This window comes from Piliocolobus tephrosceles, chromosome 6 (assembly GCF_002776525.5).
Source record: "Piliocolobus tephrosceles isolate RC106 chromosome 6, ASM277652v3, whole genome shotgun sequence".
Classification (NCBI taxonomy): domain Eukaryota; kingdom Metazoa; phylum Chordata; class Mammalia; order Primates; family Cercopithecidae; genus Piliocolobus; species Piliocolobus tephrosceles.
In genome coordinates, this window is record NC_045439.1 from 122,559,175 (window position 1) to 122,631,263 (window position 72,089).

Sequence of the window (72,089 nt, forward strand, 5' to 3'; positions counted from 1 at the left end):
TGGCATTCATGCCTGCAGCTTCTGCTTGATGTCACCCTGGGCTTGTGCTACCAATGCTTTGTTTACCATGTGCAGATTTTCAGAAGCATCAGGGTCAAATGGGGTGTAAAACCAGAATGCTTCACAAAGTCTCTGTAAAACTGACTTAGGCGCTCATGAGCTCCCTGAAGCACTTTTGAAATCTTCCTTATATTAATTGCTTTCTTTCTATCAGCTCTTATCCCTTGCAAAAGGAACCTTTTGAAACCTCTGCAAATGCTGAAGTTGAGTTGTATCCACCAGGTCCCAGTTGGGATCTTGATCTGGGAACTGACCCTGAGCATATGCCTGAGCATTCACTGTGTCTTCTGGTGCATGGGCTTCTAGCCAGTGGAGAGCTGCCTATGTTACTCTCCTGCACTCTTCAGTGTTAAATAATGTGAGAAGGAGCTGCCTGCAGTCTGGCCTGGTTGGATTGCATGTCAGAAAGATTCATTGCATCAAATCTATAAGAGCTTGGGGCTTCTCCGTGTAGGAGGGAATGTGGCATTTCCAGTTTAAAAGATCAGTGGTTGAAAAGGGCTGGTAGATGAAAGTTCATTGCCCCCTTGAACCTGGCCTTGGTCGTCATAATAGATGGGTACTCACATCTCCCTGAGAGGTATTTGCATAGCTCAAGCATGGCTAGATCTGAGACTGCCGCTTAACTATCTTGACTTCCTTCCCTGGCCTCTCCAGGCTCCGAGTCTCCTATTGGGGTGAAACTTGGGGTGTGTTAGCTCCTGAATCTCATTCCTGGGGGCATGTTAGCCTCGGTAAAGGGGGGTAGGCTGGGACACATGGAGGAAGAATCTGTGTTCCCTCTGGCAGCTCCTGCAAAACTGGCTTCTCTTGCTCTCTCTGGGACTTCCCCTTTAACTCTGTGTCTGCCAGTGAAGCTGCTAAATAGGGCTGGATCCAGGCCGGTCTTGTCTGTGCTATATTTAACCATGAATCAATTTAAGGAAAATTTGTCTGGGTACCCTGGCTGTCCTCCAACCCCTGTCACCACCTTAAATGCACAGCCAATTATCCCTATCTATAGTTCTTTCAGTCAGCCACCCAACACCAAGAGAAGACCATTCTAATTCACAGAGAGTTCTCAATCTTTGGGGGTTTAGCTTAACTCCATAATCCCTTGCAAAACGTTTCTTAAAGTTCTGTAACATGTACTCCAATGGAGTAAGTTTTGATGACTTTCCTCCCATTCCTCCTTTTATGGCACAGCACAATCACTCTTGCACACTCACTCTTCCTCTCATTTCAGCTGACTATACCATCTCCTATTATGGGAGTTTTCAGATGCTACTTGGCTTTGGAGAGGTCCTTATTCTCACTACATCTCTGCGCTGTAGGGTGGCTCCTATTAGCCACATGCAGATCACCACTAGTCTTAGTTGGCCCCACACTTTCTCAGAGCACACAGTCCATGCTAAGAGATCTGTGACTCCCCACTTCGCAGCTGATGAGCCTAATTAGGCCTCTCCATTCACACACTTTCACACGCTTCCCCATTCCCAGTTCCTGTGTTTGTAATTGGGGTGGCAAGCCACTCTCACCCCCTCTACTTCCCCAGTTGGGGTGGCGAGCCACTCTCACCGCCTCCAGTTTCCTAGATGACTTAACGAGTCACTCTCACATCCTGTGTTGACTGGGGTGTGAGATTCATCTGAATTGATGAGCCACTCCTGTCACCCCCAGCCCCTCTGGGTCAGACTATTCAGCACACCCCAGGAGGTTATTAGGCTCCCCTTCCATCCCCATGGGACAAGTCCTGCCTTGGGCCCCAAAACCTTACTGTGGTTCCTGAAGCATCCTGTTTCTGAAATTGTCTTGCAGCTCCTTTCAAGTTCCATTGCACTGCTGGGTTGGGGGCGCCGGGTCAAGGGAGAGCTGATTTCCCTCTCAGGCTGAAGTTCTTCCAGTGGTGTCTGAGGTCACAGGTCTCCTGAGGCCCAGGACTCCAGCCACCAGAGCCAAAGGAGACAGTAAACTTGCTGTCTCTGGTCCCTTCATGGCCACGAAAAATGTTGCAGGAAACTGAGGACCAGAGAGACCAATATGAGAGTACAGGAGGATTGTTTATTTTAGGTATGCACCAGCTCAGTGGACTCACATCCAAAAAGCTGAGCATTAAACAAAGACAGAGTTGGGTTTTTATAAGCAGACTTACAATAAATAAAACAAAAGCAGTTAACCATATGATAGGTCACATAATCTATAGCATAGCATAGTATATGCTATAGCATAGCATAACTTGTGGCCTTGCATAGCTGGTGGCCTTGCAGCTGCATTGAAAGAAAAACAGCAACTGACTAAATACAGACATTTGTAAAACATAATCGTGCTTAAGATGCCTGGGAAAGCAGTAACAATAAAAGAATTTGTCTTTTTTTTCCTTCAACCTTGCTCTGGAGCTGGGGGGTGTCTGGAGTCCATTCCTTTAGCCTTGGCTTCTCAAACAGTGTTATCTTTTAACTGTGCTTGAAGTGAGCTTGCTGCACTTTCCTCTGCTAGGCAGAGGAAAAGTTGTTCTTTTCTTTTTAATCCTTGCCTTGCCTGTTACTTTTAGAGTGAATGAATGCATATTTATTTTTAAATTTCTGCCTCAATGGGAGGGGGTGAGGAAAGAAGAGAACTTCTCACAGTCAGATTTATAAGACAGTGGGAGAGGCCAGATAATTATTTCTGTCTCCTCTATGAAGAGGGAGAGTGAGGTGGCGAAGGAGCAGGTTTGAGAAGACTGTCCTGGGCTGAATTGTGTCTATCTGCCAACCCCTACCCCTGCCACCAATTCATACATTGAAGTCCTAACCCCGAGTACCTCAGAATGTGAGGTATTTGGAGGTGGGGTCTTTAAAGAGGTAATGATGGTTAAATGGTGACATTGAGGTGGGCCCTAATCTGATATAACTGATGTCCTTATAAGAAGAAGAGATGGGCCGGGCGCAGTGGCTCAAGCCTGTAATCCCAGCACTTTGGGAGGCCAAGACAGACGGATCACGAGGTCAGGAGATCGAGACCATCCTGGCTAACATGGTGAAACGCCGTCTCTACTAAAAATACAAAAATTAGCCGGGCGCGGTGGCGGGTGCCTGTAGTCCCAGCTACTCGGGAGGCTGAGGCAGGAGAATGGCATGAACCTGGGAGGCGGAGCTTGCAGTGAGTGGAGATTGCACCACTGCACTCCAGCCTGGGCGACAGAGTGAGACTCTGTCTCAAAAAAAAAAAAAAAAAAAAAAAAAAAAAGAAAGAGACATAGGAGAATAAAATGATAAGCCATAGACTGGGAGAAAATATTTGCAATACACATTTCTAATAAGGGACTGTATATAAAATATACAAAGAATTCTTAAAAGTCAACAATAAAAAAGTGAACAATCCAAATTAAAAATAGGCAAATGAGCTGAGCAGATATATTACAAATATGATATACAGATGGCAAATAAGCATATGAGAAGATGCCAATATCATATATGATTAGGGAATTGCAAATTAAAACAATGAGATGCCACTAAACTACTACTACAATGGCTAAAATCCAAAACACTGACAACATCAAACAGTCAGTTTGGCTGTTTAATACAAAACCAAGCATATTTTTACCATATGATTTAGCAACCATGCTGTGTTATAAACTGAGTGTTTTTATGTCCCCATAGTTCATATGTTGATGCCCTAACACTTAATGTAGTGGAATTTGGAGGTAGGGCTTTTGAAAAGTAATTAGGTCTATATGAGGTCATGAGGGTGGTCTTCCATAATGGGATTAGTGTGCCTATAAGAAGAGGCAGACACCAGAGCTTTCTGTTTGCAAGCAAGAAGTGAACCACCTGCAAGCCAGAAAGAGGACCAGGAACCAAATCTGCGGCATTTTGATTTTGAACCAGAACTTAAAGACTGAAAAGTTCTCAGCTTATCCAGAATGCAAAGAGCACCAAGAGTGTGCCCAAACCACAGTTTATTATGGAGATTAGTATGCGTGTGTACCACAAGGCCAATCAGCCATCTCAGCAGAGAGACCAGAGAGCACGCTTTCTCTCTTCATCATGTGAGAACGCAGCAAGAAAGAGACCACTCCAAGCCAGGAAGTGGGCCCTCATAAGAACCTGACCATGCTGGTTCCCTGATCTTGGGCTTCCTGGACTCCAGAATTGTGAAATAATGTCTACTTTTTAAGCCACCCAGTCTATGGTACTTTATTATAGCAGCCCAGGTTGACTACTACATGTGCCTAGGTATGTACACAAATGAATTACAAACTTAAGTCTACACAAAAAACTGCACACAAATGTTTATGGCAGTTTTATTTGTAAATGCCAAGACTTGGAACCAAACAAGATGTCCTGTGGTACATCTGGACGATGGAATATTCAGTGTTGAAAAGAAATAATCTATCAAGCCACAAAAATATACAGTGGAACGAACCTCTTAAATGTATGTTACTAAGTGAAGGAAGACAGTTTCAAAAGGTCACATACTATATGATTCCAACTACATGACACCATGGAAAAAAGCAAAACTAAGGAGACAGTAAAAAAAATAAAAATAAAAATTAGTAGTTGCCAGAGTTTTTAGCAAGAAGGGAGAGATGAATAAGAGGACCACAGAAGATCTTTAGGGCAGTGAAACAGTTCTGTATGATACTATAATGGTAGCTATATGTCACTATGTATTCGTCCAAACCCATGGAATGTACAACACCAAGTGAGCCGTAACATAAACTATGGACTTGGGGTGGCTATGACGTGTCAATGCAGGTTCATCAATTGTAACAAAGGTACCATTCTGGTATAAGATGTTGATAGTGGGGAAGGCCAGGGGGGCGGTGAGCAGGAGGTGTATGAGAACTCTCTGTACATTCTACTCAATTTTGCTTTGAACCTAAAACTATCTTTAAAAATTTAGTATTTTATGGCCGGGCACGATGGCTCATGCCTGTAATCCCAGTGTGTCCAGATTGGTGGGTTCTTGGTCTCGCCGACTTCAAGAATCAAGCCGTGGACCATCGCAGTAAGTGTTGTAGTTCTTAAAGGTGGTGTGTGTGGAGTTTGTTCCTTCAGATATTCAGATGTGTCTGGAGCTTCTTCCTTCTGGTGGGTTCGTGGTCTCGCTGACAGGAGTGAAGCTGCAGACCTTAGCAGTGAGTGTTACAGCTCTTAAAGGTGGCTGTGGACCCAAACAGTGAGCAGCAGCAAGATTTATTTTAAAGAGCAAAAGAACAAAGCTTCCACAGTGTGGAAGGGGACCTGAGCAGGTTGCCATCGGCTGGCTCAGGCAGCCTACTTTTATTCCCTTATCCGGCCCCACCCACATCCTGCTGATTGGGCCATTTTACAGAGAGCTGATTGGTCCGCTTTGACAGAGTGCTGATTGGTGCGTTTACAATCCCTGAGCTAGACACAGAGTGCTAGACAGAAAAGTTCTGGCAGTCCCCACTAGGTTAGCTAGATACAGAGTACTGATTGGTGTATTTACAAACCTTGAGCTAGACACAGAGTGCTGATTGGTGTATTTACAATCCCTTAGCTAGACGTAAAGGTTCTCCAAGTCCCTACTAGACTCAGGAGCCCAGCTGCCTTCACCTAGTGTATCCCACACTGGGGCTGCAGGTGGAGCTGCTCCCCAGTCCCACGCCATGCGCCAGCACTCCTCAGCCCTTGGGTGGTTGATGGGACGGGGCGCCGTGGAGCAGGGGGTGGCGCTCTTTGGGGAGGCTCTGGCTGCCCCAGAGCCCACCACGGCGGGATCTGGGCACAGCAGGCTGCAGGTCTTGAGCCCTGCCAAGCAGGGAGGCAGCTGAGGTCCCACAACAATTCGAGTGCAGCGCCAGCAGGCCGGCATGCTGGGGGACCCAGCGCACCCTCTGCAACTGCTGGCCTGGTGCTAAGCCCCTTACTGCCTGGGGCCGGTGGCACCCGCTGGCTGCTCTGAGTGTGGGGCTGCCAAGCCCATGCCCACCTGGAACTCACACTGGCCCATGAGCTCCGCACACAGCCCCCGCCCGCTCTTCTCCCTCCACACCTCCCAGCAAGCAGAGGGAGCTGGCTCTGGCCTCAGCCAGCCCAGAGAGGGGCTCCCACAGTGCCATGGTGGGCTGAAGTGCCCCTCAAGTGCTGCCAGAGTGGATGCTGAGGCCGAGGAGGCACCGAGAGCGAGGGCTACTAGCGGGTTGTCACCTCTCACCAGCACTTTGGGAGGCCGATGGGGGGGCAGATCATCAGAGGTCAGGAGTTCAAGACCAGCCTGGTTAACATGGTAAAACCCTGTTTCTACTAAAAATGCAAAATATTAGCCAGGCATGGTGGTGCGTGCCTGTAATCCCAGCTACTTGGGAGGCTGAGGCAGGAGAATTGCTTGAACCCGGGAGGTGGAGGGTGCAGTGAGTTGAAATCACAACATTGCACTCCAGCTTGGGCAACAAGAGTGACACTACATATCAAAGAAAAAAGTATTTTTTAAACATTTAAAAATAAAAAACAAAATGAGGGTTTGTTTCCAGGCAAAAAGGGGTAAGACCCTACCAGGTGACTGTCCCACAGGAAACAACAATAACATCAGAAGATAACTTTTTTAAAAAGCAACTCCCTGAAGTCACTAGAGAGTGAATAGAAGACAGACTCTGATGGGAAGTACATTCTTGGAATGGAGAGAAGATGAGCCATACTAAGAAAGTTCCTTTCTTTATGACTTTTAGCCTGGGGCTAAGTGGCGTTACCATAGCACCCATGAATTGATAGGAGCGTGAGCAGAAAAGCCACATTTTTTTCTGAATGAGAAAACAGAAAGCTGAAGTTAGTGGAACTGACCACTAAGATGAATGTAAGAATCCTAGAAGTGAAAGATCCAAAGAAGGGATTTCCCAAATTATGTACCTAATTTACCCCTGAGCCCTGCATGTAAGAACAGATTCAAAGCAGCTCAGCTAAAGACCAAAGATCTAAATCGAGACCAGAACTGTCACCAGAAAAATAGAGTTTATGGGTCAAATCTAATCCAAACATTTGCCAGCAAAAATAAATGATACTGCACATCTGGAAAAAAATAATAGATGCCAGAATATCCACAACTTAAAATTAATAACGCTCAGAATACATATACAAAATGAGTCAATATAAGAGAACCAAAGATTGATCACTGGATGTGAAAAAAACAAAAGAACAAAGAGATGGAACACATATTCAAGAGAAAAGCATCTCAGCTGATTCCAACTCTGAAGTGAACCAAATGTTGAAACATACAAGAATTGCAAAGCAACTATTATAAGTATCCTAAATACAGTTCTTCAAAATGTTCACAGTGAATGAAAAGACAGAAAATATCAGCAAAGAATTTTTTAAATAAAAATTCCATTCCTGTTTATCATAGAAAAATGAAGACATGCCCACACAAAGATTTCAACATGAATAGTCACAAAACATATAATTACAATAAACAAAAACTGGAAACAACTCAAGTGTCCATCAGCAGGTGAACAAAGATATTGTGGTATATTCGTACAGTGGAATATTGTTAAGCAATAGAATGGAAAGAACTACTGATATACACAACAACAAAGATGAATCTTAAAAGCATTATGCTAGGCAAAGGGAGCCAGACATGAAGAGTACATATAAACCATATGATTCTATTTATATAAAACTCTAAAAAATATATAATCTATCATGAAAGAAGATCAATGGTTGCCTTGGGTCATTGGCAGGGGTGTCCAGTGGAATGGGGCACAAGAGAACTTGGAGGGGGGCAATGGAAATGTTCTGCATTTTTATTATGGTAGCAGTCATATGTATGTAAAAGTTTGTTAATACTCAATGAAAAGTTTGCTTGAAGTGCATCTGATTTATTGTATACAAGCTATAAGTAAATGGTTATCTTAAGGAAAAGATCTGGTGGTAACATTGATATTCTCAAACTGAATAATCAAGGAGATTTTAATTTAAAATTACTTACAAATAAGTGAACAGGGTTTAGTGCATCCAACAAGGTATAGTGCAGTACTCCTGAGATAGCAACAGTAGGGAGCCATTACCACCTCTAGACCTGAAAGGACGAAAGAGGGGAAGGTACTGCCTGACAAGAGCCATAGCCTTTAGTGGAGACAGCCCTCATGTGGCAAGCAGGCAATAGGGAACCTGAGAAACAAATTCCCTGGCCTCACTCTCCTGCAGCCTCCAATCTCCTGTGAGTGCCTCCCCTTGACCAAACCCAACTAACTGGAAGCCAGAGGTTAAGGGACTGTGGAAGCATCCCTACAGGTCAGCCTCCCAGGGCACAGAGAAGAAAAAACACAGATAGTGGATCTGGAAGGGCAGATGGAAAGTATCCAGCCCTATTTATAATTTCATGGGAAAGGCATGAAGGACAGTAGCGAGGGGTAAAAAGTCTTAGGGAATGAGGCAAGGAACTCTGCGAGGGATGAGGCTTCTAGGCCAAGGCGACGGCTCATATATCACTAGCCAAACAGAAATCAGCCTAGATTAGAAGTGGCCAAACATGTTTGTTTCCAAAAGAAAAGTTTCAAACACCTCACCTTCCTTATTTCCTGAGCAAGTTTCCTTACACGGCCCTGGATCCTAATGATGTCCTAAGGCTCCCCGCTTCCATATTTCCCTAGGCCCCCCATTTTCCACTGAGGACCATGACCTCACTCTCTTAGCCACACACTTTCTTCACAGCTTAGGGAAGTAGCCAACCACCACGATGTTCTCCCCAGTGATGGAGCACATCTGGAGAGCCCCGGAAGGACATGCTACCTGCATAGTCCTCTGGCACCCCAAACCTGAGGGAAGAGAGCAGAGCTGAGGGGGCAGCCTTTGAAGTGTTAATCTCTGACCTCAGGTCCTGCTGCCCCAGAGGGGTGCCCAGCATTGACCCCAATCAACCCATACCTCACCAGGCTCCACGGGGGGCTCACACCCACCCTGTAGCCTCCAACCCAGGACTGTGATGTCTTCAGACTTCAGAGAGGGGAACAGCTAGTAGGCTGGAAGATCAGGGATCTATGTCTTCTTGAACCTGAACTTTCCCTCAAGTAGACACAGACCGCTAAAGTACCAAGCACCACCTACCGCTGCAATCCATGGACTTGGTTAAAGCTGGGTAGCAAATATGGCAATGTTTTGTCCTGAGGAAAGATTTCAGGTCAATGCCAGGCAGATGGATTGTTGACAGGAGCAGGGAATGTTGGGGAGCGCTGGTAGCAGGGAGGAGATGGGGGCTGGGAAGAGCACCATGGCAGACCAAGTCCTCTGTGGGAGGGTGACCCTGTTTGGCTGAGAAGGGTGAGGAAGGACTCTGGTCTGCTCCCAGAAAGGACAGGGCCCTCCTATGCTTCTATAGGAAAGGGCGAAGTTGTAGGTCCCAAAGGCTGCAGGCCAGAGCCTCTGAGGGATGAGCCTGGGCCAGATGAGTGATGAGCCTGCAAGCCAGAGCCTCTGAGTGATGAGCCTGCAGGTCTCTGTGGGCCTCAGTTCAGCTGGAAGCTTGGCTGGGGAAGGGATCTATGGGACCATTGGGGCAGGGAGTGGGAGTAGGAGCCACAGTGACCCTCCCCATTTGCACAAAGTCAGTCTTGATTATTCCTGGCACCAGGCAGTTTACCCAGATATCTTTTGGAGCCAGCTCCATTGCCAGAGACTTAGAGAGGCCCAGCAGGGCTGTTCTGCTGGTGTTGCAGGCTCCCAACTTCTGAAATGCAAAAGGAAGCAGACAAAGTGGATTGACAATGCAGGGATGGACAATTACCTGAACAACAAAAGTTGTGACTCTGGGTCACAGACTAAGAAGATATGCCTGACTCCAGCCCCAAACTAAAATGCCTTCCCCGACCCCTCACCACCCCATAATAATTTTCAGGACTGAAATTCTGAGATAGCAGGGCTCCTCCAGGCTTAGGGAAATGTCAAGTTGCTGCATGTGTGTCCAAGCTTGACACAGACAGCTGCACTGTGCTTTTGAACATTCAGGAAGGCAGCGGGAATTAAGAGACCCAGGGCCCAGTCCTTGAAGTAATGCAAACTGGCTATTCTTACCCTAGGCACATGGCTTAATGTCCTTGGGTATTAGGTCTATTATGACAAAGTGAGATTACACCTGGTCTGTAGCAGTCAGGGTGTTATGCTGGTGTTAACAGCACAACAAAAAAACAAAAAAACAGCATTTTTAAAAATGTTTATTTTGGTCCTTTTAATAGAGATGGGGTCTCACTATGCTGCCCATACTGGTCTTGAATTCCTGAACTCAAGCGATTCACCTGCCCCAGCCTCCCAAAGTGCTGAGATTACAGGTGTGAGCCACCACTCCTGGCCTGGTGTTCATACATCTTAACTCCACCTTATCTGGGATCAACAGCCAATTCTCCCACATACACCTGCAGGGCCTCACAGGAAACCAGTTTCATACAGAGGAGCTGTATGAAACCCTCACCCAGCCACATACAGAGGAGCTCACACTCACTGGTATTGGCACATAACCCACCATAGATGAGACCAGAACCACAGAGCTTCCCCTGTGAGAAGAAAGGGAAATGAGAAGAAATGAAAGTTCAATAAAAAGACCAGGTGAGCCAGGAAATTGTATTTTTATGCTATGAGGAAACCAGCTCAGGATTCAGGGTGAAAGTATAAAAGTTTGGGAACAATTTGGAACACTAGAGGGAAGCTAGACATCTAAATTAGTGGATACCAAGGCCACTGCTGGGGTCCAAGCCACCCAATACACACAGCCAGAGTGGCATCCCTTGGGGCAGGGTCCCGAGGCTGAGGGGCAGCACTCCTGGAGAGCAGAGCCAAGTGACACTCATGTGTCACAGAGACCCCTGTGAGGTCTGGGCATCACTAAAGAGTCCCAGCCTGGCCTGCCCCTGGGCAGCCACGGGACACAGGACAGCCAGGCTCTTCATGGGAAGGTGAGGAGAAGCAAACCCACAGGGCCTCTGACCAGAAGGGAAACTGATGACATACCCACAGATGAGGGCAAGCATAACTGGAGCTGGCGGCTCTGGGTGACTTCACTCTGGCCCCTTCATCCCTGCAGCTGCCACTGCAGGGGCAAGGTCCACGCCACTCCCTGGGATGAAAGAAACAAGGGCCAGTGAAAGGTCCTTTGAGGACCTGGAAGGCAGGCCCTGCCCGTCCGCAGCAAGTGTCTCTTCATCTTCATCACAACTGCCACATCCCATGAGGAAGAAGATAGGTCTGGAAATGGAGAACATTCCCCAAAGGACACACCTACCATCTCCCCCGCCATCCTCTACTTCCTGAGTCCCTGCCCAAGTGCTCCCAGGGGGGTAGAAAAAAACCAATGCACTAGACCTCGGTGCCCACTAGCCCCTCTCATCCCTCATCCCCTGTTCTCCATGTGGGGCAGCAGCTGGCTCAGCAGCAGGGCTGAGGCCTTCACGTTCACACACAGGATCTGAAATGAGAAAGAATCCACGGGCAGGGGACAGGGAGGGAGGAGGTCTGTCCAGGGCCCATCTCACTGGTCACTTGGAGACCTGTGGCCAGAGCAAGAATGAAGCCCTGTGACTGTGCCAAGTGCTGGGACACTTACTATGTGTGTATTCCTTACTATGTGTGAGGGAAAAGGAATCAGAGGTTCCAGTCCTGCCCAGGTCATAGGGGAGCCACCAATAATCTGTGATTTAGGGTACCCTCTCACTGTCGGTCCCCACACAACCTCTCCCCAGTCAATATTGCCCTCTGGAGAGGAGGCTGGGGAAATACAGTTGAGGGAGGGAAATCAGGATAACTTAGTGAGTGCCATTAGGTAGGTGCAGTGAGAGAAGGGAATCCATACTGAGTATTTGGTCTATGTCAGCAAAGGTTTGGAACCAGGATTCTTTTTTAACCAGAAGAGCCTGAGTGTGGCTGAAGGGAGAGGAGAGGAATTGAAAGTTGAGTCTGGAAGGCCATGGAATGGGAGGCCCACAGAGAGAAGGTGGGGTGGGCTCCACCAGGAGAAAGGGAGGGGTGGTCGGCGGGATGAAGGCTCCCTGAGGAGGGGATGGCTTACATAGATCACAGGACCCAGTCTCTGCCAACAGGGTCAGGAGAGGACCAGGACTGAGCCCTCGAAGGGGGCCCATCAGGACAGCAGGGGCAGGGGGTGTGGAGAGGCAGTGGGAGCCCCTGGAATGCTCTATTGATTGAGTGGGATGGTAGGTCTGGGCAGGTCCCTTCTCTCTGCTGTGTCTGTGAACAAGTGAGGTGTCTCTGTGACAGCCCAGAGGGGGCCCATGGGACAGGCAAAATGAAGGGACTAGAACAGGTGCCAGTAAGTCCAGACTGAGACAGCCTCAGAAACCTGAGCCAAGGGAGGGGTCTTTGCCACGGATAGACCAGGAAATTTCTGGCATCTCAGCTCTTTGCAGCAGTGACCAGCACAAGGAGAGTCAGGGTAGAGGAGGCTGCTGGAGCCTGGTCTAGGCTGGGCATAGTCAGTGCCTGTCCAACTTACTGATGGGCAGCTTGTCCCAGGGAGCCCCAGCCCCCACACATCATGGTCAGCATTGAGGTGGGGCGGGAGGGCATGTGGGTGCTGAGGTACTCTGTGTGCATATGCATGCGTGCAGAAATGGAGGACAGAGAGCCAAGCAGGAAGTGATCCTATCCCCAGTCCTCACCTTGTCCCAGACAGGCTCACTGGCTCCCAGTGTGCTCCCCACCAAGGGACCGACCTCTGCCACGCACACTAGTCACCGCCTCCACAGTGCTTCGGGCCTGTGGAGGAAATGACAGAGGATGTGGAGGAAGGAGCAAAGGAGAGATGGTGACAACCCAGGGCAAAGTGACGAACCCCTGCCTGAGGTCATCCTGCAGCATCCCTGGAGCACTGGCAGATCCTGGCCATCAGAGGTGAGTGAAATATTTGTTTCTCACCTCCTTGGAGGCATCAAATTCCTGCCCCTGTGTGATGCCTAGTTGACATCCAGGCCCCGACCAGTCCAGATCTTCACTCACCTCCTACATTTCTAATCAATTTTGTCTCACCTCTCCCTCCACTCCAGAATCTTCCTCCCACAGTCTCACATCAAGAGCCCATTCATTCTCTGCAACATGCAGCTGCCCACTGCACACTCCTTCAGATTCTGCCTCATGACTCACCCCTTCCAGGATGGTCACGCATGAAGAGCTCTTACCCCAGTGGGCTCCCCAGCACAGCACCTGGGGGTGCGCTAGAGCTGTGCTCTCAAACTTCAACAAGTACACAGATCACTGGCAGACTGTGTGCAAAGTTAGCCTCCATTCAAGCAGCCTCAGCTAGATCTGAACTTCCAGGTATCTAGCAAGCTCCCAGGCCAGGCTACCCTTTGTTTAGCACTGCTCTAGACCAGCCCATGTGAGCTCCCTCCTGCCAGGAACATCTCTTCTCAGACACATCTGGTTGTCCATTTGCTTCATTCCCTGGGCAGGGCCCTGTCCTGGGCTGCACACGTTGTTCACCTAGATACCATTCCTAGAGACCCCAGCCACGTCAGGGCTGGATCTGGGTATCCCCATCTTCTCCTCCCACTGCCTGCCCCTTCACCGTGACCACCAGCCACTCCTGATCCTCAGCCTTCCCCAGGTGGCACATGGTGCCCACCATGCTGAGCGTGGCCACGGCCCAGCCCACGTTCTGCTGCTTCTGGCCACTGACAACCATGTGGGCCCCATCCTGGGCAAGATGCCGAGCGATGGCAAAGTGGATCCTGGGGGCAGGGATGGAGTGATGGCTTCTGCCCTCCCCACTCTCCTCCTGGAAGCCTGATCTTGAGACACAAATTGAGTTCCCTGGTGTTGTCTGAGAGCAACCTCCAAATCCTTCTGAGCAAGGAAGAGGAACTGAGTGGCTAATACTTATCAGGCCTTCGCAAAAGCTACCCCATTTAATTCTCACAACTTAATGTATAATTATATTTTATAGATAAGGAAATGTTCATATCAATTTTGTTAAAGGAGTTTTTAAAAAGTAATGTTTCATCAAATCAGTTAACTTGCTGGGTACCCGGTCTACATTGTAAAGAATATTTTTAATGGTCAAGCTTATTTTCTTTTTGTTCTAGCCAGAGGCCTCCGGTATAAATTACAGTTTCTCTAAGCTTAACAGCTTCCCTCTGCTCTGCAGTTGAAACACTTTCATTTTGAAGAACACATTCTCCCCTCTACATTTCCTTCCTTTGAGGAGATCTGATGTACTCTTGATAGGGCTGCTCAACCCCTGTGATAAAGAAAGAGCAGAAGGCACATTTCCTCTACGTTGTACAAACTATCTGGGTAGCTCGGAATTTTTTAATGTATTCATTTATTATGAAGGTCAGGCCTTGGGAGCACCCATAAAGATTTAAAACGTCACGGAGATCTGGGAAGTCTAGAATGATTAAACAATTCTGAAATACAATGGTCTAAATTGGCGAAATTATAGACCACGAAGGGTCAAAAGGAAGATCGTGTCCCTGAAGCACTTAACACCAGAAACTCCTCCTCCTGCCAGTGATAATGACTCATAGCTTGTGGCTTATGATGCCAGTCAGAGGATGAGTGGAACTGGAGCGACATGGGAAGAAATGTGACAATGAGAAGAGGTTCACCTATGAAAACTCCCTGAGCTGGTCCTGAGACATTGGCCTGCTCATTCCCCTGGTGCCAGTGGGCATCCTCCAGTCAATGAAACCTCTGAGTCTGAGGGACAAATAGGTCTCAGGTTTCTCCCTATTAGACCAGGATCCTAAAAGGCCATACCTGCATGGAAGATGGGGAGAGAGGGATGTCCTGGTGGTAATAAGATAAATATCTTGGGACTACTGAGGCAGTAGGTAGGGAGATAAAATTCAAGCACTGCTCTCATTGACTCAGAAAGCAGCTGGTTTTCCAACTACACCATTCTTAGAGCTCAGAAACCAGAGCTCTAAGGAGAGATGCTGTGATTTTGAGTTAATTATAAACTCTAGAGCTGTATGATGGGGTGGGAGCATTGAGCAGGAATGTGTGGGATGGACATTGACTGCAGTGCCCACTCTGGAATGAAGACACTGACATCTCCTAGTCATGAGCCAGCTAGGGACTCCTATTCACTCACCCTCTTGTGGACCCAGTGATCAGTGATCACAGCCACTTTATCAGTCAGGACATTGCCTTTATCTGCTCTTTTGCCAAACATTTTTGCTGAGAGAGGGACTGAGGGGCAATGAAGACCCCTAAAGGTCCATGACACAGCCTTGAACATGGCAGTCACTGTCTGGTTTTCCTCCTTCTGGACCCAAAGCTGGGGAAGAACCTGGGAAGATATTCACATTATGAAACACATTAGGACCTGTGTCTCCATGCATCCTCCATGGAAGTGCCACTGAGGCCTCTGACGGATGTCCCACCACTCTCCAAACTTTCCAGGAAAGTACAGGACTATCCATGTTCTTTCCACAGCCTATTCCACCAGAAGGGCTTCCCCACTGTAGTGAACTGCAGCACCACAGCAGACATGGCCAGGCATGGTGCTGGGCCCCGGTAAGTGCCTGAGTGATATTTTCCTGGCTCACCTCTACATCCATCATCTGAGCATTGAACTTGTTCTCAACAGCTCCAGGTTCTGACCTTTCCTGAAGCCACCCCTCATCTCTCCACCTAAAGTCACAGCAACAGCCCCCTTCTCAGATACTAAACTTGTAACATTTCCGGCAGGCAAGTTGCTTCTCCTCATCACAAATGACTCCCTTCCAACTCTAGATAAAGTCCAGTCACTCCCTTCTGATTCCAATAAAGTCAGGCCACTCCCTCTGATTCCAAAAAATTTCCCAGAGCCTCTCCTCTCACCTCCTCGTAGCCCCCAGGCCTTCCTGTTCAGGTCTACCTGCCCAAACAGCCCACAGCACCTTGTGTCACTGTAACTGCAACAGCAGCACCTCATATCTGAAACAATTTTCAACACATACCTTTCATCTCAAACCCCCTTACTATCCAGTGCGGAGACCAAAGAACAATAATAATCTTAAGTTGGCTCCCCTAAGAGGTATACTGTGAAGCAAGTAGTTTTTCTGGAGATGATCCTGGGAAGCAATGTTAGGAGACTGGAGGGAGTGAGATGGAAGAGAAGACAGCCCAGGAAAGATGGAAGATGGGGAGAGAGGGATGTCCTGGTGGTAATAAGACAAGTATCTTAGGACTACCAAGCCAGTACCAAGATTCAAGTACTCCCCTCATTGACCCACAAAGCAGCTGGTTTTCCAACTACATTATTCTTAGAGCTCAGAAATCAAATATTTAGGGAGAGATGCTAAGATTTGGAGTTAATTATAAATTCCAGAGCTGTGTGATGAGGTGGGAGCATTGGACAGGGATGTGTGAGATGGGCATTGACTGCAGAGCCCAGTCTGGAATGAGGACACTGACATCTCCTAGTCATGAGCCAGCTAGGGACTCCCATTCGGGAAAGGTGTGTGATCAATCAGGTTACTTCTGTGACTACTGAAGTTCAATCTGCTGAGGAACTCTGAGCATCTGCTTCAAATTCAAAGGGAATTGGGGACTTAAGGTGGCCCACTCTCCCAGTTTTCCTGCACTCCAGGAAACCCCCCAGTCCCAGGCAAACCAGGACAGCTGGTCAACTCTTGTCAGTCATTGGTTGAGGGCTGCTCTTAAGCAGCGTTAAATTCCTTACCACTGCCATCTTGCCCCACCTGTGCACAGAGCAGGTTCCAGGAACCAGAAACCCCAGCGAAAGTCACAGGTGCGAGCTGTTGGAAGTTGGGCTGATGAATACAGAAAGGTGAGTGCTGAGAGGACTCAGGCAGGATACCAACAGCATCTGCTGTAAAGTTCACATGTATTGATCATTATGTTCTAAGCATAATGCTATGCAATCTTCATGATTTTTTCATTTAATAGTCATTTAGCCTTTTTGAAGTAGTCATTGTTATTATCCACATTTTATAGAACTGCAAACAGAAGCACAGAGAAATAAAATGTTCAATTTCTCACAACCAGTAAAAAGCTGAGGTTCAACCCACATCTACTGAGTAGAAAATCTGCAATCTTAGTATCTAAATTATACTGGCTTCTCTGACTCCTTTCAGGAAGGTGCTACTTGTTCTGAGCCCACAGGACTTTTATATTTGTCTTGGATATCCTCAAACTTCACTTGGCTTTATAATAATCAGGATACTGTAGTATTGACAGAAGAACAGGCACACAGTAGATGGAACAGAACAGAACATCCCAAAATAGAGCCACACAAGTACAGCAAACTGATTTGTTGACAAAGGTGCAAAAACAATTCGATGAGGAAGGATAATCTTTTAAACAAATGACACCGGAGCAATCAAACATCTATAGTAGAAGAAAATGAACCTCAAGCTAAACTTCATCCTCTATTTAAAAAAAAAAAAGGAGGCCAGATGCGATGACTTACTTACACCTGTAATCCCAGCATTCTGAGACTCCAAGGCAGTGGGATGACTTGAGCCAGGAGTAGAGACCAGGCTGAGCAACATAGCAAGATTCTCATCTCTACAAAATTAAAAAGTTAGCCAGGCATGTTGGTGCACGCCTGTGGTCCCAGCTACTCAGGAAGCTGAGGTGAGAGGATCATTTGTGACTGAGACGTCCAGCCTGGGTGACAGACCAAGACTCTGTCTAAAAAAAACAAAAATCCCTCAAAATGGATCACAGATTAATACATAAAACTCTAAAACCTTTTTACAGAAAACACAGGCTAAAATCTTCAGGACAAAGAACTAGGTGAAGAGTTCTTAGAAATGACACCAAAATCATGATCCATAAAAGAAAAAATAAATCAGATTTCCTCAAAATAAAAACATTTGCTCTGTGAAAGACCCTGTTAAGAGAATGAAAGTCGAGCTATAGATTGGCATAAAAATATTTGCAAACCACATCTGACCAAAAAACCTCATATTAGAATATATGAAGAACTCTCAAACTCAAAAATAAAAATGCAATTCAGCTAAAAAGTGAGAAAAAATACTTGAGCATTCGTCAAAGAGGATATATATGTGGTAAATAAATACCTGAAAAGATGTTGAATACCATGTCCATTAGGGAAATGCAAATTTAAACTACAATGAAATACTACTATTCCTCTATTACAACAGCTAAAATCAGAAAAATACCAAATGTTGGTGAGGATGTAAGGAAACTGGATTTCTCATACATTGCTGGTGGGAACATAACATGGTACAGCCGCTTGGAGAAATAGCTTGGGAGTTTCCTTTAAAAAATAAACATACACTTACTATACGACCCAGTTGCTGTACTCCCAGGCTTTATCCCAGAATTGAAAACGTAAGCTCACACAAAATCATGTACATGAATGCTTATAGCAGCTTCATTTGTACATAGTAGCCAAAACTGGGAACAACTCAAATGTTCTCCAGTGGGTGAATTGTTAAGCAAACTGTAGTATATCCATCCCATGGACCACTACGAAACAATTGTGCTATATCCCAAACACACATTCAGTATTTGTCCCAGGTTCCTGGCACAGATTTCCATGGAATTTCCTGAGTGGTAGGAGTGTCTTTTGCTATTCATAATGAGCCCTTTACAGTCATACCTGAGTTTATACTAATGAGGTGACTTTGAGTGGGGCCTCTAAATAGCCTCAGGGTGGAACTGGTCACCAGAGAGATCAAGTGATTAGAGGGCTGAAACTTTCAGTTCCACCCACTGACCTCCAGGAAAGGGAGAAGGGGTCTGGAGATTGAGCCCTATAAGAACTCATGAACAATGAGATGCAGAGGGCTTCCAGGCTGGTGAACACACTGGGGTGCTGGGAGGGTGGCACACCCAGAGAGATAGGTATGGAAGCTACACAAACACAGCATACCTTGTGCTATGCATCTGTTCCATTTGGCTGTTTTTGAGTTTTATCCTTTGAAATAAACCAGTAGGTGTAAATAAAGGGATTTCCTGAGTTCTTTGAACCATTCCAGCAAATTGTCCAACCCAAGGAATCCCTGATTTATAGCTAGTCAGTCAGACATATGGGTGGCCTGGGACTTGCAACTCACATCTGAAATGGGGGCAATCGCTGAGACTGAACTATTGAACCTATGGAATCTGGTGCCACTGCCAGCTAGTGTCAGAGTTGGATTGAACTGTGGGGCACCAGCTGGTGTCAGAAAATTGGAGTGTGAGAAAATACTCCAGAGCAATAAAGAACAAAATACTGATAAGTGCAACAATTTATGGATCTCAAGAGGGTTCTGCTGAGTAAATATAGTTGATTCCAAAAAGTTATGTACCATATGATCCCACTAATATATTCTTGAGATGATAAAATTATAGAAATGTAGAAAAGATTTGTGGTTGCCAGAAGTTAGGGATGGGTTAAGGGGAGGCAGATGAGTGTCACTACAAGAGGTAGCATGAAGGATCTTTGTGGTGATAGAACAGTTCTGTGTCTCAATTGTGGTGGTGGCCACACAAATCAACATGTGATAAAATGTCCAGAACCACACACACACACATACATACACACACGAGTGCATATAAAACTGATGAGATACGAATAAAATTTGTGGATTGTATCAATGTCAATTTCCTGGTTTTGATATTGCACTATCATTATGGAAGATGTTAATACATTATTATAATACCATTGGAACTACTGGATAAAAAATATGTGAGACCTCTCTGTACTATTTTTGCAACTTTCTCTGAATCTAAAATTATTTTAAACTGAAAGTTCCTTAAGAAATTCACTTGGCTTTGACTTGTAGAATACAATTGGGCTAAGATCTGTAAAACAACAAAACACTAATTAATCAGGCACAATTTCCGGGACCACTTAAAACAATTGTTTATTAAAGCAGATATCTACACTATAATATTTACTCCTGCCTCTTAATAAGTGAGGTATATCCTTAATCATTAGTTTTTGTGATTTCACAAGTAGTACTTGGGGACAGAGCTTAGAAACGTGTACAATTTGGCTCTTGAGACATGTAAGAACCAAAGGAAGTGCTCTTCTCCAGGTAATGATGGAAGACATCAAAGATCATCATAAGGACAGAGTGATAACCCCAGGTTGGAGCGGTAGGGACTGGGGGTATAGACAGAGAGAGAGAGAGAGAGAGAGAGAGAGAGAGAAAGGGCTTGTGAAGGAAATAGGATGGAGCTTTAGGTTAGAGTAGGCTGTGTTTTTGCAGCAGGGTTGTGGACTGCTCCAGGCACAAAGTCTAGTGGGCCTGGGTGTGGAGTGGAACAGGGAAGTGGCATAGACAGAGCAGAGAGCCAGGTAAGATGGGGTGGAGTAGTAAGACCATGGCACTTTGGACTTTCTCTTCTGGATGAAAGAAAGTTTCTGAGGTTTTTTGTTTTGTTTTTGTTTTGTTTTGTTTTTAAACAAATTGATAATTGTTATGTAAATAAATGATGATTATGCTCAGGAAGGCATAAACTTCATTCTGGGCCCTAACAACTAAAAGAGCTAATCATTGTTTCTCTAGCACTCTTTTTTATTTTTCTTTTGGTCTTGATTTAATTCTTATTCCACTTCCTGAGTGGTCCATTCTAGTCTAATTTTTTAAAATTTTTTCTTTCCTTTTAAAAAAAATTTCCGGAGGGCGGGCAAGATGGCCGAATAGGAGCAGCTCCAGTCTCCAACTCCGGGCGCGAGTGACACACAAGACCGGTGATTTCTGCACTTTCAACTGAGGTACTGGGGTCATCTCACTGGGGAGTGCCGGACAATCGGTGCTGGTCAGCTGCTGCAGCCCGACCAGCGAGAGCTGAAGCAGGGCGAGGCATTGCCTCACCTGGGAAGCGCAAGGGAGAAGGGAATCCCTTTTCCTAGCCAGGCAAACTGAGACACACAACACCTGGAAAATCGGGTAATTCCCACCCCAATACTGCGCTTTAAGCAAACAGGCACACCAGGAGACTATACCCACACCTGGCTGGGAGGGTCCCACAGCCACAGAGCCTCCCTCATTGCTAGCACAGCAGTCTGCGATCTAACCACAAGGCAGCAGCGAGGCTGGGGGAGGGGCGCCCGCCATTGCTGAGGCTTAAGTAGGTAAACAAAGCCGCTGGGAAGCTCGAACTGGGTGGAGCTCACAGCAGCTCAAGGAAACCTGCCTGTCTCTGTAGACTCCACCTCTGGGGACAGGGCACAGCTAAAAAACAATAGGGGAAGCAGCAGAGGACTGTTCAGACTGAAACGACTCTGTCTGACAGCTTTGAAGAGAGCAGTGGATCTCCCAACACAGAGGTTGAGGTCTGAGAAGGGACAGACTGCCTGCTCAAGTGGGTCCCTGACCCCTGAGTAGCCTAACTGGGAGACATCCACCACTAGGGGCAGTCTGACACCCCACACCTCGCAGGGTAGAGTACATCCCTGAGGGGAAGCTTCCAAAGTAAGAATCAGACAGGTACACTCACTGTTCAGCAATACTCTATCTTCTGCAACCTCTGCTGCTGATACCCAGGCAAACAGGGTCTGGAGTGGACCTCAAGCAATCTCCAACAGACCTACAGCTGAGGGTCCTGACTATTAGAAGGAAAACTATCAAACAGGAAGAACACCTATACCAAAACCCCATCAGTATGTCACCATCATCAAAGACCAGAAGCAGATAAAACCACAAAGATGGGGAAGAAGCACGGCAGAAAAGCTGGAAATTCAAAAAATAAGAGCACACCTCCCCCTGCAAAGGAGCGCAGCTAATCACCAGGAACGGATCAAAGCTGGTCAGAGAATGACTTTGACTTGACGAGAGAAGAAGACTTCAGTCCATCAAACTTCTCAGAGCTAAAGGAAGAATTATGTACCCAGCACAAAGAATTGTGTTATTAATGCAGAGGTTTATTAATGCAGAGAAGGTCATAAATTAATGATTATGCAGAGAAGGTCATAAATGAAATGACAGAGATGAAAACCATGACACGAGAAATACGGGACAAATCCACAAGCTTCAGTAACCGACTCGATCAACTGGAAGAAAGAGTATCAGCGATTGAGGATCAAATGAATGAAATGAAGCGAGAACAGAAACCAAAAGAAAAAAGAAGAAAAAGAAATGAACAAAGCCTGCAAGAAGTATGGGATTATGTAAAAAGACCAAATCTACGTCTGATTGGGGTGCCTGAAAGTGAGGGGGAAAATGGAACCAAGTTGGAAAACACTCCTCAGGATATCATCCAGGAGAACTTCCCCAACCTAGTAGGGCAGGCCAACATTCAAATTCAGGAAATACAGAGAACACCACAAAGATACTCCTCCAGAAGAGCAACTCCAAGACACATAATTGCCAGATTCACCAAAGTTGAAATGAAGGAAAAAATCTTAAGGGCAGCCAGAGAGAAAGGTCAGGTTATCCACAAAGGGAAGCCCATCAGACTAACAGCAGATCTCTCGGCAGAAACTCTACAAGCCAGAAGAGAGTGGGGGCCAATATTCAACATTCTTAAAGAAAAGAATTTTCAACCCAGAATTTCATATCCAGCCAAACTAAGTTTCATCAGTGAAGGAGAAATAAAATCCTTTACAGATAAGCAAATGCTTAGAGATTTTGTCACCACCAGGCCTGCCTTACAAGAGACCCTGAAGGAAGCCCTGAACATGGAAAGGAACAACCGGTACCAGCCATTGCAAAAACATGCCAAAATGTAAAGACCATCGAGGCTAGGAAGAAACTGCATCAACTAACGAGCAAAATAACCAGTTCATATCATAATGGCAGGATCAAGTTCACACATGACAATATTAACCTTAAATGTAAATGGACTAAATGCTCCAATTAAAAGACACAGACTGGCAAACTGGATAAAGAGTCAAGACCCATCAGTCTGCTGTCTTCAGGAGACCCATCTCATATGCAGAGACATACATAGGCTCAAAATAAAGGGATGGAGGAAGATCTACCAAGCAAATGGAGAACAAAAAAAAGCAGGGGTTGCAATCCTAGTCTCTGATAAAATAGACTTTAAACCATCAAAGATCAAAAGAGACAAAGAAGGCCATTACATAATGGTATGTGGTAATTTGTTATACCAGCCCTAGTAAGCTAATGTAGATGGTAACAGAAAACACAATAAAAATATCGTAGAAATAATTCTAAATTTATCAGCAACCATACTAAATGAGTAGATGAATTCATCTATTAAATGACTATCAGATTGGATTAAATAAAGGAATATAAAACTCAATTATATGCTGGTTATAAGACATGGAGTAAAAAAAAGTGATTGCAAAGACTGCAAATAAAAGAATGAAAAAAGATATACAGGGAAATTGTTAACCAAAAGAAAGCTGGAGTAACTATTAATATCAGATTATATAAACTTTAAGGCAAAAAAGAATTAATGGGAACAAAAGGGGACAGTACATAATTATATTGGAAAGGATCCACCAAGAAGAGTTTATTTGTAAGTAAAGTTACAATACAAATAACAAACTGGAGGAAAGTATTTGCAACTTACATTATAGGCAAGGGCCAATTTTCTTAGTGCATAAGGAACCTCTACATATCAATAAGAAAAAGACAACAATCTTGGAAAAATGGGCAAGAGATATGAATAAATGTTCACAGAAAAGAGAAAACCTAATGGTTCATAAATATATGAAAAAAGCTAATCTCAATAGTAAATAAAGAAATGCAGTTATAAGCTATGTTGAGATATCATTTTAAAATTATCAGATTGATAAAGATCCAATAAGTTGATTAAATATTGGATTAGCCAGTGTTCAGAGTGTGATGGAACAGGCCCTCTCACACATTGCTAGTGGCAGTGCAAACTGGGACAACCATCTATGGAGGACAATTTGGCAATGTCTAATAAAACAACAGAAACCTTTTGATTTACACATTTCACTTCTCCCTATTTGCTATAGTCTGAATGTTTGTGTCCTCCCCAAATTAATATGATAAAATTTTATTTGGGGAGGTGATTAGGTCATGAGGGGAGAGCCCTCAGGAATGAGATTAGTGCCCTCATAAAATGGCCCAAGGGAGCTTGTTTGTCCCTTCCACAAAAGGAGGACACAGCAAAAAGGCACCATCTATGAATCAGAAGGTGGCTCTCACCAGACACCACATCTGCCAGATCTTGGACTTCCCAGCTTTCAGAATCACGAAAAAATACATTTCTGTTGTATATAAGCCACCCAGTTTATGATATTTTGTTATATTAGCTCAAATGGATGTGAAGACAATTTGTCCTGCAGATGCTCATGAGCATGATGATGAATGACAAAGGCTATTAATTGCACTACTATTTATAAAAGAAAGAGATCAATCATATTATAAACATCCATAAAATATAAATACTACTTGAAATTATTAAAAAGAATGAGGGATTTCAGCATGCAGTGACTCATAATGATCCCCTAAGTAAAAAAAGGAATGAGCACAATGGTGTGCACAATATACTGTTCTTTCATAAAAGGAGTTAAAATTACATAAGTACCATTTACAAATGTCTGTATATAAATACACATTTCCTAACACCTGCACAAAATCTTTCTGGAAGGATACATAAAAAACTGGGAACATTGGTTGCCACTGGTGAGGAGGCCTGATAGGCTGCCAGAGAGGAGTGGGAGGGTGCCTGAGAAACGACCATCCAACCAAACCAACCACCACCAACACCACCCAATTGGCCCGCCTCTACCATCCTCTTATCTCCATAGGAAGAAGAATCAATAGAGATGATCAGCAAAACTAAAAGCTGTTTCTTTAAAAATGAATAGTGAAATAGACAAACCTCTGTGAAAACCTATCAAGGAAAAGAGAAAATACACAAATAATGACTGGTGAGGTGTGTTCATTCTCCATGGCTGTCTTTTGTGTGTCCGGGGTTGTGGATAAATGCCATGTCATAGAGAATAGGCAAAGGAGTAGGTTTTATTGGGAAATGGGACACTTACATGGCTGAGTCATTAAGAGAAGGCTGAGTCTCCCATCATCCCATGGAGAGCAGGCTGGGTCTTGCTGTGCCCACAGTGAGGGCCTGCATTCCACCGCAGGGTCCTCTTCCCCTTGTCACCCTCCCTTCTTAAAAGAGCAAACTTGTGAGCAACCTTATCAGTGGGAGAATAAACAGACTGGCATCAAGGAAACTGGAGAAAATTTAAAAATCATTAAAAAAATGAAATCAATAGGTAAACTCTGTCTCTCTGTCCCCTCTCAATAAAAACACTAGGATGAGATGATTTTATAGATATCTTTTACAAAACAAAAATGGATTTTTTTTTTTTTTTAAGAGACAAGGTCTTGCTCTATCACCTAGGCTGGAGTGCAGTGGCGTGATCACAGCTCACTGCAGCCTCAACTTCCCAAGCTCAGGCAATCCTCTTGCCTCAACCTCCTAAGTAGCTGGGACCACAGGTGCATGCCACCATGCCTGGATAATTTAATTTTTTTTTTTTTTGGGAGGGGGTCTTGCCATATTGTCCATGCTGGTCTCAAACTTCTAGGCTCAAGCAATCCTTCTACCTTGGCCTCCCAAAGTGCTGGGACTACAGGTATGAGCCACTGTGCCTGGCCTGGGTCATCATTTTTTATACAAGCTTTTTTGGAAGAAAGAGAAAGAGAGAACTGCTCAACTTATTTGCATCCTATAAATTTTGATACATTGTGTTTTCATTTTCATTTAATTAGAATATTTTCTAATTTCCCTTGTGACTTCTTCTTTATGCATGAGCACTTAGCAGTGAGTTGTTTAATTTCCAGATATTTAGGGATTTTCTAAATATGTTTGTTGTTTACTTACAGTTTAATCCTGTTGAGGCCAGAGAACATATTTGTAAAATTTTAAATTCGTTGGGATTTGTTTTATGGCCTTAGATAACGATCTACCTTGTTGAATGTTCCATGCATGCTTGGGAAAAACTTGTTGAGAGGTACGTCCTATAAATGCCAGTTTGGTCAAGGTGGTTAATAGTGTTGTTTGAATCTTCCATATGTTTAATGAATTTTCTGTTTACTTGTTCTATCAACTACTGATAGAAGAGTGTGTTGAAGTTTTCAACTGTGAATATACAGATTTTCCTATTTCTCCTTCTAGTCTAGTCAGTTTTTACTTTATCTATTTTGACACTCTGTTTTTAGACACTTATACATTTAGGTAAGTTACATCTTTTTGACAATTTGATCCTTTTTTTCATTATGTAATATTCCTCATTATCCCTGGTAATATTCTTTGTTCTAAAGTCTATTTTGTTTGATGCTTAATATAGCTCCTCCAGCTTTCTTTTGATTAGTGCTAACATGATATACTTTTTTGCATCTTTTAACTTTTAACCTAGTTGTCTCTTTATATTTAAAGTGAGTTTCTAGGAGACAACAGATTCGTTGGGTCATGTTTTGGTTCTAAGCTGACAAGCTCTGGTTTTTAATTTGAGGTTCTCTCTGTCTCCTGTCTTTCTCATTAGTACGTGGTGAAAGCCGGTGGAAAAGAGCTCATGAGAGCAGACACTCCCGTGCCTGGGTTCCCATTGCCAACACCAGTGGTCCTCAATCAAAAGCAGTTTTGCCCCCCAAGGCACATTTAGCAATGTCTGAAGATGTTTTTGGTTGTTGCAACTGGGAGAGGGTGTGCTACTAGTATCTGTTAGGTAGAGGCCAAGAATGCTGCTAAAAATCCTGCTACTCATGGGACAGCCTTCCACGACAAATCATTATCTGGCATGTTAATAGTGCCAAAGCTGAGAGGCCCTGTTCTAAACTTTCGTGATAGTCTATTCCTGGCCTTTAATAATTCACTAAAATGTTAGAATGTTAGCTGCTCTTTTTTCTTCCCACGTTTATGGCAGTCACCTCTTCCTCCCACGCTTTGACAAAAGGGAAGCCGTTCATGTGCCACGTCTTTCTTACGAGGGTCTTGTCGCCACTCTTTAGAACTCAGTTCACACAGTGGCCTCAACTGATGGACTGAAGAAATGCTACAGTTTTGTAGATTGTCTATACAGATGCAAAATTTTCTTCTCTATAGTTTTAAATCTATTCATGATTTTTAAAACTTGTAAACTAAGAGTAGAAGAAAATTTTTTAAAGTTAGTATAAAATTCTACCAAATACCTACAATAAATATCATTTAATGGTAAATACTGATTACATTCCTACTGAAGTCAGGAATAAGACAAGGATGCCTGCATCACCCCACCATCCAACATTACACTGGAGGGTCTGTCAATACAATGAGATAAAAAAATTAAGGTATAAGAATTCACAGAGAAGAGAAAAATTCAATATTTACCAAATGCATAGAATTTTTGAAAATATATTAGAACTAGTTAGATATTTCTGCAGTTTGCTAGCTACAAGGTCAACATGTAAAATCAATACAGTTGCCATTTAACACGGTGCCAATTAAAAATGTGTGTGTGTGTATTTTTAAAGGTAACATTCACAAGATCTATAAGATATCCAGGAACTAAAAGAACATAGGTTTTTTTTTTTTTTTCAATATCTTTATGGAAAAACTATAAACTATCTTTTTTTTTATTATACTTTAAGTTCTAGGGTACATGTGCATAACGTGCAGGTTTGTTACATATGTATACTTGTGCCATGTTGGTGTGCTGCACCCAACTCGTCAGCACCCATCAACTCGTCATTTACATCAGGTATAACTCCCAATGCAATCCCTCCCCCCTCCCCCCTCCCCGTGATAGGTCCCGGTGTGTGATGTTCCCCTTCCCGAGTCCAAGTGATCTCATTGTTCAGTTCCCACCTATGAGTGAGAACATGCGGTGTTTGGTTTTCTGTTCTTGCGATAGTTTGCTGAGAATAATGGTTTCCAGCTGCACCCATGTCCCTACAAAGGACACAAACTCATCCTTTTTTATGGCTGCATAGTATTCTATGGTGTATATGTGCCACATTTTCTTTCTTTTTTTTTTTTTTAATTAAACTTTAAGTTCTAGGGTACATGTGCATAATGTGCAGGTTTGTCACATATGTACACTTGTGCCATGTTGGTGTGCTGCACCCATCAACTCATCAGCACCCATCAATTCATCATTTACATCAGGTATAACTCCCAATGCAATCCCTCCCCCCTCCCCATGATAGGCCCCGATATGTGATGTTCCCCTTCCCGAGTCCAAGTGATCTCATTGTTCAGTTCCCACCTATGAGTGAGAACAGGCGGTGTTTGGTTTTCTGTTCTTGAGATAGTTTGCTGAGAATGATGTTTTCCAGCTGCATCCATGTCCCTAAAAAGGACACAAACTCATCCTTTTTTATGGCTGCATAGTATTCCATGGAGTATATGTGCCACATTTTCTTAATCCAGTCTGTCACTGATGGACATTTGGGTTGATTCCAAGTCTTTGCTATTGTGAATAGTGCCGCAATGAACATGCGTGTGCATGTGTCTTTATAGCAGCATGATTTATAATCTTTTGGGTATATACCCAGTAGTGGGATAGCTGGGTCATATGGTACATCTAGTTCTAGATCCTTGAGGAATCGTCATACTGTTTTCCATAATGGTTGAACTAGTTTACAATCCCACCAACAGTGTAAAAGTGTTCCTATTTCTCCACATCCTCTCCAGCACCTGTTGTTTCCTGACTTTTTTATGATTGCCATTCTAACTGGTGTGAGATGGTATCTCATTGTGGTTTTGATTTGCATTTCTCTGATGGCGAGTGATGATGAGCATTTTTTCATGTGTCTGTTGGCTGTATGAATGTCTTCTTTTGAGAGATGTCTGTTCATATCCTTTGCCCACTTTTTGATGGGGTTTTTTGTTTTTTTCTTGTAAGTTTGTTTGAGTTCTTTGTAGGTTCTGGATATTAGCCCTTTGTCAGATAAGTAGATTGCAACAATTTTCTCCCATTCTGTAGGTTGCCTGTTCACTCTGATGGTAGTTTCTTTTGCTATGCAGAAGCTCTTTAGTTTAATCATATCCCATTTGTCAATTTTGGCTTTTGCTGGCATTGATTTTGGTGTTTTAGACTTGAAGTCCTTGCCCATGCCTATGTCCTGAATGGCACTACCTAGGTTTTCTTCTAGGGTTTTTATGGTAGTATGTCTAACATTTAGGTCTCTAATCCATCTTGAATTCATTTTCGTATAAGGAGTAAGGAAAGGATCCAGTTTCAGCTTTCTACTTATGGCTAGCCAATTTTCCCGGCACCATTTATTAAATAGGGAGTCCTTTCCCCATTTCTTGTTTCTCTCAGGTTTGTCAAAGATCAGATGCCTGTAGATGTGTGGTATTATTTCTGAGTGCTCTCTTCTGTTCCATTGGTCTATATCTCTGTTTTGGTACCAGTACCGTGCTGTTTTGGTTACTGTAGCCTTGTAGAATAGTTTGAAGTCAGGTAGCGTGATGCCTCCAGCTTTGTTCTTTTGACTTAGGATTGTCTTGGCAATGCGGGCTCTTTTTTGGTTCCATATGAACTTTAAAGCAGTTTTTTCCAATTCTGTGAAGAAACTCATTGGTAGCTTGATGGGGATGGCATTGAATCTATAAATAACTTTGGGCAGTATGGCCATTTTCATGATATTGATTCTTCCTATCCATGAGCATGGTATGTTCTTCCATTTGTTAGTGTCCTCTTTTATTTCACTGAGCAGTGGTCTGTAGTTCTCCTTGAAGAGGTCCTTTACATCCCTTGTAAGTTGGATTCCTAGGTATTTTATTCTCTTTGAAGCAATTGTGAATGGAAGTTCATTCATGATTTGGCTCTCTGTTTGTCTGTTACTGGTGTATAAGAATGCTTGTGATTTTTGCACATTATTTTTGTACCCTGAGACTTTGCTGAAGTTGCTTATCAGCTTAAGGAGATTTTGGGCTGAGACAATGGGGTTTTCTAAATACACAATCATGTCATCTGCAAACAGGGACAATTTGAATTCTTCTTTTTCTAACTGGATACCCTTGATTTCTTTCTCTTGCCTGATTGCCCTAGCCAGAACTTCCAACACTATGTTGAATAGGAGTGGTGAGAGAGGGCATCCCTGTCTTATGCCAGTTTTCAAAGGGAATTTTTCCAGTTTATGCCCATTCAGTATGATATTAGCTGTGGGTTTGTCATAAATAGCTCTTATTATTTTGAGGTACGTTCCATCAATACCGAATTTATTTAGTGTTTTTAGCATGAAGGGCTGTTGAATTTTGTCAAAAGCCTTTTCTGCATCTATTGAGATAATCATGTGGTTCTTGTCTTTGGTTCTGTTTATATGCTGGATTACGTTTATTGATTTGCGAAAGTTGAACCAGCCTTGCATCCCAGGGATGAAGCCCACTTGATCATGGTGGATAAGCTTTTTGATATGCTGCTGAATCCGTTTTGCCAGTATTTTATTGAGGATTTTTGCATCGATGTTCCTCAGGGATATTGGTCTAAAATTTTCTTTTTTTGTTGTGTCTCTGCCAGGCTTTGGTATCAGGATGATGTTGGCCTCATAAAATGAGTTAGGGAGGATTCCCTCTTTTTCTATTGATTGGAATAGTTTCAGAAGGAATGGTACCAGCTCCTCCTTGTACCTCTGGTAGAATTCAGCTGTGAATCCATCTGGTCCTGGACTTTTTTTGGTTGGTAGGCTATTAATTATTGCCTCAATTTCAGAGCCTGCTATTGGTCTATTCAGGGATTCAACTTCTTCCTGGTTTAGTCTTGGAAGAGTGTAAGTGTCCAGGAAATTATCCATTTCTTCTAGATTTTCTAGTTGATTTGCGTAGAGGTGTTTATAGTATTCTCTGATGGTAGTGTGTATTTCTGTGGGGTCGGTGGTGATATCCCCTTTATCATTTTTTATTGCATCTATTTGATTCTTCTCTCTTTTCTTCTTTATTAGTCTTGCTAGCAGTCTGTCAATTTTGTTGATTTTTTCAAAAAACCAACTCCTGGATTCATGGATTTTTTGGAGGGATTTTGTGTGTCTATCTCCTTCAGTTCTGCTCTGATCTTAGTTATTTCTTGCCTTCTGCTATCTTTTGAATGTGTTTGCTCTTGCCTCTCTAGTTCGTTTAATTATGATGTTAGAGTGTCAATTTTAGATCTTTCCTGCTTTCTCTTGTGGGCACTTAGTGCTATAAATTTCCCTCTACACACTGCTTTAAATGTGTCCCAGAGATTCCAGTATATTGTATCTTTGTTCTCATTGGTTTCAAAGAACATCTTTATTTCTGCCTTGATTTTGTTATGTACCCAGTAGTCATTCAGGAGCAGGTTGTTCAGTTTCCATGTAGTTGAGTGGTTTTGATTGAGTTTCTTAGTTCTGAGTTCTAGTTTGATTGCAATGTAGTCTGAGAGACAGTTTGTTATAATTTCTGTTCTTGTACATTTGCTAAGGAGTGCTTTACTTCCAATTATGTGGTCAATATTGGAATAAGTGCGATGTGGTGCTGAGAAGAATGTATATTCTGTTGATTTGGGGTGGAGAGTTCTATAGATGTCTATTAGGTCCGCTTGGTGCAGAGATGAGTTCAATTCCTGGATATCCTTGTTAACTTTCTGTCTCGTTGATCTGTCTAATGTTGACAGTGGAGTGTTGAAGTCTCCCATTATTATTGTATGGGAGTCTAAGTCTCTTTGTAAGTCTCTAAGGACTTGCTTTATGAATTTGGGTGCTCCTGTATTGGGTGCATATATATTTAGGATAGTTAGTTCTTCCTGTTGAATTGATCCCTTTACCATTATGTGATGGCCTTCTTTGTCTCTTTTGATCTTTGATGGTTTAAAGTCTATTTTATCAGAGACTAGGATTGCAACCCCTGCTTTTTTTTGTTCTCCATTTGCTTGGTAGATCTTCCTCCATCCCTTTATTTTGAGCCTATGTATGTCTCTGCATATGAGATGGGTCTCCTGAAGACAGCAGACTGATGGGTCTTGACTCTTTATCCAGTTTGCCAGTCTGTGTCTTTTAATTGGAGCATTTAGTCCATTTACATTTAAGGTTAATATTGTCATGTGTGAACTTGATCCTGCCATTATGATATGAACTGGTTATTTTGCTCGTTAGTTGATGCAGTTTCTTCCTAGCCTCGATGGTCTTTACATTTTGGCATGTTTTTGCAATGGCTGGTACCGGTTGTTCCTTTCCATGTTCAGGGCTTCCTTCAGGGTCTCTTGTAAGGCAGGCCTGGTGGTGACAAAATCTCTAAGCATTTGCTTATCTGTAAAGGATTTTATTTCTCCTTCACTGATGAAACTTAGTTTGGCTGGATATGAAATTCTGGGTTGAAAATTCTTTTCTTTAAGAATGTTGAATATTGGCCCCCACTCTCTTCTGGCTTGTAGAGTTTCTGCCGAGAGATCTGCTGTTAGTCTGATGGGCTTCCCTTTGTGGATAACCTGACCTTTCTCTCTGGCTGCCCTTAAGATTTTTTCCTTCATTTCAACTTTGGTGAATCTGGCAATTATGTGTCTTGGAGTTGCTCTTCTGGAGGAGTATCTTTGTGGTGTTCTCTGTATTTCCTGTATTTGAATGTTGGCCTGCCCTACTAGGTTGGGGAAGTTTTCCTGGATGATACCCTGAAGAGTGTTTTCCAACTTAGTTCCATTTTCCCCCTCACTTTCAGGCACCCCAATCAGACATAGATTTAGTCTTTTCACATAATCCCATACTTCTTGCAGGCTTTGTTCATTTCTTTTTCTTCTTTTTTCTTTTGATTTGTGTTCTCGCTTCATTTCATTCATTCAATCCTCAATCGCTGATACTCTTTCTTCCAGTTGATCGAGTCGGTTACTGAAGCTTGTGCATTTGTCACGTATTTCTTGTGTCATGGTTTTCATCTCTGTCAGTTCGTTTATGACCTTCTCTGCATTAATTATTCTAGCTATCAATTCTTCCACTCTTTTTTCAAGATTTTTAGTTTCTTTGCACTAGGTACGTAATTCCTGCTTTAGCTCTGAGAAGTTTGATGGACTGAATCCTTCTTCTCTCATCTCGTCAAAGTCATTCTCTGACCAGCTTTGATCCGTTGCTGGCGATGAGCTGCCCTCCTTTGCAGGGGAAGATGCGCTCTTATTTTTTTAATTTCCAGCTTTTCTGTCCTGCTTTTTCCCCATCTTTGTGGTTTTACCTGCCTCTGGTCTTTGATGATGGTGACGTACTGATGGGGTTTTGGTGTGGGTGTCCTTCCTGTTTGTTAGTTTTCCTTCTAACAGTCAGGACCCTCAGCTGTAGGTCTGTTGGAGATTGCTTGAGGTCCACTCCAGACCCTGTTTGCCTGGGTATCAGCAGCAGAGGCTGCAGAAGATAGAATATTGCTGAACAGCGAGTGTATCAGTCCGATTCTTGCTTTGGAAGCTTCCTTTCAGGGGTGTACTCCACTGTGTGAGGTGTGGGATGTCGGTCTGCCCCTAGTGGTGGATGTCTCCCAGTTAGGCTACTCAGGGGTCAGGGACCCACTTGAGCAGGCACTCTGTCCCTTCTCAGACCTCAACCTCCATGTTGGGAGATCCACTGCTCTCTTCAAAGCTGTCAGACAGAGTCGTTTGCGTCTGCAGAGGTTTCTGCTGCATTTTTTTTGTTTTGTTTTGTTTTTGTTGTTGTTGTTGTTTAGCTGTGCCCTGTCCCCAGAGGTGGAGTCTACAGAGACAGGCAGGCTTCCTTGAGCTGCTGTGAGCTCCACCCAGTTCGAGCTTCCCAGCGGCTTTGTTTACCTACTTAAGCCTCAGCAATGGCGGGCGCCCATCCCCCAGCCTCGCTGCTGCCTTGTGGTTAGATCACAGACTGCTGTGCTAGCAATGAGGGAGGCTCCGTGGGCTTGGGACCCTCCCGGCCAGGTGTGGGATATAATCTCCTGGTGTGCCCCTTTGCTAAGACCTTGGTAAAGCACAGTATTGGGGTGGGAGTTACCGGATTTTCCAGGTGTTGTGTGTCTCAGTTCCCCTGGCTAGGAAAAGGGATTCCCTTCCCCCTTGCGCTTCCCAGGTGAGGCGATGCCTCGCCCTGCTTCAGCTTTCGCTGGTCAGGCTGCAGCCGCTGACCAGCACCGATTGTCCGGCACTCCCTAGTGAGATGAACCCAGTACCTCAGTTGAAAATGCAGAAATCACCCGTCTTCTGTGTCGCTCGCACTGGGAGTTGGAGACTGCAGCTGTTCCTATTTGGCTATCTTGCTCTGCCCCGCCCCCCCCATTTTCTTTTCTTGTTTTATTTGCCTCTGTGCTACAGAATATCCTGCACTCTCCTCCAATTCACTTATTCTCTTTGATTTTTAATTTGCAAGTATTTGTTCTTTTTTCTAATTCTACTTTTAACTTAGCAGTAGACTGAAATGATTAAGCCTGTGGAATCAACCACTATTCTGCTTTGAATCCCTGTTCTACCAATGATTCCTGTGACAACTTGGGCAAGTTATTTCACCTCAGATCCCTCATTTGTATATGATGATAATAATAGTACCTATTTCATGGGACTATTGTTCTGATTAAACGAAATTTAATATCAATATATTTAAAGCATCTAGACTGGTGCCTGGCACTTATTAAGCACTTAATAAAGTTAGATATTTTAATTCCTAATTTTTCAGAAATACAGCCAAAGAAGGTAGTTGATCCCTTCCTCTTCTGTTTTTCTTTCCCTCCCTCCCTTGAGGGCTGAAATTTTTATTCACATTTCATCTGTGGCTTTATATTGGAAAAATTTTTGTGGGAATATTTCTGTGTATGTGCTTTGCAGGTTGAAGACCTGGAAACAAAGTCAGGACCAACTCTCCCCCTAATAACTGGAAAAATGACAAAATATTTTAATGTATTTGAAAGCATCAGAAAACTACCAAAAGTTATTAGGCTTGAATCCTGGAGATCAACAGAAGAATGAGTAAATACAATGTGAAATATACCCATAAAATGAAAAATTATACAGTATTAAAATGGAGTAACTAGATCTATATGCACTGACATGGATAAATTCAAAAACATTCAGTGAAAAAGTACAGTATGCAAAATATTATTTGCAGTCTGATATTAATTATCTAAAACACCACACATACACTATGCATTTTCTGTAAGTACCATTTTTTTTTCAGGTCTGGAAGGAAAAATACTAAATCCATGAGGGTAGTTAACTCATGTACAGGGAGCGAGATTGAACAGTAGCGTTTGTCCGATGGGACTTCACTGGTATCTACGATGTTCAAACTTGTAAAAGACTGAACAATTTTTTGAAGGCTAAAATGAAGTTAGAGTAAAACAAATAATTATGATACACTTAGCTGTATGTGAACTAAGCTCCATTAGAAGCAGAAAAGAGGGATGATGCCCTGTTCCCTGGGGCGCTGGGCCAGGCTCTCCACAATCCTGCCTGCTGTCAGAAATGGGAGCCACAAGCAGGGGCCATTGGAACTGGAGATTGGCTTGCTAATAACAGTTATGCTATGAGGGCATATTGTGTGCCTAATGATGTGTATATCCAGGGCTTTGGATTCGTTATCTCACTTAATTCTCACAGCAGCCTTTTGAATTAAGTACTGCTATGATTCCCATTCAACAAATGAAAAAGCTAACGCTCAGTCAGGGTAAATAATTTCCCAAGTTACAAACTTGCAGGCGGTAGAGCTATGATCTTAATCCAGGCACATCCGACCCCTGAGCTCAGATTCCTGGCTACCCACTGCAATGTGTGTGTTTGCTGGTAAGCTGAAGTAACATGTCCACACACATATCATAAAGTTGAGATTAAATCAAACATAATCACTATGGTTAGAGTATGTGGGATACTTATTCGTTAACAAGATGCTGTCCTTATCCCCAGAAAGATGCAACTTACAGAAGCCTGCCCTCTGAGATTTAAACTAGTGAAAATAAATATTTAATGAATGAGAGTAGCTATCTAAAAAATTCTCCTTAGGGAACAGATCAAAGCAGGAAGAGATGAGTTGATGCCACACTTCAATCAAGACGTCTGGAGTGAAGTCACATGAAGGCATGATTGCTAAGAGCAATTGGGATTTTAAAATGTTTGTATTCTTTGATGCAGTGTTTCTACTTTTTGGAAAATATAATAGGAGCATAATACCAACTACCTAAAAAGCTTTTTGCATAAATATATTCACACATAAAATTATTTACAATAGTAAAAATGAAAATCAGTCTAAATAGTCAGCACTAGTGAAATGGTCAGGAAAATGGACCTTGCATATGGTGGGAATTATGAGACACACACACTTGTATCCAGTGTAACCCCTTATGCCACTCAGATCCACTCATTCTCTCCCATTATGTTGACTCTTATACTATATTATAGCAATTCTGGGTTTGTTTTGTTTTTGTGTGCAGACAAGACACCCTCACTCCTTCCCTAAGAGGGAGATATAGGTCCAATCAGTCACAGTTGAAATCCCCTGGGAGAATTCAAGAATGAGGTTCAGTGAAACAAGAGTCCTTAAAAGACATTCATCATCCATCATCTCTCTCATGCACCACCCACGCTAAAATTCCTTTATCTCCTACCAGCGTTTAGTCTGGTGCAGGCTGATTGCCTGGTAGAGTAACCCAGCCCTTCAGGCCCCTCGTTCTCCCTGTGCTTGGTGGGTTGCTGTAATTCCCATTGACTGTAATTATAGGACATAGAAGTACTGAGAGACATCCAAATACATTACCTGAATTTTGGAAATTCTTTTTACTGATCCTTTATACAGAATGAATTCTAGTTCTTCATGCTAATCAGAACTGATTACCCAACCAGTACAGTAAAATAAATCCTTCCTTGGTTTACCTGTTCACTGTGGTCTGTGTCCATCCTGGAACCTGCTGACAGTAGCGGTATATCTACCACAAAAGCTCACACTAACTGCCTTCATTTCTCAACTCAAACTCCTGTGAAGGGCCCAGAAAGCCTACCATGGCTGGTCCCTTCCCCTGTCTCTGCTCTAATCTAATTTCCTGCCGCATTCCTTCTCATTCACTATGTTCAGTCTCACTGGCCTTCTTTCAATTCCTGAATCCTGACAACTCCTTGTGTTTGCTTTTCCTTCTACCTGGACCACTCCTCTTACAGATCATTTGGGTCTCGGCTCCCATATCTTCTCCTCAGAGACCTTTTCTTGACCATCCTATGCAATGCTGTCCCCACCTCCCAGACACCTTCCCATAGAATCCCTCATAAAAGCAGGCCCGGGTGGTCAGGCATGCCCAGACATGTACTGAATCCTAGCAGAGTTTAGGCTCAAACAGGAGTACTACTAAGAGTTCCCTCCCAACCCTGCAGCACATGCATATGGAGCCCTGTCTGCAGTGATTGGTGTATTGTCTCCACCTCCCAGACACTGCTCTGTTGAGGAATAATGGCTGAGAGTGTTCAGAATTGAAGGAAAACACCAAATCTCAAGCAATGTAATTAAAGACAAATCCATACTTCTACTGGAGACATCATAGTGTAATTACAGAATATCAAAGAGAAAGAATGACTTGAAAGAACTTCAAAAGTATTACTTCAGCAAGAAAGAATATGAATCGTAAAGGGGAATGAGATGTAAGGAGCAGCAGTGGGCCAAGAGGGCAATAAAACATGTTGGCAAATCTAATAATCGATGGATGATAAATCATAACTATTGAGAAGTTAAAAGCATGGAGGTCAGCTTGGGGAGTCATGTGCACCTGTAGTCCCAGCTACTCAGGAGGCTGCCGTGGGGAGATGGCTTGCACCCAGGAGTTCACAGCTCCAGTGGGCTGGGATTGTGCTCTGCATTTCAGCCTGGGCGATAGAGAGGGCCCCTGTCTCTTAAAAACAAAACAAAACAAACAAACAAACAAAGAGTGGAGGAGGAACTAAAATTCTAGATGATATTCCACAATAAAGTTATATGAATTCCACATAATTCCACAATATGGAAGCTAGGGGGAAAGAGAATGTAGAGGGAAATTAAGTTTAGGCAGGACCGTTATGCTCATGGATTCTCGAAGGTCCTCTGCATGGGGTAAGGTGTATGTTCTATACTGTAGCAGGACGAGCTGCAGACAAAGCCTCTCAGACACCGAGTTGTAGAAGGAAGGGCTTTATTCAGCTGGGAGCATCGGCAAGCTACTGCCTTAAAATCTGAGCTCCCCGAGTGCGCAATTTCTGCCCCTTTTAAGGGCTCACAACACTAAAGATTTCACATGAAAGGGTCGTGATTGATTTGAGCAAGTAGGGGGTACATGACAGGAGCTGCATGCACTGGTGGTCAGAGAGAAACAGAACAGGGCAGGGAGTTTCACAATGTTTTTCTATACAATGTCTGGAATCTATGAATAACACGGTTTCTAAGTTATGAGTTGATTTTTAACTACTGAGTTTAGGCCAGACAGGACCAGGCCTGGTTTCAGGCCTGGCGCCAGGCTGCCTGTCTTTGGTTTTATTTCCTTATTTTTTCTTAAAACAGGTACTGAGTATAAAACAAAACAATATGAGAGGGTCTCTCTCTTTCCTCAGTACCTTTGCTTTTGGTGTCTTTTCTTCTCCTCCATGGACGCTGCCTGTGTTAGGATCCACTTCTCCTGTGACAAGAAGATGGAAACCCTTTGCCCCAATCGGAGTACACTCCACCCCCAACTTGCCCGCATTTCTTCACACTGATCACTGCAGACAATAGGGCTCCTTATGCATGTGCTACAGGTTGGGAGGGAACAGTTCGGAGCACTCCTGCCTAAGCCTGAACTCTGCTAGGATTCAGTGCATGTCCGGGCATGCCTGGCCACAGGGCTTTCTTTTGTGAGTGATTCCATGGTAAGGGCACAAAAGAGCACTGGGCACTATGGCGGGCGGGAGCTGTGGGGGCTGGATTAAGAACACAAAACAATAAGATTTATCTTCTGGTCCAGACTAATGGCAAAAAGAGTGGTAGGACTATTATCACCATGACCTCTGGGAGACACAGGGGTAGACTTCACTCTGTACTTGTGCCGTGCAACCAAGTGTCCCATGAGCTGCCCAAGGTTAGAGATAACCAGGTCTATGCACATTTGTGTCTTTCCACAATGTCAGACTTTTACTGATGCTGTCTCAAACATAAAAGACATGAGCTACATGGAGTTCAGCAAGAAGGCAATCCTCCTTAGTACTTCTCATTCACTCAGTTGTCAGAGCCATGGGCACATAGGTCCAAGTCACTCCACAAATCAGTCATTATTGCAAACCACACATAATACTATATTTGATCAATATGTAAATGTTATAAATTAAACATTCCACAACAAACAAAGTAACGTTTATCATCAAGAGAGAAAGGATAGAAAAAAACATTAATGAATCAGCCCAGGGCGACCAAAGTAGACAAAATAGTCTTCTGGTCTGGCCTGCGGTAGCTGCTCGTCTTGCAAGGAAGAGTCTTTGATGTGGCAGAGCTTTGCGTGGCAGATGCCAGATGCATATCACGAGTGACAGCAAGACGGTGTCTCTAAGATGGGCTTTTTGAGCTGCTGAGGTCCTGCTCTTTTAATGGCCACCCCAGAGTCCTCTGGTGAGAACTGATAGTGGAAGAGTGTGCTTAGTTATGTCCTTATCTGGTTAGATGTAGTCCTTATTGATCAGGCAAAATATCTGTTCTCTTTTGGCAAGGTGCCTTTTGAAATGTAAGATGGAGTCTTTTTCTGAGATGGAGTTACTTATATCACAGGAGCTCTGTACAAAGTGCCACACTTAAGACCACAGAGGGATTCTCTCCCATGGAATACAACTCTGTAGAGCATGAGTCCATTAAACATAGTTTATATTGACAACTGAGAGGACATGCAGGATGACATCAATAGGTGTGGTGGCTAGCTCCAAGATGGTTAGTGGTACCTGTCTCTTGGTATTCACACCCTTGTTCTTCCCACATTGTACCATGATTAATCTGTGCAACCAATAGCATATGGCAGGTGTGATGGCATGTCACTTCCAAGGCTAAGGCATAAAAGACATCATGGCTTCTTTCTTGCTCTCTTGAAGAGAGTAAGTTGCTGTGTCTTGAGCAGCCTATGGAGAAGCCTACTTGGTGAGAAACTGAGGGCTCTTGATAACAGACAGAGAGAAACTGAAGCACAGCCATGTGAGTGACCCCTCTTGGAAGTAGCTCCTCCAGCCCATCAAGTCTTCAGGTGACCGCAGCCCTGGCCATCTTCTTGACTGCAACTTCACAGGGGACCCTGAGCTAGAACTACCCAGCTGAGTCAGTCCTGGATTCCTGACCTTCAGAAATTGTATGAGATAATAAACGTTATCTTAAGGCATTGTAGCAATAGATAACTGATAAAACAACATTCTTCTAGAACAATTTTAAACAAATGGAATTAAATGTAATAAATCCTGTATAAATATTGATAAAACTCTAAATGTGTGAAATGAAAGAAAATGTTTAATAATACTAAGATATATTCAATAACATGGTGGGGAAAATGTATTATGCAGGAGATATATTGGGAGAATTTATGAGATTTATTTGGGGAACACTGATAATTTCTCACTTCCTCACCTCCAGGAAGAGAATAAGAAGCTACTTCCCAACATAAACCTATTGAGAGGGAACTTCCAGGGCACACTGAGAGAGCTTGGTGTGTGTTCTCTGCAGCTGGGAAGGGGACATCTTAGATTCCTGCCTAACTCAGGCCTGAGAAAGCTGAAGTTGCTTGTGGCCAAAAGACAGATTACCTGCATTTCCAGGATTTGTTGGAGGGTTGAAGGTTTTCCATAGAACAAATATTTGCCACTCAGCATAGGGAAAGCCAGGCTGGAGCTTTTTTAAGTTCTTCCCAATAAGATCACATGAAGAGTAATATTTGTTGGTGTATTGTGGACCACCAGATCAGGGCTGGTGGCAGATTCAGGGGGTGGCAGCTGGAAAAACAGAATCCATTGCCCACATCACAGATCATGTTGGGCTCTGCTGAACCCAAGGGTTATAAGAGTCTGTTTTAGACATTGGCCAGGTCAAAAAGCAAGCCAAGTGAGAACCGTCCTGTCCTCTGACTATCTCTCTTCAACCCTGGTAGGAGAGGAGTTGAATGAAGGAGCAGAAGTCACTGCAACCTCCTTCCTAGATCCAGACTCTCTCACTCTGGGCCCTGGCTGGGGAGCAGCAGGGAGAGGAGAGGGAAGAGTCTTACCTATGGATGAAGTGTGAGGCATTGATTATTATCTTGGCTAGACATCTCTTCTAAGTTTTTTATTATGAGAATTGTTGAGCATAAAGGAAGATGTCCATCACCTAGAGGTAATGATTGTTATTGTTTTGCATATTTGCTTCATCTTGTTTTGCTGAAATGTTGGGGTAGATTGAAGATGTGGTGTTTCACATTTCTGGATACTTCAGACTGCCTCTTCAGAGACTAAGGTTGTTTTCCTGCATGCCACAGCAATGCTGTGGGATTAATGATGATTTCTTGGCATCTCCTGGTACTTCTACATATGTGAGTTTCCTAACTGTCTCTAAGGTATGTTTTCATATAGAATTGGCTTGTTCATGCCCAGAAAGAAACACTGGATACTTAACATCTAAACTGAGGCTGTTAATTTATGACTTAAAATGACTCAGAACTGTGCCTAAAGAAAAACCATAAGAATTTTATTCAGGAGTGGAGGAATTTTATCCCTGCTGAAAAAAGCTGAAAGACACAACAGAAAACAAGAGGAGAATGTGTATCCTCACAATTTCAAAAACAAGAAAAGTTTATGTCTTGTAAGGTGACAGGCACTGCTGGAAAGATGCTGTAATAAGTTTATTCATGTTTTTGAAACCCAGATGTTTAAAAACTGCACGGGAACCTTATACATTGCTGATGTGCATGCAAATTGGTGCAAATTCTATGCAGCGAGCTGCGGCTAAATCTATCAAAATTTTTAAAGCATCTGTTCTTTGATACAACAATCCCTTCCTATAAATAAATTCCTACGGAATTTGTTCTGTACGTATCCTTACCAGTGAAATAACAGTAAAAGGATTTGCCTTGCAGCATTGTTTGTAATAGCAGAAAATTGGAAACTATCTTAAAAGACCATCAGTGAGGGACTAGTTGAATATATGGTTGTATATATTATTATTTTTGTGATATATTGTGTGTGTGTGTGTGTGTGTGTGTGTGTGTGTGTGTAGTGTCTTACCTCAGGCTGGCATAACAAAATACCATGACCTGGGTGGGTTAAACAGAAGACATTTCTTTCTCCCAGTTCTGGAGACTGGGAAGTTCAAGATCAAGGTTCCTGCTGCTGGGGTTTCTGATGAGTTCCTGGCTTGCAGACTGCTATCTTCTGGCTGTGTCCTCACATGACAGATAGAGAGCCCTTGTGTCTCCTCTTAATAAGCCTTATTCTAGGCATCACCCTTATGACCTCATTCAACTTTAATGACTTCCTCCTCTACACACAGTTACTTTGAGTGTTAGGACTTCAACATATGATTGGGGTGGGAGTCACAATTCAGTCCCTCGCTTGTGGCATGGTATTCCACAACAGAAATGCAATAGAATAAGCTAGCAGAAAGAATGAGGCTATATGTACAGATAGACTGTGAAGTGGAAAACAGCAAAGAACAGGATGAGGTGCTGAGTGCATGAGCTGAGTGCCCACATTTGCCCTCCTTATCCACTCTTGGCCCTTCCCCACCTGTTCCCTGCCCCAGAGTGACCTCTTTAAACTGCATCAATAGACTTTTGTACTCTGGCTCAGGTTGAGTTCAGCCCATGAGGTGCTGCAGCAACAGATCAGAGGGAGGAGAGGAACGACAGGTGATTATGTGATTATGCCCCCGCACCTCCCTGGAATGCTCCTCCACTGGCTGTGTTGCTCACACTATGTCACCGTGCCCTCTCACTCAACTGTTGCTGGCTTTGGGCTTTTCCTACACCTTGGTAAAAGCCCATTTATTAAACTCTCATCAAATGACTCACTTTTTGTGTGCCATCTGTTTTCTGTCAGGACGCTGGTTGAATCAGTACGTTAGTATTTGTGTTTTTTAAAAAAAGCAACTGGTAGGTATGTTTGGAGGGTGGGGTACATGCACTTATTTATGCTTAGAATATCTCTGGAAAAATGCAGAAGAAACTAGTAACAGCAGTTGCCTCAAGGGAAGGAAACTGGGTGGCTGGGAATAGGGGGAGAAGAGGAAGGGATATTTATGTTTGCCACACCCTTTTTGTTCCTTTTAAATTTTGTACTCTATGTATGTATTACTTATTCAAAAATAAGGCTTGATTTAATTATTTAAAAATTAAAAAACAAAAACCTCAGAGGGACTTGGTACCAGAAGGCTTCACAGGCAGCCGTCCCTGTAGCGCCAGGGTACCTCCCTCCCTAGGGGCGCCTGCCTTTCCTGGCAGATACTCCAAGCTACCAACTAAACAAAAATACAAACAAAAGCATAATTAACAGGCTTCTTCCACTCTGCACTATGTAGGTGAGAGGTGCAATGTTCTCAAAAACTTTGGTGCATTAACTCAGACTATTTGCTGATACTCATTGGCAGGCAAGAGGTTCCTACTAAAGGCGGTAATTCATAACCACCATCAACATGTGTGCTGGCCACACCTTTGTCCCTCCCCTGGTGGAGGTCAGAGCCACAGTGACCAGGATAGAGCCTGCTGGGGATTTTCACTTAGGCCCACCCTCCAATCCCGCTCTGACATCTTTGGCACACTAAGGACTCAAAACCATCAATGGCCTGGTTGAGCAACAGTAACACATCAGGGGGTCAGGCTTGGAGACCACACAGGAAGGCCTTATCTACTTCCTTTGGGCTTGGCTCTTTCTCCTGCTCCTCAGCCATGGCCGACCCATTATTTAGCAACATCTCTATTTTTTTTTGTTTGTTTGTTTACTTTTCATTTATTCACATTTCATGGATTGTTACACTTCCTCGATGGGAGCATTCAAAACTAACACAAGCTGAGATTATATTGTCTGACAATTCAAGTATCTTAGTTTTAGAAAACAATTTCCTATTTAAAGTAGAAAGCAAACAATTTATCCATCTGATTGCTAAGAAGTTTACATCTCCATTACAACTGTGTCTGCATCAAACGGAGAGTCCTTCATCCTCAGGATGATTGTTACTGGCTGAGAGCATACAGTGGCCTGTGTTCCGAGTGCCTGATTGGAAAAGACCTCCCCATCATCTACCATACTACGGGACAAATCAGTTTTTACTCAAATTCCCACTTCCAGAACCATCTCTATTTTTATCATGCTCATTATACTGCAGTGTTCTTCGTTTTCATCTCGTTATTGTTGGCGGGGTCATCCAGCGGCTTTTTCACCCAGGAGACAGGGAAGGAGGCTGCACACTCAGCTGTCTTCCCTAGGCTTGGCTAAGCCATCATCTGACAATCCATTGTTAGATGTCTGTCTTCTGGTTGTAGGGTGGCCACTGGAGCCTGTCAGTCCTTCCAGTTCTTCTTCCTGCCAGAAATGTCTAGTTTAATCAGTTCCCTGCATCAATCCTTCCCTGCTTAGACAGAAAAACATATCTATATTTTATAGAGAGATATATAATTGATAGAGAAAACAGAACATGCATGCAAATCCTTTGTATGACTCTTCTGGGGGAGTAGTGTCTTGAAGTAACTGACTGCAGTACTGGAAGCATATAGGATAGAATCACTCCTGCCCTAAAGAACACATGTTGCTGCTACTTCCCCAGCTAACATGACACGAGGGCTGTGGATAGAAGCCCCCAGGACATTTTTGCAAAAAGGCTACCATAATTTTGCCCCAGTTCTGCAGCATCGCAAAACTGGTTAGGATCTCAAGGAGGTGACCACAGGAAAGGAGTGGACCGGGCACCGCTGTCAGGGGAATTGATATCCATTGTCTCCACCTGAGGGCCCTGCCCCTCTCTCCTCACATTCTGCTCTCCAGCCCCATAGCGGAGATATAGGGCTCTAAGTCCCAAGCCCTCCCACCCTGTGCCTTTTCTCATATGGTATATCTGCTAGAACTGCTTCTTCTCATCCTGTGAAACCCAGATCTCCACTGCTGCCTCTTTGGTGAACACTTCCTGGATCCCTGCCCTATACCCTTCCATACCTCTCCAGCAAATCAAAACCCACTTTCCTCTATGGTCCCATAGCACTTTGCCCCTGGAATTGTTGCAGTTGGTTGTCCACTGTCTGACTCTCCCATTGCTTTGTGCATCATCAGATTTTGCTGGGTACCTAATGCACAGAACATAGCTTAACTGAATAGTACTACATCCAGAATGCTAATTAGAGATACTTACACAAAGCACTGTCTTAGTCAGTTTGGGCTGTTATAACAATTGGGTGGTTTAAACAACAAACATTTATTTCTCACACTTTCAGAGGCTGGCAGTCTTGGGTTCTTGGTGAGATCCCTCTTCCTGGTGAACAGACAGTTGCCTCCTTGTTGTGTCTTCACAAGGTAAAGAGAGCTATGGTCCCTTCATCCCCTTATAAGGGTTACCCATCATGCACACTCCACCCTCACAAACTCATCTAAACCTATTTACCTTCCAAAGACCCCCCACTTCCAACTACCATCACACTGGGGATTAGGACATCAATATATGAATTTTGGAGGGACATAAACAGCTCAGAGCAGGCATCTAATAATTTATGGTTTGCTTTTGGGACAGGCACTGTGCTGAGAACTTCACAGGCGCTATCTCAATTAACCCTCACCACAAGCTACAGTCTCCCCATCCAGCAGCTAGAAGACCACGGCTAGAAGAGAGTAAGTAACTTAGTCAAGGCCACATGGCTAGAAATTGATAAGCAGTTGGACTTACATCCAAGTCTGACTCCACAGCATTTATTTCTTAAACTTTTTTAAATTCAAAAATAATACCTGCATATGGTAAAGAATAAGAAGAACCTAACTCCCTTGAAAGATAAAAAGTAAGTGTCCCTGCTGCCCAGATCATCAACACTTCTCCCAAAAGCAATCACTGTTGTCAACTCCCTTTTTCTTTCTAAAATTAGTCTAAATTTAGTCTATATATATACTCTTCTGTTTGCTTTCACACAGTAGCATACGCTAGATATTCTTCTACACCTCACTTTGCTTTCACTTTACTTATATCTTGGAGATTGTTTCATTATCAATGGCTACAGACCTAGCCTCATTCTTTTTAACAAATGCAGAGTATTCTATAAATGGATATGCTATAACTCATTTAATCAACCCCTGTCGATGGGCATTCAGTGGTTTCCCATCTTTTGCCATTATTTTAGGGCTCTAAAGGGTATCCTTGTCCATAAGTCTTGGCACAAGCTCCATTGCATTTAAATCTTTGCTTCCTCTGGAACTTTTGGCATAATAAATGAGGTTCAGAATCAGTAAAGCATGTGCTCTTGACCACTTACACTCTACGATGCCAAATATCTTACCTGGTGCATAGAAGATGCTTGTAAATGGTTACCAGTAACAATGGCAATAGTGATACTCACAGCAGCATCCACAGCAGCACATCCTCAGGGAACGCTGTTGGATATATGAAGAGGCCACTAGTCCACAGCATTAAGGAGGGCTACCTGGAATTCTTCTAACCCTCAGTAAGACAAGGCCCTAATAGTCACTTACCCATCAGAATGAATGAGTTTGCAGAACTTTCCTGAGAGTAATTTTTGACATGGGGAGGGAAGAAAGACATCACAAGAATACAGTGATGGGATGCAGCCAAAGGGTGCTGACCCAGGATGGAGGAGCTTCTGAAGGCACACTCTTGGTGATTTGTTTAAGGAACTCCTAGTGAACAGTTCAGAAGAACTGCTGTCTGCACAATATTCAGTGGATGCAGATTAACAGGGATGGCCAAGCACCAGAGGAAATGGAGGCAGGTGCTTGTGTTAGGAGAGGTGATGGGCAAGGAGACAAAGCCGGCAGGGGCCACACCAGACATCTGAACACAGAACGGACCCTTTGGTTGCACGACGACACACAGGGCTTATGGCAAGCAGTAAGAGGCTCCTTTTGGGGATTGGGTGATGAGACACCTTCACTCCCTAGACAGTTGGTGCACACAATGCAAAGCAGATGCTGCTCTTCAGCTGCAGAGTTGATGGGAACAAACAAATCCCCTGCTGGGTGGAGGTTGGGGTGTCACAGAGAATAACTGATCATTAGGGTGTGTGTGTCCCCATACTTGATAGGAAGACTTGGTATTAAGACATCATAATAACAGCTAATATCAATCATAAAACAGGCCCAGATGTTAATTCATTTCCTTCTCTCAACACCCCTACAAGCGTACTCCCATTTACACGTGAGAAAACTCAGTCACAAAGAAGTTGACCCTCTAGAATTGGAGTCATATAACTTGTGTCTATTATCAAAATTTGGATATCAGTTTGGCTCTGAGGGATGCACTTACAGATGGCTGGCTGTCCCCTAAGATGTGGTCTTCACAAGGAGGGCCTCCAGCAGGGTGATCAGGCTTTAGGTCATGTCTGTGCCTTTTATAAGTCACTTGACCCCACTCCAGGGACAGGCAGATGTCAGTGCTGCTCTGCTCCTTCCTGGTCCTCCTGGATGAAGACTACAGTTAAGGCACAAGCTGCTTCTCTGAATAATGCAACCATGGAATAGTGGGAGTAAGAGCACTGGACAGAGAGTCAGGAAGCCCAGGGCAGCAGATGGATGAGAGAGCCTAGGAGGAAGGAAGGAGATGGTCAAGCCTTCTGACCCAGCTTTGCAGGAAACCAGCTATGAGCTGAACACAGAGGTCCCCAGATCCATCTGTGTCAGGCAGGCTCCAGTAGGAGTCAGCAAACATGGGGGTCAGAAAGGGAGGGTGTGGCAGGCCTCTGGCCTCACACCAACGTCCACTGATTAGATGAGCCAGGACGTGCCACCACAGGGATCAGGGCTTGCTTCTGCTTCAACTTGTCAGCAAGCTCTTGCCTCCACCATTCTGAGAGAGGTGGGCTGACTCCTGTGAAAGCCACTTGGGTCATCTCTCAGGGGAATGCTGCTTCCTCCTCCCTGCCCCACCCCCTACCCAGGGCTAGATGGATTTGCTGTGCTCTGATTTTGCCATGTCTCCAGATACCTACCAGCTGGCCTGGTCAGGGACAAGCAAAACATGAAGTCAGAAAAGAACAAAGCCCACTTTGGGAGGCCGAGACGGGTGGATCACGAGGTCAGGAGATCGAGACCATCCTGGCTAACATGGTGAAATCCCGTCTCTACTAAAAAAAATACAAAAAACTAGCTGGGCGAGGTGGCGGGCGCCTGTGGTCCCAGCTACTCGGGAGGCTGAGGCAGGAGAATGGCATAAACCTGGGAGGTGGAGCTTGCAGTGAGCTGAGATCCGGCCACTGCACTCCAGCCTGGGCGACTGAGCGAGACTCCGTCTCAAAAAAAAAAAAAAAGAAAGAAAAGAAAAGAACAAAGCCAATTTCCTTCAGCAGTCCAAGACCTTGACTTCACCAGCCCCAGCCCCCGCCCCTCACACCCATCTCTAGCTCACTGCTCAGACAGAGGGAGTCCCCCTTCATCAGCTGCACTTGTGAGAACCACAATGTCTTTGGGTCCCTGTCCTGGCTCTCATCTGAGGGATGCTTTGAGCTGTCCTTCTACCCCCGCAGGTTGTCATGGTGACTGCTGCTCAAACTCTCCATTGGACAGAGCAGCAGATTGTCTCCATGGTGATCAAAAGGATCTGTGAAGAAAGGATGTTTGGCCTTGGAAACGAACTCATGTTAACACTCCTGGGAAATAAGCCTCTCCTTGGGGCATCAGAAGAGATTCTCTTCCTTGTGACACAGTTCTTCAGCCATTCTACTGGCCCAGAAAGCTTAGCTTTCTAATGGTTGATGCCATCATCTGTGTTAACAGTCTAGCCATAGAGGATGCCAACTCCAGATTTCTGGCTGTGCCAAAGAAAACTTGCAAGTCAGGAAAGTATAGCTGAGATGCTGAAAAGCACCTGGCCTTTCAGTGCTCTGCAGCAGCGCCCCCTGCACACCTTCCTCCCCAGTCTCTGTGGAGCCTGGCTTCACTCCCACTCTGACAAGACTCTTGGCCCACTTCTTCCTGATAGGGTGTGAACTGATACAGCTGAAAACAATGCTCTTCCATCACCCCGCCTCAAAACATGTGAATTTTAGGAGAACCTAACAAACAAGTCTCTACTGCTGCCCAGCAGTCTCTGGTAGATATTTTTCTGCCCCATGTACGCATATTTCTTTTCTATCTTTCATACCTTGAATCTTGGCTTTTGCACAATTAAAGCTCACAGTATAACAGGGAGGTAGCTAGGGCTCTTTGAAACACCTAGCCTCTTGCTGATCTGACACTTGCACTCCTGGAATCAGGCTGAGCTAGGTCAAAAGAGATTGGCTTTCCTCCTTTTGCCTTTCAGGCAGGAACCATTTCCTTACCTACCTCAGGCAGCCCACAACTTCTTGTCTCTCCCTATCAATACTTGCTTTCAAAGAAGGATCAGAAACCCATTCACATCTGAATGTGGCTAATAACAGGTTAAAGTATATTCTTCCCCAGGGAAATCAGAGGTTAAATTGTAAGGAATAATTCTTAAGTGGAATTTAGGCACCAGCGCAAGGATCCGTGCTACAAGAGTACAGTTTGAACTTTACTCTTAGAAAGAAAAAGAAATTACATGGGTCTTCTTTTCTCCAAAGCATTTCTTTCTTTTTTTTTTTTTTTTTTTGAGAAGGAGTCTCACTCTGTCGCCCAGGCTGGAGTGCAGTGGCGCAATCTTGGCTCACTGCAAACTCTGCCTCCCGGGTTCACGCCATTCTCCTGCCTCAGCCTCCCAAGTAACTGGGACTACAGGCGCCCACCACCACGCCCAGCTAACGTTTTTGTATTTTTAGTAGAGATGGGGTTTCACCATGTTAGTCACGATGGTCTTGATCTCCTGACTTCGTGATCCGCCCACCTCGGCCTCCCAAAGTGCTGGGATTACAGGCGTGAGCCACCGCGCCCGGCCTCTCCAAAGCATTTCTTAAACACTTGTGGACTCCCTTGGGTGACAAAGGGAGTTGGTTTTGTTTCAGCTCCTATTTCTAAAGCCTAGGATGTGATTTGTCATAAAATTTTGCCACACTGAAGCTAGATATAGCAGCACACTAAGAAAACTCTACCTCCACTGCCCAATGGCACTGCCTGGTTCCCAGCTGCCTGGCCCGAGGGCACAAGCATGGTGGTACTCACCAGCATATTCAAGTGGGGTAGCCCACCATGGGCAGCCACTCCCCCAGCTGCCTCCTCATCTTCACCTCCTCTTCGTGACCCTGAGTTTCTCCTAGGATGTCTCACTCACTAAAAGCAAATCAAAAAGTCTTTTTCAGATACACCTAAGTTCGAGTATGAGCTTCACCACTGATGTCACTGAGTGACTGTCTGCTTGAATTTCTCCAGAAGTAGAGTATAAGACAGGTAAATCCTTTGTGATGTGACTTTGAGGGCAGCAGGGAGGGGGCAGGGAGAGAGATTCAGGTCAGCAAGCAGAGCTAATATAAATAAGGATGCGGTGTGGGGTCGCTGCTGTGGGCAACAGGAATCAATTCCACCAGGACCCACTGAGAAATTAACAGAATGTCTTCCTGCCCATGGAAGGAAAACTATTCTCTGTCCCGTGCTCGTTAACCCTGTGCTTCTGACTGGTGCATGTTTGAGGTGAGTCTTGGCTCCCTGGGAACCGTCCACCTGGGCTGAGCTGGGGGCGCTGGTGGGATGACCATGCTTAGGCAGGTTACCGACCATTTCTGGAATCTAGGTTGTTCACAGGCAACCTCTGCCTCACATAGATTATAAATTCTCACATTTATAATCTATAAATGAGAGAACTCCTGAGACACTGTTAGCACAGTGCCTGACCCAGAATAAAAGCTCAATAAATAGCAGCTACTATTCCAGTGCTGCCACTGGAGATGTGGGAGCGCCTCTGTTGAGCCCTAAGGCTCTGAGAGTCTGTAGTCCCCACCCCACCCCCATCTCTCCGGCAGGATCCAGATTGGATAGGACTGGAAGTGACACAGGAAATGACTGCTGAGGAAGCAACCTGATTTCCAGATCTAGGAAATTCCGACAAGTTTTTGCTTATTTCTCAAAAGAAAGACAACCCCAGTAGGGCCTGGAGTGCATGAGGCAGAGAGGTCTGTAGCTCCGGAGTGGCCAGGAAGGTGGAATCCTCCACTTTTCTTTCAGAGAAGGAACAGTTTTCTTATATGGTTTGCCACTGCCAAGGCACCAGGCTGACCCTTCAGAAGAGGAATTCATTCATTCAGAATTCATTCATTTATTCAACAAGCCTTCACTAAGGACTTCCTATGTGCCAAGCTCCTTGTTGGAAGCAGGGCCTTCAGAAATGAAAGGTAATCCCCAAGCTAAGAACAGAAAGGTATGGCAATGATGCCCATGCACTAAAACAAGTGCCATACTAGAGGCTGCCCTGGAAGGTGAATTCCACCAAAGGGAGCAGCCTGTAAAGGCTTCTTGACAAGAAAGGACACAGCACTTGGCACTCATGAGGCCCTATAAGTCATTCAATGGGCATTAGTGATGCTCCTAAGGACAAGTAATGTTTACTTAAAAAAATAAAAATTTATAGACTGACCAGGGAAGCAGAAGTCAGGATCTGAGAAGAGTTGTCTGCCACACAAGAGAATTTGGCCTCATCCTGAAGCTGATGGAAAGCCACACCAAAGAATGTATTCAGTATCCCTCAGTCCATCCCCCCTGCTGTGGCTTGAATGTGTCTCCTCTAAAATTCAGGTGTTGAAACTTTTTTTTTTGAGACAGAGTTTCGCTCTTGTTGCCTAGGCTGGAGTGCAATGGCACGATCTCGGCTCACTGCAACCTCTGCCTCCCAGGTTCAAGTGATTCTTCTACCTCAGCCTCCCAAGTATCTGGGATTACATGCATATGCACCACGGCCATCTAATTTTGCATCTTTTGTAGAGACCGGGGTTTCACTATGTTGGTCAGGCTGGTCTTGAACTCCTGACCTCAGGTGATCCACCCACCTCAGCCTCCCAAAGTGCTGGGATTATGGGCATGAGCCACAGTGCCCGGCCAGGTGTTGAAACTTAATGGCCAGTGTGATGGTATTGATGTGGGACTTTAAGAGGTATTTAGGTCAGGAGGACTCCTCCCTTTGTGAATGGGATTAAGGCCCTTATAAAAGGGGCTTCACAAGCATTCAGCTCTCTTGCCCTTCACTCCTGCGCTGTGAAGACACAGCGTTCCTCCCCTCCAGGGGATGTAGCACCAAGGAGCCATCTTGGAAGCAGAGAGACCAGGTCCTCTGTAGTCAGCACCTTGATCTGGAACTTCCCAGCCTCCAGAACTGTGAGAAGCTGTCTTTTACAGATTACTCCATCTCAGGTATTTTGTTGTAGCAGCACAAATGGACTAAGACACCCCTCATTGTCATAAATGCTGCAACTTCTACATCAACAGTGATGTTCTAATCTATAAATGAAGACAGAATCAAAAGCAACCAATAGGCCTCTTTGCAAATAAACTTTTGGTAGCTGTTTAAAATCACCACAAACAACCAAGACCTTTCTTCCTTTGCCTTTGCTAATTGAAAAATTTTTGGCCAAGCACAGTGGCTCATGCCTGTAATCCCAGCACTTTGGGAGGCCAAGGCAGGCAGATCACTTGAGGCCAGGAGTTCGAGAACAGCCTGGCCAACATGGTGAAACCCCATCTCTGCTAAAAATACAAAAATTAGCTGGGCGTAGTGGTGCGCATCTGTAGTCCCAGCTACTCAGGAGGCTGAGGCATGAGAATCACTTGAAACTGGGAGGCAGAGGTTGCAGTGAGCTGAGATGGCAGCACTGTACTCCATCCTGGGAGACAGAGCAAAACTCTGTCTCAAAAAAAGAAAAGAGAAGAAAATTGTTCATACACTATCTTGAGTAACCTTTATCCTTTCACTAAGAAAGTTCATAGCATTGCTGTGGAGTCCCAGGTACAATACTGTGATGGTTAATACTGAGTGTCAACTTGATTGGATTGAAGGATACAAAGTATTGATCCTGGGTGTGTCTGTGAGGGTGTTGCCAAAAGAGATTAACATTTGAGTCAGTGGGCTGGGGAAGGCAGACCCACCCTTAATCTGGTGGGCACCATCTAATCAGCTTCCAGCAAATATAAAGCAGGCAGAAAAATGTGAAAAGGAGAGATGGGCCTAGCCTCCCCTAGTCTACATCTTTCTCTCATGCTGGATGCTTCCTGCCCTCAAATATTGGACTCCAAATTCTTCAGTTTTGGGACTGACGCTCTCCTTGCCCCTCAGCTTGCAGCAGCCTATTGTGGGACCTTGTGATCCTGTAAATTAATACTTAATAAAATCCTATATATATATATTATATATATATATATATATATATATATATATCCTATTAGTTCTGTCTCTCTAAGAGAACCCTGACTAATACAAATGCATACTGAGTGGATAGATGAATGGAAAGGGGGACTATCGGGGATAACCCCACCCCCGATATTTATCGTGGGTTGTTTTCTATTTCCCTAAGCGTCTCGGCTAGTTTGAGAAATAAAGGGAAAGAGTGCAAGAGAGAAATTTAAAGCTGGGTGACCGGGGGAGACATCACATGTTGGCAGGTTCCGTGATGCTCCCCGAGCCATAAAACCAGCAAGTTTTTATTAGTGATTTTCAAAAGGGGAGGGAATGCATGAATAGGGTGTGGGTCACAGAGATCACATATTTCACAAGGTAATAAAATATCACAAAGCAAGTGGAGACAGGGCAAGATCACAGGGCCACAGGATGGGGCGAAATTAAAATTGCTAATGCAGTTTTGGGCACGCATTGTCATCGATAACATCTTATCAGGAGACAGGGTTTGAGAGCAGACAACCTGTCTGACCAAAATTTATTAGGCAGGAATTTCCTTATCCTAGTAGGCCTGGGAGTGCTACAGGAGACTGGGGTTTATTTCAGCTTCCACCGTAAAAGGCAGTCACCTTAAGGGGGCCATCTATAGACCTACCCTCAGGGCGCATTCTCTGTCTCAGGGATGTTCCTTGCTGAGAAAAAGAATTTAGCGATATTTCTCCTATTTGCTTTTGAAACAAGAGAAAAATGGCTCTGTTCCACCTGGCTCACTGGCGCAGTCAGGCTCCAGGTCTTATCTCCCTTGTTCCCTGAAGATTGCTGTTATCCTGTTCTTTTTTAAGGTGCCCAGATTTCATATTGTTCAAGCACACATGTTCTACAAACAATTTGTGCAGTTAACACAATCATCATAGGGTCCTGAGGCGACATTCATCCTCCTCAGCTTACAAAAAATGATGGGATTAAGAGATTAAAGTAAAGACAGGCACAGGAAATCACAAGGGTATTGACTGGGGAAGTGATAAGTGTCCATGAAATCTTCACAATTTATGTTCAGAGATTGCAGTAAAGACAGGTGTAAGAAATTATAAAAGTATTAATTTTAGGGAACTAATAAATGTCCATGAAATCCTCACAATTTGTGACCTCCATTCAGGGTCCCTGACTTCCCGCAACAATGGTAATAATGATAAATGCAACGAGCAACGATGTATACCTGCTTGCACAGACATAGACTGTCTTTAGTAACAGTGATTGCCTCCAGGGAAGGCAGCTGAATCCTAGAGTTTGAGGGTAAAAGAGAAACTTACTTCTCACTTTTCACTCTTTCAAAGTACTTAAATTTGTCACAAAATTAATTCATAAAGAAAAGTTTAAAGTAAATGTAAGTGCTGTCAATACCCTCCAGCCAAAGACCACCAGGATCACAACTATGATCAAATAAAACTAGTTTTATTTATTTGCCACAATAAGGGAGAACATACACCACGGGGATCTGTGGGGCATCTCAGTAAGAGAATGTTAGAAAGGACTTATAGGATTTAGCTTGTGTCAGGAGATTTTGAGGAGGATTCAAGGAAACAAGGCTTTCTTTGCCCTGGATTGGATCCTGCCGGGAAACAGGGGTAACTCTCTGATTAGAGTCTTAACCATAAGTATTTTAACAGTTTGAGTCTAGAAAGAGAAAGGAAAGGAGCAAAGTTAAAGGTGCTTTTGATACAGCAGCAGCAGTCACTCTTAAGCAGGCTGGGGGAATGGGTGTTTGGTCAATTTTGTAGTTTAGATGATATATTTAGTCCATTCTCACATTGCTATAAAGAACTATTCAAGACTGGGTAATTTATAAAGAAAAGAGGTTTAATTGGCTCACAGTTCTGCAGGCTGTACAGGTAGCATGGCTGGGGAGGCCTCAGGAAACTTACAATCATGACAAAAGACAAAGGGGAAGCAGGCAAGTCTTCACATGCCAGAGCAGGAGAGAGAGAGCAGAGGGGAGGGCGCCATACACTTTGAAACAGGCAGATCTCATGAGAACTCTATCCTGAGACAGCACTAGGGGGATGGTGCTAAACCATCAGAACCCACCTGATGATCCAACTACCTCCCACCAGGCCCCACCTCCAACACTGGGAACTAAAGTCAACATGAGATTTGGGTGGGGACACAGAGCCAAACCACATCAAATAATAATTTATTTTGCCTGTGTTCAGACATGATTACAGAGTAATCTTATTTTTGTCTTTATGCATCAAGTTAACAGAGTGACCTGGTCTGAAGGTGGTGTTTCCAGAAATTGTTTATGTTCAACAGAGCACCTTCATCTAGCTGCAGCGCCAGGCCAGCTCCTATTAACACTAAGGCCTGGCTGCCAGGGTTGCTTTTCTCTTTTTCAGTGCCTTCCAATCAAAGGAGTACAGATGTTAATTCAATTCTTTACTTTTACTATACTGCCTGAGTGGCACAGAAATTGACCTGATTTTTTAAAAATTATTGATTGAATACCAAGTAAGGATCACTTCAGCAACATTTTGAGACACCAAAGTCCTTTAATAGCAGATATTCTAAAACTCCAGTGGGCAGGAGCTTTGAGGATGGGCCTGCTGTTGGCTGGGACACAGTGGGGATCAGCCAGGCTCTCCAACCACCCATAGGTATGACACCTCCCCACAGCTGTGTCAATGCTTAACCCCAACAAGTGAAGCAAGGCAGGAGTAGAACCAAGCCTCCCTGAAAGGTTTGGCAGGAAGTTAGCTGATAAACTTCAGGACAATAGGGAAGAGAAGAAAGGAGTTAGAGGAGGATTCTGGAAATGGCTCTCTCTGATGTAGACTGTTTTGTAGTTGAGGGTCCTATGATCTGAATGTAGCCCCTAAAATTGATAGCTAAAATGTAATGGCTAGTGTGATAGTATTAAGAGGTGGGATGTTTAGGAGATGACAAAGTCATGAGTGCAGAGCCCTGATGGGTGGGATTAGGGCCCTTATAAAAGGGCTTGAGGGAGTGGGTTCATGCTCTTCCAGCATGTGAGGGCACAGCAATGGGGTGCCATCTTAGAGGCGGAGAGCAGCCCTCACCAGACACAGAATGCTGACATGTTGATCTTGGACTTCTCATGCTCCAGAACTGTGAGAAATAAATGGCTGCTCTTTATAAATTACCCAGTCTGCAGCCGAGCGCGGTGGCTCATGCCTGTAATCCCAACACTTTGGGATGCCAAGGCCGGCAGATCACCTGAGGTCGGGAGGTCGAGACCAGCCTGACCAACACGGAGAAAGCCCGTCTCTACTAAAATACAAAATTAGCTGGGCATGGTGGCGCATGCCTATAATCCCAGCTACTCCAGAGGCTGAGGAAAGAGAATCACTTGAACCTGGGAGGTGGAGGTTGCAGCGAGCTGAGATCATGCCACTGTACCCCAGCCTGGGCAACAAGAGCAGCCAAAAAAAAAAAAAAAAAAAATTACCCAGTCTGCGGTATTTTGTGATAGCAACAAGAACAAGCTAAGATAGAAAGTGATTGTTTCTTTTCCTTGGCATCCCATACTTCCACCTCTTTCCTGTTAAAAGAACCCCTTCAGATATGGCCTGACTGTGCTCTCAGTAAGCTGTTCAGTTGGCCCAGGGAACCATTTGCTTTAGATGGAAAGACAGTTCATTTTTCTGGTAAAATCTGACCCAGAACATTCGAGACCCAAACTGCCTGGTGCTCTGACCGGGGTTATTGCTGAGGTTTCCGGACATCAAATCCACACTTGGGGTGCTTCAGGTCACCATGGACCCACCATTAGCATGAGCATCCTTTGTCAATTGTCTCCAGAAACCAAATTACCTGAAATGGGACAAGAGAAGGCCCTGTATTCCTCCACTTCTCAAGTCCTCACATTGTAAAACTGTCCTGTTACTTACTTAGGGAAAAGTAAAGGGAGTTTTAAGATCTGCATGTAAACTTTATAGTATTAATTGTTGAATTTAAATAATTCTATTTTGCAACAAATAGAACATTGGTTTTGAGAGACCCCCCCCAAGCTCTTTTTATGTGTCTAGTTAATTAAGGGTTTTCTCTCTGATCCTCCTTTCCTGTCTTCCCTTCCTTTTAATTCTCTGGTTTCTTTCGGTAACCCCAAGAAACAGCCACAGGCACTGCTCAAACCATTAATGAGAGATTTGAGACTGGGCAGCTTGAAAGCCTCCAGTGAAAATTTCTAAACTCTACCCCTTGGGGGAAGTGGACTAATTGTCATTTTGTGCATAGGAAAGATTCTGTTTCTCCCTGGAGTCTCACAGGAGCAATGGATTAAGTGTTTTTTTAAATATATTTGAGCCCATGGACTATTACTTTCTAGAAACCTTGTAGCAGATGTATTGAGTGCCTTGACTCACACCCTCTTGCCCTCATCCTGATTTCAGACATGGCTGGGGTGGGCCATTTCCTGTGGGTCTCACCTCATTGCACTGTGGATGCATCTTCCTCTTTGATTGGGGGAACTGTGAAGGAGCTGACAATCCCAGGGCAACCTTTGATAGGTGGGAGATAAGAACCCATGGATGAATGCTCCATCCGCCATCCCACACTTCCAGAGGCATTCCACACTCTTATAAGAGGTCCTACGGGGAAGGACATGTGGGGGCTCCCTCCGTGATGCACCCATGTAGTGGCTTTCCTGCCTCCCTAACTCTCTCACCACTCCCTCCGTCACTCCAGCTCCCTCCCATATCTTGTCCAAATATTGAAAGCCTCAGGCTCTACTTTCAAGAGACACAGAACAGGACAGAATAGCCAGAGGAGAGAACTGGGCTCATAGAGCCTTGGCCATCATTTTGTCATGGAGGATGGTTAAGAAAAAGACTCAGATTCAAATCCCAACTTTGCCTCTTGCAAGCTGTGTGTGTATATCCACAAATTAACTTCTCTAGAGTGAGTAGCAATTAGAAAACATCAAAAGTCACAGATAAAATGATCAGCAAGGGGAGTCATTTCACTCACTAGGATTCATAAGAATGCTGCCTGTATAGAGGACAGCATCTTTTAGCCTTCAAGGGCTAAAGGGACAGAAACTTTAAACTTGAGTCCAGCCATCCAGGGGACACAAAACAATTATGGCCTGCACTACTCCTTCAGGTTCCTCCATCTGCCTCGACACACTCTCCCAGCCCTACACATGAGGAGGCATGAGGCATATTGTGGCTTGTGGCCTTCATTCTGAACCTTGACCTGTGACCACTGCTTCCATTTCCATCCTACTCCTGTCACTCCTTTACTTTGTCAATCAGCCAGTGCTTACCCTCACTATACAATTGACCAAAGGGACTATTTACTTTGGAAGGACAACTCATCTTCTCGGCAAAATCTAATCCAGGATGTTTGCTGCTGAAGTCAACAGTAAATAAACACTGCCTCAGGCATGCACCCATTTCTGTCCTCACCTGACTCCACAGAACCAAGCCTCCATAAAAACCTCACGTTCTACCTTCAGCACAGCCACACTGTCTCAAGCCACCCTGGGACTACCCCTTCTGTTATAATTTAGCACTGGGTTCCTCACCCTGGCACTGCCCTGACCTCCTTCCTGCTAGATGAGCCCAGCCTCACAAGCAGAACATTGGCAGGGACAGCTGGAGATACACAGTGCCGAGGTGAGTGCTACATTACAGTGGACAAGAGGATCTCCCCCATCCACACAGTGATCTGGAAAAAGCAAAAACAGGGGCTGAAGCTTGCACCACTTTTTATTCCAGGGTGTGGGGATAACATCCAAACAAACATAGGTTGCCTGGGGAGTCACCTTTCAGAGAACCCACGGGCTGGAATGTCATTACTCTAGTTTACCAGAATGCTTATCTGTGGCCATCCCTGCACACTCTAGAATTCCCCCATAGCCATGGGACTTTTTCTCTTTTCTCTTGAGGGATCAGAGATAAGGGAATTAACCTGAAATGCACAAGTAGGCAACAAAGTGCTCCCAAAGTGGAGAGTCTGCTATTCCAACTCCAGCCCCCAGAGTCTGACCCACCCTGAGGCGCTCTGCCCACACCTGAAGAGCTGTAAACTCAGTCCCACTCACTGCCTTTCATCACTTTCAGGGTTCCATTTCCTCCTCCTTCCCAGCTCCCAGACACTTCCAAGCCGACAGAAACCGTCTGGCTGTTGTTTTGTTTTTTGTTTCTCATTGATTAACCCAGGTAATAGTCTCAGTATCACCCAAGGCTACTGGAAACCAAATAAATACTGAGGTGATTTATCCCAAGAAAGCACATGTGCATGGTTATTCACAACCAGTAGCCCCTGTGCTGGAAACGTGAACTGAGAAAGACTATGGGAGAAGAAGATGGGAGACTCAATCAGTCCCAGCCCTTGTCCTCACCCTACCCAGTTAGGCCACAAGACACTGCACTCTGTCCACTTAGGGGGCTGTGAGGCAACCAAGGAGCATGGCAGGGTGGATGAGCTGAGTCAGAGCACAAAGGCTTTCCCTTCTCTCTGTTCCCCACTCCTCACTCCACAAGGCTTGGCTCAACTTGAACCCAGGATAGGTATTTCAACAGAGGAAGAGGCAAGAGCCCTAAGTCAAGTGCAAATCTCCCTCTACACCTCCCACATCCTCACCCACACTTTCTCCAACCCCTTCCCCTTGCTAAGGTCGGTCCTACTGTACCACACACACGACACACACACACTTGCACACACACAAACACACATGTCACTAGGACTCCAAATCCCCCCTTTGAGCATTGCTCGGCTGTGTGCAAAGTCCTCTTCTCCCCACTGTGTACAGAAATGGGGCTTTCTGTCTTGGTGACGTCTCTCTGCTCTTACCTAGGAAGTCAAAGCTTTCCCTACTCTCATTGCAGGGAGGACAGAGATCAGTGCCCTGTCCTGCTTTCGAACTGCAGTTCCACCAGCCTCTCTGCAGCCAATCTCTCCACTTTCGGTGTCTCTCCTGTAAGCCTACAGGACATTGTCCCATCTTACATGGTTACTTTCTCTGCACTCAGCCACTGAAGGTGAAGGAGAAGGTCATGGTGCTGAAGCAAGTGTGGCAGGGCCGTGTTCACTGCCTTGGCTGTTCCAGAGCTACAGAACCTTTGAGTGAGTCACCTCTCTGGGCCTGGGCTTCTCACCTGGAGAATTCAGCCTTCCATTCCTTGCTGCATCTCCTACTACACCTTGCTCTGTCTCCCCAGCTCATCCAGGCCATAGAACCTTCCCCACACTGACTGAAGCCTCAGTGCTGAGACCTTATGCTTTTGGGTCACTGGAGAATTTGGATCCCTACCATCCCCCACACTGGGATCCCTCCATTGGGCCACTTAGGTGACATCCTGGCACTGAACTGTGGCCTGGACATGTCCCAAACCCAGGAAGACCTCGTTATCCATTTTCCTTCATCCTCACTCCAGAGTTGCTGAGTTTGGCTAGAAAAACCTTGTGTCTATGTTGCCTGATTCCACTATAAATTCACCCACTAGAACCTGTATGGGGCTCTGGGTAACTCAGACACTCTTCTGTTTGGCCCTGATTCTAAGTTGCACCTAGCCCAGTAACTGGTTCAAATCTCCCCTGGGACCCTGGGATGCCCACCACACACTGCCATAGGAGGCATTCACACCCATTTGCTGCATGAGAGAGGGCTGTGAACCAAATATTAGATGAGAATCACACACCTTGAAGTCAGGAAGGATTTTGGGGGACCCCCATTTCTCAGAAACTGAGGCTCCCAATCTTACTTCCCAGTCAGGGCAGGTTTGGGGCAACGACTCCACCAGGGGACTTAGTCCAAGCAGTGATGATGCCACCAGCAAGGATCATGGAGGGCTGGAGAATGGAGACCTCATTTTAATTCTGGCTCTTCCTGTCTTCCTCTAGTAGCCACAGAAGCATTGATATCTGGCTCTGCTTTCTGGAGAACCCAGGCTGAGGGGTGTGCTTCCATAAGAATGCATTCCTTCAGCAGCCCATGGAGGTGGGTGGCCTGAGGCTGACGCATGGTAGTACCCACCTTCCAGGGTAGCAGCCTGGATATAGCACAGATATCCAGGCAGGGAGAGCTGGTTTTAGGGAGGCCCAGCACAGGAGCTGCAGGTGGCCCAATTCCACGAGGAAGGAGGGAGGAAACAACTTAGACAGTGGGAAGAGAAGGAGCAGTAGGCAGGGCCAGGCACTGCTCAGCCAGAAGACCCTCCCTGCTCAACATCCAAAATAGCTTTGGAAGTAGGGACATTGAGGAGCTGTAAAAAGTGGTCTCTGAACCAGTGAGAAATCACTGCTCACCTCCAAGTGACTGCATTCCTCTTCCTTTCCATAGAGTTCCTGGAAAGGAGTGGGAGCCTGACTGCAGAAGGCCAGGAGGAGGGAGGTGATGCCCGGGGGGTCTCAGGCAGGTCCCTGGCACCTCCAGAGATCTTCTTGTATTTGTCTTTTATCTACTGCAGGGCCTGGGCCACAAAGAAGGCAAGTCTGCTATGTCACCCCTTCACCCTTTGGCTGCTGAGTCATAGGAATGCCTGGAGGAACCCAAGGAAGAGGCTAGAGCAGCCTGGCTGGGGATGGTTAGAAAGATTTCAGTAGTTAAACCTATCAGGGTTGCCCTACTCTGACCTGGCTGTGGCTCCCCTGTCAGGCCACATTCAAAGGAGTAATTAAAGAGAATGAAATGAAGGAATAATAGGTGGGCAAGATTAAAGGAACCAGCAAAGGGTAGTGAAGCACCAGGAACCAGCAAAAGTGATTCCCAGCATGAAGGGACCAAGTGGGAAGCCCGTTGGTGGTTGGGGGGGGGGGTTGCAGTGGCCACACAGGAGCTGTAGTCCTTGGTGGACACAGCCACTGCCTTCAGGAAGGGGGCCAGGGAAACACGTGACCTCCCCAGTTCTACCCCTGAGTGGAAACCTGAAAGCAAGGGAGCCTCCATGATGCAGTATAGAGGTCAGCCCGGCACCACGCCAGGCAGAGAAGGGTGGGGAGTGGATCTGGAGGGCCAAAAACACATCCAGACTCTGGTCTTGTCCATTACTATAACATTTCTTCCCATGTCTTGAGGATCCCAGAGGTGCATTTATCCCTTCACCATTAACAGGGCCACCTGTTCAGATCCTGGTCTTCCCACTGAAAGACAGCATTCCTGCAACCCAATTTGTTCTTATGTTTAATGAGTAGGTCTCAGCTCTGATGGTACCTCCACCAGCCTCACTGGAAGCCATGGTCCTCCATGGTCCTGTGATGCTTTGCATATGATGTGCCTACCCTGGCTTGCCCACCACCCCCACACCCTCAACTCCTCTGCCCTACTCCTTATCTTTTTTATTCTGTACCTACTAACACTACATATGTTTGTTATTTATTACAGTCTCTCCTGACTAGCATGTGAGCTCATAGGGTAGCAAATTTTGTTTCGTTCATTGCTATACCCTAAGCTCCTAGAACAGTGACTGGCACAGGGTGGTAGTCAATAAATGCATCAAATGAATAAACATGTTCTGCCTCATTTTCTGATGAGTGTTCTGCCTTCTGTTTTCCCACCACACTGAAAGACCTGGAGGGAGGTTTGGTCTTATTTATGTCCGTGTTCTCCAAGGTGCCTGGCACAATGCATAGCTTGTAGTAAGATGCACAAATGCTTTTGTAACTGAACTATTCACTCAATAAGGACCCGTCCCCAGGTGGTGTGGAGAAGGAGGCGTTGTTGAAGGGCTTCCATGAGACCAATGCCGGGGGTCAGCTTGGAAGTCTTGTCTCAGTTCCTCCCTCTGGACTGGTACAGGACAACACTTATCGGTGACAGAGGGTGCTCAGGGCCACAGGAAACTTAAGGACCACTGTTGCCCCTCCACTGGGCTGAGCTTGGGTATGCATGCACAGAGGGTGGTGCCCCCGAATATGACTCAGGACAATACACAGAGCCCTTTCCAAGACAGTCGTGTGTTCCCCCCAAGAGGAACTTCAGCTCTGACTACTCTCTTCTAACTGGAACTACGCACAAGATTTGGTATAACTGTTTTCTCTAGGTTCTCAAAGGCCTGTGTAGCCCAGAAAATGTTAAGAAGTACCAGCCTGGAGGACCCCTGGGAGAACCCCAGAATCTTTCCACCATCACCCACCACCACCTTGCTGAGCCCCCAAGAGGCCCAGTTCAGATAATGGAGCACACACAAAGCCTTCTGCAAGGCAGCACACTCACTCCCACCTCTGTGTGTCTGCAACAAGCTCAGGCCAGCTGGCGGTAGAGGCCTCTTCCCACCATGCTGCCCTGGGCTCTATCCTTGACAGATGCTTCCAGACTTGAGGATAAATTTGAGTTTATTTTAGGGAAAAAAAGATGCTTAAAGCACAAATTAGAGAGAGGAGGAGCTGAGATCCTTCAGAGGCCTGAGCTTCTACTTCTTTCCCTTAAGGTTTCTCCAAAGCAACAGCTCCATAAAATCCTTCAGCTCCCCGGCCCCACACCGAGAACCCCACATGTTGATTGGATCAGCCAAATCTACAACAGTCATGCAGATAAGTCCTAAGGAGAATACTGAAGGGTTTTTCTTCTCCCCCGAGCCTAGCATGAATAAGTCCCCAAATTTCTAGTCTGGCAGAATGGCAGACCCTGTCTCCAGATCCAAAGAATCACCTAGACACCCCCTCAGGCTCCTGGGCCTGGGATCTCAGCTGCACAGCCACCCCCACTCCCCTCAGAGCCGAGAGGAGAAGCCTGCCACTGCGATGTTCTCCCCGGTGATGTAGCTGGCATCTGGAGAGCACAGAAAGGACACAATTCCTGCACAGTCCTCCGGCTCCCCAAATCTGGATGGAAGGAGGACACAGTGTCAAGCATCTTGTACTCTGATTCTGCTGCTCTGGGGCTCATGGATGATAGGTGGGAGTGGGCTCTATGGGGAACGAGGTGGACACAGCAGGGCTACTTGCACCCTCCAGGGCCATGTGGACTCCAGATTTCAGCAAAAAAGAATGGTCAGATGACAGGGAGGGGTCTGCTCTTGCAATAGACTCAACTGCTCCTGCCCAGCCACACACAGACCACCAAATCTCCAAATCCCACTTGCCTCTGCATCTGATGATGCTCCCTGAGGTACTTGCAGACAGACTCATTCCCACGTAACTGGAGAAAGGGAAGAAATGAAAGAGTCAGTGCTACTAAAACAAGGAGATGGGCAGGGCCCCGGGAGGGCCACCAGGCAGAGCACCTAGGGCAGGTTTGCCCTTCTCAAAAGAAGGAGCATCTTCTCAGGATGGAGGGACTGCACCATGGCTGAGTTCAGAGAACAATGAAGACCTCAGTCATAGGCATGCTGACCTAAGGATTCAGTCACCCCTTTATCCCTTAGTCACTGGACAGGGTTCCCACTTAGCCAGACTGGGAGATGGAGGACACACCCAATCCTCACCACTTTGCTGAAGTCAGTCTTGATTATTCCTGGAACCAGGCAGTTTACCCGGATGTCCTTGGGGGCCAGCTCCAATGCCAGTGTTCTAGTGAGAGCCAGCAGCGCTGTCTTGCTAACATTGTAGACACCTAGCTCCTGGGAGGGGAATTGAGAGAGTGATTAGGATATGGGAGAGTGGGGGAAAGCATTGGTTGGATTTCTCACCTACAAGGCTCTCACAGGCTCAGCAGCCCTCCCACCCACATGGAGACAAACTCAGCCCAGGGCAGCAGGAGGATGGTGGGAGTCTGTCCCAGGCACTTTCTCTGTAAGGCTCTGAGGAAGAGGACAAATTTGCCTCTCACCCTACACCACTCAGGAGCACAAGGACCAAGCACTTACCGCTGCTGGAAAATAAGCTGCAATGGAAGAGACCAGGGTGACAGCACCCTTCCTGAGATGAGAAAAACACAAGAGAAGCTGAAGCTAAGAGCTTACCACTGATGGTGATACCATCATGCGGTCATTAAATGATGTAACCCTCACAGAAGCAACACAGGTCCTATTATTATCTCCATCTCAGAGTTCAGGAAACTGAGGCTCAGAGAGGTTTAGTACCAGCCAATACATGGCAGAGCTGGGATTCCATCCCTATTTCTCATAAATACAATATCCATGCTCAGAACCCTTATACTCTGCTTCATCTCTTGCTGGTTGCTTGAAGGAGAGGGCAGGGTGGAATTGGTGAACAGGCACCTAAGGCTGATGGTGAGTGCCTATCCATGGGCAACCTCTAAGGAGCAGATGGGGCAAGGGAGACCAGAAGTGACGGTCAGGAACTTTCCTTCTACTGAAGACAGCCCCTAGCCAGTTCCTAAGGGTGTGTCTGTGAGGAGTACAGTCAGATCTGCAGGACCTAGAACACAGGCAGGGTCCCTGGAGACCAAGCGTGGGCATGAGGCAGGCTTTTTCCTATAGAGAGGAATGGGGCTAACCCTGTCATTGGTTTTAAGTTCGTAAGAACAGAGAGCAGGTAAGGTAACAATGACCAGCCAACAAGGTCAAGGAATTAAAGCATAGCCTTGTCCCAAACCTGCTGATGTCAAGGCCAAGGAGACTATGCCTGGGCTCCCGGAATACTGCTCTCATCCTGCAGCCACAGGAACTGGGAATGGCAGCCACACAGAAGGTGAGGCAGGACAAGATAAAGGATGTGGAGATCCCAGAGAGACCTCTTCTGTCCTCCACCCACTACCGGCTGTGTTACTGACTCTACTTTGGTGCCCAGCTCAGGTCCCCAACTCCCACTGGTCCCCACCTCCACCCTGCAGTACCTCTTCTCCATGTAGGGCAGCAACTGGCTCAGCAGCAGGGCTGGGGACTTCACGTTCACATTTAGGATCTGAAATCAGAGCAGAACATGGATGAGGGCAGAGACATGGTCAGCCCAGGCCCTGATCTCATAAGACACTTGGAGCCCCGTAATTTGTGCAGCAGACCCAATTTGTGTGCAGATAAGAGAAACTAATCCCCCTTCTGACCAGTGCAAGAGGTTTTTCCAATTTGCTAATGGTTTCATAGGCAGGTAGGTTAAGTCACAGGCCTGTGAGCAAAGCCCTGAAAATGTGAATTGTTTAGGACTGACACAAGGAAGGAAATGTTCAGGCCTTTTAAAGAAAATGGGGACTGGGGGCAGTGGGTCATGCCTGTAATCTCAGCACTTCAGGAGACCAAGGTAGGAGGATTACTCAAGGTCAAAAGTTCAAGACCAGCCTGAGCAACACAGTGAGACCATGTCTCTATGAGAAATTTTTTAATTAATTGGCCTGGTGTGGTGGTGCACACCTGTAATCCTAGCTACTCAGGAGGCTGAGGCAGGAGGATCCCTTAAGCCCAGGAATTTGAAGCTGCAGTGTGCCATGATCATGCCACTGCACTCCAGCCTGGGTGACAGAGTGAGATCCTGTCTCTTGAAAAAACAGCAACAACAAACTGTAAGCAGAGGCCTCTGGAGAAAGACTGAAGACAGTCTGATGGAGAGGAAGCAGGTGCTAGAAGCAAGGGAGATTTCTGGAACAGCCTTTTTTGTCTCCCTGAGCTTTCATTTGCTTGTGCTCTCGCCTTGTCCCCATAGAATTTAAGGCATACTCACAATGCAACAGCATAAAACAAATCAAATAGGTACAATGTGTGAAGAAATGGAGAAAAGGAAAAATCAGTTCAGAAAAATAAGAAAAAGCAAGAGTGAGGTTGGTGCCTACAGTTCACAGCATGTGATAAGGACTGAGCATTTATTCCATTATTTGGTTACCAAAACGCAGGCTGTGGAGGCCTACACACACCAGATTATCGCAGACTTGGCTCTGAGCTTTCCTGCAGCCAATACAAACAGGGAGACAAAACAGAATTGCCATTCTGGGAGCTAGATGTCTATGCTGATCCTGCTTGTGACTAAAGTCTGAATCCAGGCTAAGCCACACAGGTCCTGACACTCTGGAGGATCTGTCTGGTGGGTCTGGGAATGGGGGAGAAGTGAGAGAGGAAGTGGCAAGGAAAGATGCAGAGGCGGAGCCTGGGAGCTAGGGCAGTGCGCCAAGTGGGACTGACATGGCACCAGGAACCCCTCCTGCAGGGATCTGTCCTGATTCAGGTCATCTGCATCCTGCATCTCTAGGGAATGAGACTGCACATCTGCAACTGACCAGGACTGTTCAATGTTTTTTCCACTCCCCGATCTCATGCCCACTCAATCCCTTGGATGTGGGTGGGGGAAATACTTAAGCTGAATGTTGCTGTGGCCCATTTGACGACATGTTACCAGTGTGGGGGATGACCCCCCCATGACTGCAAAAAGTGGCCCAGATGTCAGAAGCGGGTACCACCCTGAGGTCCCTAATAAGAAGAAATTGAGGATTAGGCTAGCTGTAAGTGTTTTCTGGACAAAATAGACCCCAACCAGCCCACAGGATATCTGTCCAAAACTCCATGTGCATCAGGCTGAGTGATGGGCTGAGGTAAGGCCCCTCCTAGACTCAGGAACAAAACCCATGCCAAAGAAAAGGTGAGACTCTCTCCCTTGATGAAGAAAACTGCCCCATTAGAAAGTAAGAGAGAGTACCTCTGTGTGCCAAGTAGTCCTGGGCAGAGAACTACCCATGAGCCTGAAAGAGGGTGCACGCTGGAGTCAATGGGTAAGGAGAAGGATGGAGGTGATGTGGTTTTGGTGGTTTAACAGAGTAGAGGTTTCCCTAATGGTGAAACCTGCTGGAGAGAAGGAGGGGTCTGCCTGGAGATGGCCTCAAAACTGGCTCAAGAATAAGATGAGTGGTAAGGAATTCTCCTTACAGGACACCTACTGAAAACTACATTTAGTTGAAAGCAGGGCATCTGGTAAATTCTAAACTCATTTTGTGACAATTTCACCTCCGAGGTGATGGCAGATGTGATCGGGGACCAGTCATCAATGATTTCTGTCCAGTGGTACAGAATCGCTCACTGAAGGCCAAGTCCTTGGAGAACAGGGGAGAATCAGAGAAAGTAAGGTCAGATTGTTGGCATCTGCCCTCAGCTTCAGGAGGGAAGACTGCAGTCTCGAGAAAAAGAGTCATGATCCTGTGAACTGAGACACTAAACAGGAAAATGATTCAGGAGGGTTAAGAGACTGTCAGCAATAAAATCCCAGCTATAAACTCACAAATGATCCTTTGGAGGCATTAAGAATACAGCTAAAGAGCCTGGGGAAGCAGCTCAGCAGGGGCTGCAGGGAGCTCAAATTTCAGATCATCTCTGAGGATGTAGCCAAGGGCACCCAGCCAAGGGCAGATAGAAGGGAGGGGCCAGCCTGAAGATGATGTTGGCAAATGAGAGCGCAGGAGCTAAGGAAGGCAGAACACACTAAGGCCAGAAGGCAGGAAACACTTTGACCCAGTGCTTAGGGCAGAGTGGGGAATGCTCACAATGGCAGAAAGAATGAGATTCATCACCATGCATTCTGACAGAGAGAACAGGGAACAAAACACGAGAGTGAAAGGAACATAAGTCATTGGGGAACAATTAGGCCCAAGATGGGCTTCAAGGCATTTTACAAGGTCTCTCCCAGTCCCTTGTGGACCAGGTGGCAGAATCCTTCAATGGACTGGCAGTAGGCTGGGATGTCTAATCCCCCAGAATGCTGATGGCTGGATCTGGTCCTGACAGCAAGTTTGGGTAGACTCAATGAGGAGCCCCCTTCTAGGAGACAGAGAGTCTCTGCAAGAGGCACAGGTCACCAAAGAAAAACACAGTACCTGTGTCTTCCCCTACAAAAGTGTGCAACACACAGAAATGCTTGAGTCTTACAAAGAGACTCTGACTAACCATTCACAGCTGTATCCCTAGAGCCTGGAATGCTGGTGCCTGGCATACAGCAATAAATATCTGCTGAATGATTAAATGCAAAAAGGACGAGAAGAGAAAAGAAAGTGGAAAGTGTAGGGGCCAGATTTAAGAATCAACAAGCCAGAAAGTATCATCCGGGCACATTTTGGGAGACAGCCAGGTAGGACTACCACCCAGGGCCTGCTTCTCCAATAACCTCTGGAGGGAAACAGAGAGCCTTGGTGGGCACAGGCATGCTTGAGCCCGGTGCAGAGCTGGCATCGGGCCCTCAGCCGCCTCCCAGGGGCAGGCCTCTCACCTTGTCCCAGATCTGCTCACTGGTCCCCAGCACGCTCCCCACCAGAGGGTTGACCCCTGCACAGCACACCAGGAAGTCGACGGCCCCACAGTGTTCCAGGGCCTGCGGAGAGGGCTTGGGTGAGTGTGGAGATGGCCTAAGGAGGGCTCTCCCTCCCAGGGCAGTCCAGGTCATAGGGCCTTTAGGCAAAGCTTGCAGAGCAGATGCTTCAACCAGAAATGGTTACAAGGCTCCTGCGAAAAACCAAACTCTCCTGAAGGAAAGTGACCTAGGTGTCCCAAGGGCAGGCTCCTGGGGCCAGGCACTGAGAGAGGAAGGTCCCTCTGGGGACCTCCCTCACCCCTTCAGACTCTTCCTCCACAGTGATTCTCCCAGGGCCTGCGGGTGGGGTGACGGTCCTCTCACGAACAGGCCACTTTCCCGAGAGACCTTCTGGGCAGCGAGGTCAGCCTGGGCACAGTCACGGCCTCAGGACGTATTCTACACCCCTCCCAGGTCTGAGCAGTGAAGGAAAGATTCTGCATGTTCCCCTCTCTGTGTCCTTCCACCACCTGCCCCCTCACTGTGGCCACCAGCCGCTCCCGGTCCTCAGCCTTCCCCACGTGGCACACAGTGCCCGCCATGCTCAGTCCCTCCCTCTGCAGCTGGGCCACAGCCCTGTCCACGTTCTGCTGCTTCCGGCTGCTGATAACCACGTGGGCCCCGTCCTGGGCCAGACGCCGGGCGATGGCAAAGCCGATCCTGGATGCAGAAATGGAGGGCACAAGTCAGCCTCAGCCTCTCCCCACTGTCCTTCCTCTACCCAGTTCTGGAAATCAGCAAATAAAGCTGGGTCTTGCTTTGAAACCCTGAGTCCTTGTGGAAGCCACAAGAACCCTGTGAGGGGTCAGGACCCATGGGCAATCCAGCACTCACCCACTGGTAGACCCTGTGACCATGGCTACCCGTTCAGCTAGGATGCCCTTCCGGTCTATCCCAGTGCTGCTCATCCTCACAGAAAGCCTAGCACAGGGATGAAACCAGCCCAGGTGGCCCCGGGCCACTGCTGGCAGCATGGTGGTTGGTGTCTGCGGTGCTTCCTGCTGAATCAGGCCTAGGGCAGATAATCAATTTCACTTATCACTGATGCCTCAGTGAGCATGAAGGTAACCTACCCTCCTCCTTCCTCCAGACAGACAAGGCCAGCAACAGAGAGTGGCAGAGAGTCAGGCTGGTTAGGGTAAATTTCAAACATGAGCCTCAGGTCAGGAAAGCAATCCATGAACACTCCTAAGCTATAAAACTGGGGAAATTATTCACAAATTAAAATACGAGATTCAACATTCAGTAGACAAGGGTGATTTTTCCATTCATTGCATAGCAAATACTGAGCACTTGCAATGTGTCAGGCACTGGGCAGTAGAGGTGGGGACACCCTCGTAAACCACAGACTCAGCCCTGAACCCCACCCATGCAGCTTCCCAGTTAAATGAGGACGCCAGGCACCAACAAATAATTATGCCAGTAATTACCTGCTTCTGTGTCTGGAATTGGTGGGTTCTTGCTCTCACTGACTTCAAGAATGAAGCTGCGGACGCTTGTGGTGAATGTTACAGTTCTTAAAGATGGTGTGTTCAGAGTTGTTCGTTCCTCCTATCCAGAGTTGTTCATTCCTCCTGGTGGGTTCGTGGTCTTGCTGGCTTCAGGAGTGAAGTTGCAGACCTTCGCAGTAACTGTTAACAGCTCTTAAAGGCAGTGCATCTGGAGTTGTTAGTTCCTTCCAGTTGCTTTGTGGTCTCGCTGTCCTCAGGAGTGAAGTTGCAGACCTTGGCGGTGAGTGTTACAGCTCTTAAAGGCAGTGCGGACCCAAAGAGTGAGGAGCAGCAAGATGTATTGTGAAGAGGGAAAGAACAAAGCTTCTACAGAGTGGAAGGGGACTCCAGCAGGTTGCTGCTGCTGGCTCAGGTGGCCTGCTTTTATTCCCTTATCTGGCCACACCCACATCCTGCTGACTGGTCCATTTTACAGAGACCTAATTGGTCCATTATACAGAGAGCTGATTGGTCCATTTTGACAGAGTGCTGATTGGTGCATTTACAAACCTTTAGCTAGACACAGAGTGCTGATTGGTGTGTTTACAATCCTCTAGCTAGATACAAAAGTTCTCCAAGTCCCCACCCTATTAGCTAGACACAGAGAGCTGCACCCTTGCCTCTCCTCCTAGACCACAAAGAGGACCAAGAAAAGTCGGATTTAGTGGCCCTTACTGATGCATTCTCAAAAACCTGTTAGAGTCCTAAGCATTCTCCTGTTAGTATTGGGACCTTACCCATATCCTATAACAATGTTATGCCCCAAAAATGAATTGTAGTGCCATACCCTGAGGGAGAAAAGGGATCTCCAGGGTTGGAAGAGTGACACCTTTTGTCCTCACTTATATGAATAGGAAGGATACAATTTCTGAGACTCCCCATATCCTAGTTTCAGGAATAGCTTTTGTTAAGCCTGCTTGTCTGAGGAGGGATCCTAAAATCCCAGATAGTCTCCCCTACAATGGGGCTTTGGGCAAAAATTATATATTTCTGATTGGTGAGCCCAGATGCCTAAAGAAGGTAACAGAGTCCTGAAATTTATACTAGAAATCATTCTTATAGGAGAAACTAGAAAAGCACCAGGGACAGGGAGTGGTTTTTTAGAAGCAGGACCAGCCTTGGAGAAGAGAAGCAAGAGGAAGTATGTCCGGCAGGCATTAGGACCCAGGGGACAAGGGTCAGGATAGATAGGACAGATGTGTGAGTCTTACTTGGGTGACATGCCTTTGAGAGCTCCGCTGGTGGCTGCAGGGTCAACCAACTTGTTGGGACCCCAGAGCTGAATGGCTTTCCTCTCTGTCGACCCTCAGCTCAGC

General features: G+C 45.4%; 1 protein-coding gene and 1 pseudogene across 1 annotated transcript; both read right to left on the minus strand.

The window, feature by feature from the left end:
• Nucleotides 1-8,687: 8,687 nt before the first annotated feature.
• On the minus strand, nucleotides 8,688-44,736 carry LOC111554790 (annotated as a pseudogene).
• An 18,703-nt stretch (nucleotides 44,737-63,439) lies between these two features.
• DHRS2 (dehydrogenase/reductase 2) lies at nucleotides 63,440-71,108 on the minus strand. Its single transcript, XM_023230443.1, has 9 exons — nucleotides 70,714-71,108; nucleotides 70,118-70,295; nucleotides 69,766-69,943; nucleotides 69,203-69,304; nucleotides 65,862-65,929; nucleotides 64,930-64,981; nucleotides 64,549-64,683; nucleotides 64,207-64,262; nucleotides 63,440-63,946 (listed from the first exon to the last, which is right to left on the minus strand). The coding sequence occupies exons 2-9, from the start codon at nucleotides 70,255-70,257 to the stop codon at nucleotides 63,835-63,837; spliced, it is 843 nt and encodes a 280-aa protein (XP_023086211.1). The 5' UTR covers nucleotides 70,258-70,295; nucleotides 70,714-71,108; the 3' UTR covers nucleotides 63,440-63,834.
• Between the last annotated feature and the right edge of the window lie 981 nt (nucleotides 71,109-72,089).

Bases quoted from the DNA above. Each gene is read 5' to 3' on its own strand.
- DHRS2 (XM_023230443.1), bottom strand. From the start codon at position 70,257: ATGCTGCCAGCAGTGGCCCGGGGCCACCTGGGCTGGTTTCATCCCTGT. The intron at 69,944-70,117 runs GTGAGTGCTGGA...TTCTGCATCCAG, and splicing joins GTCACAGGGTCTACCAGTGG to GATCGGCTTTGCCATCGCCC. The intron at 63,947-64,206 runs GCAAGTGGGATT...CCTTCCATCCAG, and splicing joins GAGCATCATCAGATGCAGAG to ATTTGGGGAGCCGGAGGACT.